At 35.8% G+C, this 72,089-nt stretch overlaps 2 protein-coding genes and 2 long non-coding RNA genes across 8 annotated transcripts; 2 read left to right on the top strand and 2 right to left on the bottom strand.

Moving 5' to 3' along the window:
* The first annotated feature begins 14,808 nt into the window (after positions 1 to 14,808).
* LOC110909119 (CLK4-associating serine/arginine rich protein) lies at positions 14,809 to 21,006 on the top strand. Its single transcript, XM_022154126.2, has 13 exons — positions 14,809 to 15,160; positions 16,237 to 16,275; positions 16,372 to 16,520; positions 16,717 to 16,792; positions 17,604 to 17,883; positions 17,970 to 18,079; positions 18,811 to 18,858; positions 18,947 to 19,141; positions 19,333 to 19,434; positions 20,044 to 20,174; positions 20,252 to 20,396; positions 20,486 to 20,626; positions 20,717 to 21,006. Exons 1-13 carry the CDS (start codon positions 14,964 to 14,966, stop codon positions 20,739 to 20,741), a joined length of 1,638 nt encoding a protein of 545 aa, XP_022009818.1. The 5' UTR covers positions 14,809 to 14,963; the 3' UTR covers positions 20,742 to 21,006.
* A 2,971-nt stretch (positions 21,007 to 23,977) lies between these two features.
* On the top strand, positions 23,978 to 27,795 carry LOC110909118. Of its 5 annotated transcripts, none has more exons than XR_002575169.2 (9): positions 23,978 to 24,288; positions 24,608 to 24,696; positions 25,239 to 25,308; positions 25,394 to 25,459; positions 25,725 to 25,924; positions 26,032 to 26,177; positions 26,313 to 26,453; positions 26,896 to 26,947; positions 27,174 to 27,795. It is a non-coding gene; the product is annotated as an uncharacterized LOC110909118 (long non-coding RNA). The 5 variants fall into 5 exon arrangements; XR_002575165.2 differs by having other exon boundaries at positions 23,978 to 24,367; positions 25,173 to 25,308; XR_002575167.2 differs by having other exon boundaries at positions 23,979 to 24,288; positions 25,173 to 25,308; positions 25,725 to 25,783.
* An 11,988-nt stretch (positions 27,796 to 39,783) lies between these two features.
* On the bottom strand, positions 39,784 to 40,263 carry LOC110907204 (leucine-rich repeat extensin-like protein 3). The gene has a single exon (XM_022152219.1). The coding sequence runs from the start codon at positions 40,261 to 40,263 to the stop codon at positions 39,784 to 39,786; it is 480 nt and encodes a 159-aa protein (XP_022007911.1).
* A 7,817-nt stretch (positions 40,264 to 48,080) lies between these two features.
* LOC110905792 lies at positions 48,081 to 49,632 on the bottom strand. The gene is made up of 3 exons (XR_002573419.2): positions 49,496 to 49,632; positions 48,916 to 48,983; positions 48,081 to 48,390 (listed from the first exon to the last, which is right to left on the bottom strand). It is a non-coding gene; the product is annotated as an uncharacterized LOC110905792 (long non-coding RNA).
* Positions 49,633 to 72,089: the final 22,457 nt, after the last annotated feature.

Raw genomic sequence — 72,089 nt, 5'->3', positions numbered from 1 at the left:
ATGAAATAAATTAAAGTCATTCCTTTTAATTAAGTCTGCCTAAATAAAGAATCTTAATGGTGACACCTAGCCTGGTGTCATTATAAGACCCGGCCAAGATGGTGAGACCCGAGTAAAAGGTTCAGATTCCTGTTAACCTCTGTAAACATGTTAACATTCTTGGCAGATGTGATTCGTTAAAATCACACGCGTCATTCTTATATAAGGATCCTTCAGAGGATTCCAAGACCTAAGTTAATGATTTATAAATCATGGGTTAAATCATCCATTAGTGATGTGGTGCCTACGGGCCATACTGTCATATAAGACAAAGGACAGTTGTAGTCTATGACTCCTTGTCAGAAAAGGTAAAAGAACTATGGTTCAAACCTTCATGCCTTGATTCTCTGAAATCCTGGCTAATAATATATAAAACGTCCTTGTGACTAGGCCTTGTGCCACTAACAATATTGTTTGTAATTAGGATAAGTTATAATCGAATCCTAAATAAAAGTGAGTAACAAATTAACCAAATATGGTCTATGTTTACCATGGTTAATGAATTGCCATAAAAGACAATTCCATAAGAAACTCCTAAATAAAATTCTGTCATATTCCTTGTAGCAGATCAAGATCTCAAATGGCTGACCCAAATGGAGCTAATAGTCATTCAAAGGAGGATGACAATGATAACGCCCAAATTCATATAACAGGCGCTGAATTGAAAGCTTTAGTAGACGACGCTGTGAAGACGGCCTTAGATCGGCAGTACGAAGAATATAGCGAGTCTCGAAGCAGGACCCGATCTGCACCACACTCTAAACCAATAACCCATTCTGAACCTCACAGCAAACCACCCTCGACCCAGCCTAAACCTAAGAAGGATGACGATCGACACTCATCAAATGAGAATAGTGTCCGTCCTAAGAAGATAGTGGTCGATGATGCACCTCGCGCGAGGGGTTGCACGTATAAGTATTTTGTTTCCTGCAAGCCCCGAGATTTTACTGGGGAAAAGGGCGCGGTAGATTGCATGACCTGGCTGGACGAAATGGACACCGTGGTGGACATTAGTGGTTGTGCTGAGAGGGATGTGGTGAAGTTTGTATCCCAGTCATTTAAGGGTGAAGCCCTAGCGTGGTGGAGATCATTGGTTCAAGCCTCAGGGAAGGCTGTTTTGTATAGCATGTCATGGGAGGAATTTATTGCTCTCATTAAGGAAAACTACTGCCCTCAGCACGAGGTTGAGAAGATAGAGTCTGATTTCCTATCACTGGTCATGAAGAACCTGGATTTCCAGGCATATCTCACGAGTTTCAACACCCTGTCAAAATTGGTTCCGTACCTTGTGACCCCGGAACCCAAACGGATCGCGCGTTTCATCGGGGGTTTGGCCCCAGAGATAAAGGCTAGCGTGAAGGCTTCCAGGCCTGCTACATTTAGATCCGTGGCAGATATATCTCTGTCTCTCACACTGGATGCAGTGAGGCAGAGATCTCTGAGAAATGCTGACGGTGAGAAGAGGAAACGTGAAGATGATGATTCACGTAGGTCAAGCAAGAAGCACCGGGGGAATCGTGACCACAAGAAGGGATCGAAGACCAAGAAGAATGACCGACAGTCGGGCAATAGGCCCAAGTGCAATGTTTGCAAGAAGCACTACTTCGGAAAGTGCAGATATGAACAGAAATCCCAGCCGAAGGCATGTGGGATTTGCAAGTCCTCTGAGCATAGGACTCTTGAGTGCAAGAAACTCAAGGATGCAACTTGTTATAGTTGCAACGAAAAAGGGCACATCAAGACTAACTGCCCGAAGATAGTGAAGGCTGAAGAAGGGAAAAAGACCAATGCGAGGGTCTTTCAGATGAATGTTCAAGAGGCTATCCAGAACGACAACGTCATAACCGGTACGTTTCTTATCAATGATGTATTCGCAAGAGTATTATTTGATTCTGGAGCAGATAAATCCTTTGTGGATGATAAGTTCTGTGAGTTATTAAAATTGCCTGTTAAAACCTTGAATGTGAAATACGAAGTAGAACTAGCTGATGGGACTATGGGAACAGTCTCAACTGTTTTAGATGGATGTGTTATATCCATTAGGAATCACTCATTTCCTTTATCCCTGTTACCCTTTAAACTAGCTGGTTTCGACGTAGTATTGGGTATGGATTGGTTATCGCATAACCAAGCCCAAATTGTGTGCAACAAGAAGCAAGTGGTAATCAAGACTCCGTCTGGAGAACCACTTACCATTCAGGGAGATACTCGACATGGATTGCCTGCACAAGTATCTATGCTAAAGGCATCCAGATGTTTGAAGAAAGGATGTGTCATTTATATGGCACAGGTGACTATCGGTGAGGAGAAACCTAAGATTGAAGACATTCCAGTCATCTCTGACTATCCTGAAGTTTTCCCGGAAGAACTGCCTGGTTTGCCACCAGATAGGCAAGTGGAATTCAGTATCGACATCATTCCAGGAGCAGCGCCTATTGCAAGAGCACCGTATAGATTGGCACCCATGGAAATGAAAGAATTGAGGACACAGCTAGATGATCTGCTAGCCAAAGGTTTTGTTAGACCAAGTTCATCTCCTTGGGGAGCACCAATCCTGTTTGTCAGGAAGAAAGATGGGTCGATGCGTCTATGCATCGATTACCGTGAGCTGAATAAGGTTACAATCAAGAGTAGGTATCCTTTGCCCAGGATCGACGATCTGTTCGATCAGTTGCAAGGAGCGAGCTACTTTTCCAAGATTGACCTAAGGTCAGGGTACCATCAATTGAAGGTCAAGGACGAAGATGTGCACAAGACTGCCTTCAGGACTCGTTATGGTCACTTCGAGTTCCTAGTGATGCCTTTTGGGGTCACTAATGCGCCTGCCGCATTCATGGATCTCATGAATCGCGTCTGCAAGCCGTATTTGGATAAATTTGTCATTGTCTTCATCGATGACATCCTCATCTACTCAAAAAAGTCAAGCTGACCACGAGAAACACCTTCGATGTATTCTTAAACTGCTTCATCAAGAAAAGCTTTATGCCAAATTCTCTAAATGTGAATTTTGGCTACGAGAAGTCCAATTCCTTGGACATATAGTCAGCGAGCGTGGTATCCAAGTGGATCCCGCCAAAGTTGAAGCCGTCATGAATTGGCAGGAGCCGAAGACGCCTACGGAGATTCGCAGTTTCCTAGGTCTAGCAGGAAACTACAGCGCTTCATCGAGAATTTCTCAAGGATTGCTGCACCCCTAACTTCTTTAACTAAAAAGAATATAAAGTTTAATTGGGGTCCTAAGCAGCAAGAAGCTTTTGATATCCTCAAACAAAAGTTGAGCAATGCTCCAGCGTTGACATTGCCGGACGGAATGGAAGAATTTGTCGTATATTGTGATGCATCGCACTCCGGTATGGGTTGTGTGCTTATGCAGAAGGGCAAGGTGATTACTTATGCTTCGTGACAATTAAAGGTGCATGAAAAGAATTACACCACCCATGACTTAGAGTTGGGTGTCGTTGTATTTGCACTAAAGCTTTGGAGGCATTACTTGTATGGTATTAAGTTTGTGATATATTCTGATCACAAAAGCCTTCAGCATCTGTTCAACCAGAAAGATTTGAATATGAGGCAGCGACGTTGGATGGAAACTCTGAACGATTATGACTGTCAAATAAGATACCATCCAGGCAAGGCCAACGTAGTCGCAGATGCCTTGAGCAGAAAAGAAAGAGTGAAACCAATAAAGATTAATGCCAAGAGTATTGAAATCAAGAACAGTCTGAATGAACGATTGTTAGCTGCACAGAAAGAAGCTGTGTCAGAAGCTAACTATCCTAACGAAAAGCTAGGAGTAACGGAAGAACAGTTATCCTATGGCAAAGACGGAATTCTGAGATTAAATGGAAGGATATGGGTTTCTGTTTATAGAGGTCTTCGTGACATTATCCTTCAGGAAGCCCACAGTTCACGATATTCCGTTCATCCTGGAGCTGATAAAATGTACCAGGACTTGAAGGCAAACTTTTGGTGGATAGGCTTGAAAAAGTCTATAGCCACCTACGTAGCAAAGTGTTTGACTTGTGCGCAAGTAAAAGCTGAACATCAAAAGCCGTCAGGCTTGCTGCAACAGCCTGAACTTCCCGAGTGGAAATGGGAAATGGTGACGATGGATTTCATCACCAAGTTGCCAAAGACAAAGAAGGGAAATGATACAATATGGGTAATAGTTGATAGACTGACCGAGTCAGCACATTTCCTACCCATAAAGGAGACTCATAGCTCCGATATACTAGCCCAGTTGTTTGTAGATAAGATTGTAGCCCTTCACGGCGTGCCTGTGTCTATCATCTCTGATAGAGATACCAGATACACGTCACACTTTTGGAAAAGTTTCCAACAATCTTTGGGCACACGTTTGAATTTCAGTACGGCTTACCACCCTCAGACAGATGGTCAGAGTGAGCGTACAATCCAAACGTTGGAAGACATGCTTCGCGCATGTACGATCGACTTAGGTGGTAGTTGGGATAACCACCTACCCTTGGTCGAGTTCTCCTATAACAACATCTACCATACGAGCATTAAGGCTGCACCTTTTGAAGCTCTATATGGTAGAAAGTGTAGAACGCCCGTTTGTTGGGCAGAAGTGGGAGATGTCCAGATGACAGGACCTGATATAATTTTTGAAACAACGGACAAGATTATCCAAATTCGCGACCGATTGAAAGCTGCCCGAGATAGGCAGAAAAGCTACGCAGATTTAAAGCGTAAACCTTTCAACTTCGAAGTAGGAGACAAAGTATTGCTTAAGGTATCGCCCTGGAAAGGGGTGATGCGATTCGGTAAGAAAGGCAAGTTAAGCCTGAGATATATTGGACCCTTCGAAGTAATCGAACGTGTCGGATCGGTTGCCTACAAATTAAACTTACCGGAGGAGCTCAGTGGTATCCCCAATGTGTTTCACATCTGTAACTTGAAGAAGTGTATCGCTGATGAATCACTGGTTATACCGCATACAGATGTACACATCGACGAAAGCTTAAAGTTCGTTGAAAAACCTGTGTCGATCGAGGATCGACAGGTTAAGAAGCTTCGCAGGAAGTATATACCGATAGTGAAGGTAAAATGGGATGTCCGTAGAGGTCCCGAATATACGTGGGAGGTAGAGTCCACGATGAAAGAAAAGTACCCTCATTTATTTCAATAAATCTCGAGGTTGAGATCTCTTTTAAGGGGGTGAGGATGTAACACCTCGGAATTTTTGCGTCCAATAATGTATTGACACGTGTCATAAGTTTACACGTGGTATTAAATATTAAATAAGGACTAATGTTGACAAACATTGAAAGTATGTGAATCCGAGGGTTCAAAATGTCAACAAGGGATAAATATACTGTATAGTATCCCTAAATGATGCTCGTACCTTCAAACGAATAAATCATGGATCGTACGGAACGAAATATGGAAGAAAGTGAGAGATTACAGACTACAGGGGTTAAATGTGTCAACATGTTTAAGTTATACCTCTGAGTGACCCTTTAACAAACCCGAGACTTTGTAACAGTAAATTACGCTCACTAGAATGTACGATATAAATTTCGCAAGGTTCCGTTTTAAAACGAGAAAGTTATGATCAAATTCGTATGTGAGGGGTTAAAAGCGTCAACTTTGAAAGTTAGGACTTTTCGGGTAACAATAAGTTAACCGAGAATTTAACGGCGAGGGTAAAAGTATTGAGGCCCTTGTGCGTAAATAAACGAGGCCCAAAGTGCAAAGTTACCCCTTCGAAACGCCAAAGGCCAGTGCAATAATTAAAAAGATTTGAAAAATCTTACTTTTAGATCTCAGGCGGGCCGCGTAAAGGTAATAAGGGATCTTACACGGGCCGCGCTGACAGTATAGATATGGGCTCTGACATTGAGATTCAGGCGATCCGCGTAAATGTTACCTGATCATTAACGCGGGCCGCGTCAGCCTCCCAGATGCAGAAAAGTCGGACAGAAGCACTGTTTGGTGTTTTAACCGACTTATTGAGCAATAATGAGAGCATGGGCGCCCCCTAAACATCCCCTAGCACTCAGGGACAGTTGTTGATCATCCAGGAACACTTGTAGGCCTTGTTGTGATGATATTATGCATCCTAAACTAGTATAAAAGGACCATAAGTAGCAACATTGTTCTTCACACCTTCAACTGCTTTCTTGATCACTTCTGGAGCTCAAGCACTCTCTCTTAGCATCCCTGGTCGTGCATAGGACTCTTGTAAGTGTGCTCCACCCTTTCTTGGTTAAGTTTTGCTTAGTTATAGCTTAAAAGTCAATCCGTCGTAATTAACGATTGACTTAAAGGTTAATCACTAATGGTCCAGTGATTAATCGAAATAAAGGTAGTTATATGTTGGTAATCATGTGGCTTTAAACCCTTAAAAGGGCACCCTCTAATTCCCACTCTAACTAGTCCAAATGTCGAGTCAAACTTGCTTAGAAAAAGTCAACAGAATGCTAACTTTCGATTTTATGCATAATCAGTAATGTAGATGGCGTGTAACCTGTTTTGACACTCATAAAACATGATAATAAGTATTATAATTGGTCTAAGCTTGTTTGATCCGACCATTTACTGTTTTGACCCGGTTCGGAACCGAAAGTCGCAAAACTTTGACTTTTGCTTCGACTTCAGTTCTGACCCGTTATGGTATGATTTAGATATGCCTTAGGACTCTCTTAGGACCAGGTTACATGATGGTATAACCCTCTGTGACCGGTTCGTTGTTTGTCCGAGTCTTTCACACATTTCCGTTAAAAGCTCAAAAGTTGACCATAACGCCCTTTTTACTTTAAAACGAGAATTTTGGATATATGAAAGGACAATAACCTTGGTTACTGATTTCTAAGCATGTCCCTAAAAATTTCACGTCAATCCGAGGTCTAGAATAGGAGTTATGCTAAATAGCGCAATTACGGAAACTTTAGTAATTAAACGGCGCAATTAGCATAAAGCCTATCTAAACCCAAATTTCGAAACCAAACCTTTTACACACTGATGTAAAATAAAATTTTGAGATTTTTAAAGATTTTTAATTATTGTTAACCTGCTCATAACCTGCGGTTATGGCATCGATTCGGTAAATACCGAATATACCCTTTTCGGACATAACTTGAGTTCTACATGGTATTTTGACCCGATTCCAGTCGCTACTGATTTTAAATAATCAATAGAGTATTTTGGACTTTATAAACTGTTCGAAAAACTCAGATTTCCTGTAGAACTCGGAAACCTCTTTTATAATCTTTAAAATGACCGAAATACCCCTACGGGGCGTATTTTGGGATTAAACTCATAATGGGCATAATGGAAGGTATCCTACTGATACCACAACCTCTTTAAAGCATATTAACTTAGGAAACTTGTGTAAGACTCTTACGGTTACCCGTTACGCCTTTTACGCGCACGGTTCGGTTTATGTAACTAGTTTACATAAACTAGCCGAAACGGGTTAAACCTTATCGTTTTTACTTCAAAATACAGAGTGTGGTTATTATACCCATATAAAACAAGTCTTCAAACGTGTTGGGTCCAAACCACATTCCATTCCCAGTTTTCGCATTTCACGCGATTAAACCGTAATTATCCTTTGAAACTGACCGGTCTAAGCTAAGGCTAAATTAAAGACCCGTTAGGATTCTAATAGGTTGTTATAAACCTTCGTTCCAGAATAGGAGACCAGTAAAAGATACTTGCATTTGTTTATTAAGGTTATTACTTGCTCAGGTAAATACTTTTAACTTATTTTCCGTTATACGGGCTTGGGTTACGGTATATAAAAATACCGCTTGGTCGGGCAATTGACCCCAACTCATTAGTAGTTGGGTATTATAAATGTGACCCGTTTAAAAATTTGTTTTGTTGGATTTACGCCTTTGGGAGCTTAATGACCATGTCCCGGGTATCCTTGGCATCATTTTACGAAATGGCCACGACCTCGACACGCGGGTGTAGGCGTACACCCGACAATGTGTCTATATTATTAAAGGTATAACCGTTGGTTTTCCCGCCACGGCTTTATGCTTAGCGTGTCTATTAACCTTAAACCCGGCACGACCCGGGCGACTGAACGCATAGTGAACATGTAATTCTTTTACAAGATTAATTGATTAATTATCCCAAGTTATAAAGAGTTTGTGCCTTGTGCATTCAAATCAATTTTATTAAACATTTTTACAAAAGTGTCGGTTGAATGTATTTACCAGTGTAAGCTGACGTATTTTCCCCAAAAAGATTAAATGCAGGTTCTGTACGAAATAGGTTGGCCACTCCTTAGCATCGTTAGAGTCTCGCAAGCTTGGGATGCCATTATCTGTTGAACATTATTCCTATTTTATTTTTGATCCCCTGTGGATTTATTTCGACTACTTGTGATACTTGGATATTACATTCGATGGTTGAAATATATCTATCTTTATGCTTCCGATGTGCATTTAAATATTGTGTGGTTTGACTATATTGTTGCCAACTACGTCACGGTAATCCCCCACCGGGCCCACCGGTGAAACGTGTGGAAATCGGGGTGTGACACGATCGGATAAGCCAGCCGATCGACCAGGCCAACCGATCGACTAGCACATGGCCCCACACTCTAACAAATTCATGAAGTCTAGTATTGAACGAAGTGCTGTTCGATCGGACTACGATCTGATTTGAATTACTCTTCGGATCATGCGATACTATGCTTCAACACTTAATCGATTTTCAACTTGTTCAACACGTGGAGTGCCACCCGATCAGTCGAACCGTCCGACCAGGTGACACCCTGATAAGAACTTGTTGTTGAAGTACCTCACCGATCGGTTAAGCCGGCCGATCGAACGGTCCGTTCGATCGATCGACCTGAAAGGTAAGGATACTTCAATGTTTTCAAATACTACAATGAAAACCTCAAAAAGTCAAACCATCATACACAAACACATCCTTCTCAAAGGAAGAAACAATCCACTCGAACAGTCCATCCGATCGGCCTACTGACCGACCGGACAGACTGTCCGAACGGACTGGTTAACCGAACGATCAAGCCGTCCGATCGGACCTACCGTCCGATCGACCAGGCTGTCCGACCCTCCAACACTTGTTTACGTTTTACGCGTTGCTTATCGTTATGCTATCGAACTATTCAGGCTAACCCTACTCTCAAGTGCTCCCTTCAATCCATCAATCACTGTGAGTATACTCGAACCCTTTTTGCTTTAGCACTTTTGGGTGTTACATACGTTCCTTATTCTAAATCACAATCAAACACACTACTCAATTATTTCAAGCGTTAACCGTTACCGCACGTATTACGTGACTAAATGAATGCTTGTTGTTATGTTTACACGTGGAATGCTGTCTACCTGCCTTAACGACGATAGTACTATAGTTTGGACTCAGCACCCATTCACACGGGGGTTGTTAAGGACAATTACTTGCATGGATTACGGTGATAATCATGTATTGCGAACTGCCTCGGGCAGTCAACCCGCAGTCATTGGTATCGATAGATCCATGTCGATAATTAACATGCTTCGTTTTCCTCTGTGTACGTGCTGGTTATGCGTAAACTATTTCGAACTCTATTATCCTATTATCAAACTTGTATGCTCACCTTTACATTTTATGTATTGACTTTATTTTAACGTATGTCACAGGCAATTAGGATGCTTATCTGCTAGGAAGGCGAGCTTAGAATAAGCGTCTAGAGCATAGCTGTCTGTAGATCTTGCAGATCGAGTCTCTAGAAGCATTTGAACAATTTTTATATTTAAATCTGAGTTGTCGGAACATAATATTTGACTTGATGTTATCTGTAATAATTTGTTTGCTATTTAAGGTACGGTATGGGACGTATTATATAAATTGAATAGTAATAATAATTGTTATGGAAACTTCTGGACAATCTGTTTCGCTCAGTGCCATGCCCCGATGATTCCGCCATCGGTTGGGGTGTGACACAAACATCTATATCTTGCTCTCTCTTCTCCACCAATTATCATAATTTGATTTCGATTGAGTTCGATTAGGTTTCGATTTCGAGTCGAGTTTCGATTGATTACCACACATAACATAAAGTAAACATGCACAAGTAACACATAAGGCACACATACGTATAATACACCAAGGTTGCACAATTCGAGTTTCGAGTTCGATGATGATTAGATTAGTTCGATTACTGGTTAATTGACTTTATCGCATTGTTACTTCCTATCATTCATAGTCGTAAAGCGGTTCGTATCGAGAAATATACTTCGATTACTTCGATTGTGCTTAATTACTCCACATAATACAACTAGCGTAAAAACATAAAATAGACTAACAACAGTCAAAGAAGTCAAACAGGGATTGAGCAAGGAGAGACAGAACGCAATTAGCGATCTTTTCTTCCTTTGACTTCAATCTTGACTTTGACTTTGACCTTCGGAAACACGGGGTGTTACATAAATTCTATCAATCCTAAATTCTAAAAATATAGAAATATGTAACTGCTACAAGAAATGTATAACACTATACATCCATCATATAATACTATACATCCATCATATAACACTATATAACATTATATAACACTATATAACAGTATATAACACCATATAACACTATGTAACACCATATAACACCATGTAACACTATATAACACTATATAACAATATATAACACTATACATCCCTCATAGACATGTTACCAGGAAAATATAACACTATATAACACTATGCATCCATCATTTAACACTATATAAACCAAAGAACACTATATAACACCATATAACATCATGTAACACTATATAAAAATATATAACACTATATAGTTCTGAATGGTGGTTGCACTACGGAATTAATAATCGATGGTGTTATATAGTGTTTTTTGGTTGTTGCACTACAGAATTATATAACACTACAGAATTATATAACACCAAAAACCATTATATAACACTATGTAACACTATATAAAAATATATAACACTATACAGTTCTGAATGTTGGTTGCACTACAAAATTATATAACACTACAGAATTAATAACCGGTGAACGAGATGACACAAATTCGTAGATTAATTCTTAAATTCGAATTCCTATAATAAAGGGTTGCGGTTATTTTGGGCAGTTCTCTTTTAATCAATTAATTGAAAGAAATAGAAAATTACTAATTCACCCATTTGAATTAATTTAGATATAGGACACTTGTCGTCACCACATTATGTCTCACACTTCTCACAATATTAGATTAATATACAAGATCCTCTACCACTATTACTATATATTACTAACAAAACTGAATGAACAGCAAAAGGTTAGTTAGGTCAATTTTTTGTATAACCAGATAAAAAGACAGATAGCAGTGAGTATTTGCGTGGCAGGTTTTCACCATTACATGTGGCCTTGGGTAATTCATATAAACACAAGAGAGAGAAGAGAAACTGAGAGAAAAAAAATAGTGACTGTAGTTGCGGTCATGGCCTCCGGCCGATTGTAGCCAGCCATGGCCTCCGGCTGACCGATCTAACAGCACCACTGAACTACGACGGCGGCTAGGGTTACCGGAATGTGAGGCAAAAGGTTTCTCAGAGTGGATCTGGTTCGACACGGAAGCGACGACGGTGGAGTTTAGGGTTCCGATGACCCTTTTGGTACTCCGACGAGAAGCTCCAGGCCTGAATGTCACAAAATAGTAACCAAGTTTCAAAAGTGTTCTAATTAGGTCACTCGTATCGTTTTTGTCCTAATCAGATAACTTAACAATCAAATCGAGCTATGTCCTTTTTTACATGTGTCAAGAGAAAAATGGGCATAAGATGTTGGGGTCGGATTATTTTATTATATAAAATTATATATATTAAAAATAAAAACACTTTAATTACATTAAAAAATAAAAAACAAGTTAAAATCCACGTCATCACTCGACGTCAGCATCAAATAAAAGGGGAAAAAGAAACAAAAATCTACATGACAATGGTTACATATAAAATGGATGAAAAACCATTTATTTTAACGAAAAATGAATGTTGAGTGACCTGATTGGAACACTTTTGAAACTTGAGTGTCCTAATTAGAGCACTTTTAAAACTTAGTTACTATTTTACAAAGTTACCCCTTAAGAAAACTGTAAAAAAACTACCTAAAAGCAGCATATTTATCCAATCAAAAGGTGTGAAGGGTGAAAATAATATCTATCATAGACAATATTCTACATCATGTCAAGACATGATCAAATATATTTTGGAAATTTCAACTATCTACTCTCAATTGACAAGGAGGGGTCGCCCAAAGAACTTACACTTGGTAAAAATATCGATTTAATCAGAAACGATGAAACTAAACTCACCAGGGTTACTTACGCTTCTACATCAGAACCATATCTGAGAATCAAAACCGAAAAAAAATCAATTCACATCAAAATCAAGCCAACCCCTAAAAACTATAGGTTATACATATTACTCAATTCCAAGTCTTCAAGACATACATGCAACTCAAGCGGTAGCAAACAAAACATTGCTACGATGTTAAACTGGATTGCAAACAAAGAAAAAAATATATAACCCAATAGACTATGAAGAAACTGTTGTGAAGATTTTTGACTAAACTTTCCAAAAAAACGACAAAAGAAACAAAATCAATATTACTAATTATTGAATTGAAGCCTGAAATTAAATCAAATCGTACCACCAACATAACAGATAGTTCGGACAAAAGGGCAACAGAAACAAAATCAATATTACTCCTTATTTAACTGAATTGAAACCTCAAATTATACCAAGCCTTATCATCAAGATAATAGAGATGAAATATTCGAAAGTAACAACAAAAACATGTCATGAAAATGGATGCAAGTCGTAAACCTCAGACGAAGTGCTTCTACTACGATCGAAGTTAAACCCCTTTCTGCTATTCGCCTTTCAAGACTGCAATCAGAGTATCAAATGTGCATATATATGATCCGAGAATTGTGCGATTCCGTTGGTGTTACCAAAAGAAAAAACTAAACCGGTTCGATCTAACCTCTTTGCCGGAGAACTGGTTGGATCTAACCTCTTCACCACCGGCTGAAGTCGTCGGCCATTATATCCCTTCTGTTGATCCAAAACACCTGGAAATCTAGGGCTTGTGAAGGCTCTGTGACCTTATTTCTTCAGCAACAGTGGTGGACTGGTGGTTTGATGATGGTGGGAAGGGATGAGGTCATACCTAATGGAACTTTTCGATCGTATATCACCACCAAAAAATGGTATTGTTCATTGTTAGGGTTTAGCTTCAGCTTCCATTTCATCACTTTGGTGAAGTCCACACCTGTCCGTCTAGGGTGCACGTGTACCACCTACAAAAATTAAAAAGAAAACGGTAAAGGGATCGACCAAAAGTAAACTTGTACGTGACAGTGGGCCTCCAGTCTGGTTCTTAGGATTCGCGTGTCGGCAGGGGCGGATTTAGGCTACTTTTGTGGGTTCCCAGGAACCCATTCGATTTAGAAAATATGAGAAAAATTGGTGAGAACCTCATATGATTTGGAAACAAATAGTGAGAATCTACCAAAAGGAACCCAGTGAAAAAAGTTCTTAGATCCTACTGCATGTCGGTGCGTAGTTCAAGGCGGTTTAACATGTGGATTTGGAAGCTTCTTAACTGATGAGTTCTAATCCTTTTTTAAATGTTTTTGGGGCTAGCATACATGCGTGATTACATGATTTTACGTATGTTTACATTAAACGATGAGTTTTACAAATATGTCGTTTATTAAATGCTTTTTAAATGGGCCAACATTAACTAAGAAGTCGTGGGAATAATAGAGGTGTGTAGACGTGTTGTGTGATTATATGAGTGTAGTCAATTACGAGGTAAATATATAGAAGTACAATATGTTAATAGTAACAAATGTATGAGGAAGTATCAACTTCCTTAGAGAGAAAAGATGCGGGTTAAATGATATTTAGAAGAGTCGCGTGGTTAACCCACGATAACGTGATGTTTATGAAATCAGTGGCGGACTCATAGTGTGAGTAGGGGTAGCACGGGCTACCCATCAACCCCATCTCCGTAGTGTAAAAATACTACTTAACTCCATTTCCGTAGTGTAAAAATACCCTTCAACTCCGTTTCCATTATATAAAGGATACCCCTGATCCTAAAAAAAAATATGATACCACTAACTTTTTGTGCTAGTTCCGCCACTGTATGAAATAACTGTTGTACAGGTAATAGTGTAATAGCCTATTCGACACACCTGGAATTAATTAGCCTATTTAAGGGTATAAGGAGTGGTTAAACACTTTAAAGTGGCAAACCAAAAAACCGACCAATGAGAGCGCGCCATGTCAATTAGGCAAAAGTGTTTAAACTTTGGTGAAAAATGTTGGCAATGGTTTAAACACTTGGTGAAGTGGTAAACTATTTTAAAAAAAAAAGGAAAAAAGATGTGATTGGTTGAGATTGGAATGGACCCCACCCCATACCCCCCCTCTCTCTCTCCTTCTTCCCTTTGCCGCATCGGTGTTGGCTCACCGATTTCTCAACATTTTCGTCAAACATGGAAGTGGCAAATGGGTTGGCATTGGTTTACCACCCATTGCCGCATCGGTGATTTCGTTTTGCCGCCCCCCACTCCTTATCCCCTAACACAACTGAAATGAGTTAGCGCATTCAACACAACTAAATCATCATATCACTCGTGAGATATGCATACAGCATATTCTCAAAGTATAGAATATGTATGGTGTTCAATGACAATGCACTTAATATTTCGTTAAAAGAAAAGAAAAAAAAAAAGTAGACAAGTAAATCCAAAATATGACAGACAATTAATTATACAGAGTCGTACATTTTACAGGGACCTATCAGCAAAAATCATATTTCTACTTTCGAGTTTCTTAACAACGTTTATTCTTCTATTCACAGCGTTTTGGGCATTAGGTTTCCATTCATACAGGGTGTTCATTTATCTGCAACCGAATCAATCAATCGACGATGTGGCACGAGGCTCGTCGGTCGGAACGGAAGGTCCATGACATGATGGACGCGGCTCGGAAGAGGGCGCAGAGGCGAGCGGTGTATCTAGCCAAGCGCCGCGGTGATCCACAACAATCCATACAGGTCACAGGCTCTCGTTGTCGTGTCTATCGTGACGATGGCCTCTATCAAGCCACCGAAGATCAGCAAGGACTGTATGTTTCTTTGTTGAATAATATGACGCCTTCAGTTAATTTGTTATTTGTTTATTTTAGGTTAGGTAGATGTTTTGATAATTGTAGCTTAAGTCAGATTATTCTGTACAGTGAAATTGTTTTGTAATTCCTGTTATAGAGCCGTAGGAAATTCAGGTTGAAAATAGAGGAACATGGAGCGATATGATGATGACCTAATTTAATTGATTAAGTTACCAGAACAAAGTCATAGTTAAGGTCCATTGTCATTATGGCATTTGGTTGGCCTACTTTGATCAACCATACTCTAAAAGATGTCAACTGAGGGTGTCTTAAGGGTTTTCGGATCGATGGGTTGAATTGTTCAATACGACCTACATTTATGCTCGTGTAAAAAACGTCAAACCTAGTCTGCACACACTTAAAACTGTGTAGCCTGAACACGACCTGTTTAACGCATTACGCATGTATCTACATGTGCTACTAATCAAGTTGTAGGCGTATTTATCGGGCTGGTCGCTGGTGGGTTGTAAAATGTGGGTTAAACATGTTATATACGGGTAGGCTGATATGTTTAATTAAATGAGTTAAGCTAGTCAACCTGAACACGACCCATTTTATTAGACAAGTCAACCCAAATACGACCCCTTTGAATAAACGGGTTAGATACGACAACCCGAGACCTGATTATTTTTGTGTAGCGTCAGAAAATGTTGCCCCAGTGCTAACTATGCTCCTAGGCATCTTAATGAGTGGAAAGCGACAATTTGTTTATTTCTCTGAATAAGTTGAATTACATGATTATTGAAATGCAACCTATGTCAATTTTTGTTTTACAAATTTTCATGTTGGTTGCTACACGAACATTACTCTCTGTTATTCTGAGCGCTTAACTGCTCATACTAGCTTTTATCGGAAAACTTCAATTCCGTCTTGGAACTGTTGACTGTTGTGGACTTTATAATTTTATATGATTGTAGAGACATATTGGCCTCTCTTCTGAGCTGATTCTACTATTTTTTAATTTCATTGCGGGAACTACTTGTTTAGTTTCTCTGTTTCATTGAAATCTTGATTTTTTGCTTTACTTGTACTAGGATCCCATGGAATGGGAAACAGGACGTTATGATAGACAGGTACTGGATTTCTAATCCTTTCTTTTTGTAATTTTTTGACAATTTGTGAAGGTTCATTGGTCGTCTCACTAATTAGTTTTAAATTTGTTTTTGTAGATTTGATGGTCGTGCTCTTCTTGATTTTATACGAGATCCTGATTCTAGACGTTTTCGTGTCACTGAGAAGACCGAAGAAGAAGAAGAATTAGAAGAGTTTGTTAGTTTTGAGCGTTACCGGGATTTAATTAAGCATCGACGTAGAGGATGTCGGTACTTCTTTCAGTTTGATGATCATGTTTTAAATTATTCACTTAAAAAATTTAACGTCATCTTAGACATCTACTGTTAGTGACAAGGCAGTCTACAACAATGACCTGGCAAACTTTAACGAGTCCTTACCATAAGGTGGTATTATTTCTTATTTCAATGCATATTTTACAAGCCGCTGTTGTCTATTAACAGTTAGCGACGAGGAAGGTCTACATCATGTTAACCAAGAAATGGAGGCTAAAACTGCTGCTTTACTTGGATTAGACAGGTTTCTCATTCTTCTTCAAACACGTTTAAATAATCTTTAACAAGGGATAGTTTCAACTTCGGACTTTTTTGTCTTCGTTTTTAAGCCTGTAAATGAACTGAACGTTCATGAACTGTTCGTGAACTTGTTCGGCGGGAAGTTCGTTTATGTTCCTTTATTTAATATACGAATGGACACGAACGCAATTTTTTGTTCATTTAATTAAATGAACGAACATGAACACATGTTTCTTCGTTCATTTATGTTTGTGAATTTCCGTTTATGTTCGTTCATGTTTGTTCATTTATGTTTGTTTATTTACGTTTGTTCGTTTCAATTTAAATACGTAAGTAGTTATTTATATTTATTTATATTAATATTGAACATAAAAGGAACTTTTTAACTACTTATACAAATATGACTAATTGGTAATTGGGCTTTTTAGTAATAAAAATGGGGTTTTCAATGGAATTAATCTTAATTAATCACTAACTTAAATAAAAAAAAATACTTTATGTTCATTTATGTTTCTTAAATTATATTCATTTGTGTTGTTTATTGTTTGTTGAATCATGTTCCTTTATGTTTGTTTGTTTATGTTCGTTTACGTTTGTGAACTGTTTGTTTAGGTTTTAAACGAATGAACATAAATGAACACGAGCATGCCCATTTTCTTAATAAACAAACATGAACAAAAAAATATGTTCGATTTTATGTTTGTGTTCGGTTAAAGTTAAATGAACGAACATGAACATGTCTTCGTTCGTGTTTGTTCGGTTCATTTACAGGCCTATTCGTTTTTACTTAGTTTGGGTTGTAATATATTTGGTAGGTCTAAATCGGCCCAAGCTCCAGCAAACAAGGGTTCGTATTCACAAGTGGGGTTTTCGTATGATGGGGATGTGAAAGACGAAGATTCTGATGATGACGACGACGACGATGATGATGTGGATGAAGAGGAATTCAACAGTGATGATAGCAATGATGAAGGAATGGATGTAATTGCGAAAGAATTTGGAGTGAAGAGGTACGGATGGCTTGTGTACATGGATAAAAAAGCCAAGGAAGAAGAAAGGAGACAAAAAGAAATTGTGAAGGGAGATCCTGCAATTGTATGTGTCAATCGATATATCTAAACCTGAATTATTTATTTAAAAAGTTATCTATTTTCGCTTAAATTTCTCATTTTGAACGATAGAGGAAACTGAGTCGTAAAGAAAGAAGAAAAGCTTCTCAAATAGAAAGGGAAAGAGAGAGAGAATCAGCACGGATGTCTGGAAGTCGAGTGCTTCATCATGATCCATACAGGTACATGCTTTACTACGGGTGAGCAGAAAACCGAAAAACCCGATTTAACCGACCCGGAAAACTGAACCGAAATTTACGATTCAGTTATGGTTTTACATTTTTTAAAATTGAAAAAAATCGAACCGAATAACCTAAAAAGTCTTTTTTTAATGTTTGTTGCATATTGATTTAGGAATTATTAGTTTTATTCTTGAATGTTAAGTATTTATAATAAAAACATTAACACGTTTGTCTATCTTTGAAATTATCCATTGCCTACAAGAAATAACAAAATTTAACATACAAATTAAATGATTCTTAAAGTATTATAAAAGAAAATGTCTTAATAAAAACTTTGGCGAAACATAAAAGTAGATTAGAAGGATAGGTTTATGTGAACAATATATATTAAAAAGGTTAAATATAATAACTCAAATTTAAGTATCTAAGAAAGATTCTTGAATCTTGGATTATGCTTTTAATTTTTGAATCTTACGTAATTTTGTTCCAAAAACTGAAAAAACCAAACCGAACCGAACTGTTACTTAAACTAGAAAAAAAACGAACAAACGGTTCTCAATAACCAAAAACCGAACATTTCGGTTACGGTTTTACCCAAAAACTGAACCAAACCGTGCACACCCCTATGCATTACCATAAAATCTGCTAGTTGAAAATTTTATTCTGTTAGTGGCTCTGATGCAATGTGATGTAGTCATATAGTCAACTATAAATCATTTAATTGTTTGCAGAGAGTCTAGAAGAAGTCCAACATACGAAGCTTATTCACGCTCTAGAAGGTGAATTTCTAGAATAATTTGTAGTATTAAAACTTGAAAGCGACTTATTATAGGAACTTTGAAATGACGCTAACATGTTGACTTTCAGATCTCGGTCTTACTCTCCATCAAGTTCAAGGCGGCACGGTCGTGGTCAGTCTGACGATAGTCACCGGAGTAATCCAAGGGCACCAAAAATAGAATACATCACAGAATTCGGGGGCTCGGCGGATGATGACGGACCGAAGCTTGCTGGATACACTCCGCCATCATCTCCTCCGTCCCAAGTTGGTGCATTGAACCGGTCGGAGCATTTTTACTAATTATTGCATAGCTACATTCGATTCGACAGTCTTTCTCTGCTGCAGCTTATCTCACCTCTTTCATAATAAGCTTATTCTTTCATCTTTTTATCGTAGTCTCTTACGTTTTTTAGGCGGTGAGAAACTGAGAATGTGAGGTGGCTTTCATTCTAACGCTTCTGCTTTTCTGCAGGCCGTCGTCTGGTCAAATTCTTGAAGCGTTGCATATCGATCCTGCGTCTGGTGTATCGGTTGACGGTGAAAGGAGTGCCAAATTGTCAAAACCGTCTCCCGGGTACGTTCTTTTTTCTGCTTTTAGCTAGGGCTGCAAACGAACTGAACGAACATGAACATGACGTTGTTCTTGTTCGCTCGTTAAGGAAATATATGTGTTCATGAACTGTTTAGGAACACTTACCGAACGAGTTTTTTTTTGTTCGGGTTCGTTTGTTAAGGAAATGAATTTGTTCAGGTTTGTTTGTTAATTGTAGGTAACGAACGTTCATAAACACAAACTAATGTTCATGAACACAAATGAAAACAAACGAACACAAATAAGCATTCATGACCAGAATACATACTACATTGATACTTATTAAAATTTTTATTTGTCAGAATTTTAAAGTATTTAAATTTAAATATAATATAAAAATAAAAAACCACTAACGAACTATTGAACACAAACGAACAAGTTACTGAACGTTCATGAACATAAATGAATGAACGCGGCCTCTCTTCATGTTTGTTCGTTTAACTAAACGAACGAAATTTGTTCGTGTTCGTTCATTTAATAAACGAACGATCACAAACGAACTTCCCGCCGGACAGTTCACTTGCAGCCTTACTTTTAGCTTCAAAATTTACAATACGGAACATACTTATATTCCTTGTTATGAATCTGCAGATCTTCCTCAGGATTAGCAAAGTTAAGCAAGCCTTCGGGTAGTGGAAGCCTCGTTAAACAACAGAAGGAGAAAAAAGAAACACCTCAAGAGCGACTTAAGCGGATTATGAGCAAACAGCTAAATAAGCAAAGTATATGTTATTCTGTTTGTTGTCAACAATGTTAATTTGTTTGAAGTTTGTCTTGATGATTTAGATGTTTTTTACAGTCAAGAAAGATACTGCTGCTGAAATGGCTAAGAAAAGAGAACAAGAGAGGCAGAGGCTTGAGAAACTTGCAGAAACTAGCAGACTAAGCAGATACAGGCACCGGAGCCGAAGCCGAAGCAGAAGTTATAGTCGCTCGCCTCCAAGGTGGTATCTAACCATTGCATTTAAGCTTTAAAGGTTGGAAATATAGTCGTTTAGCTAAAATCCAATGTATGATGTGTGTGAATTTTCAGACGATACAGGCGCAGTAGAAGTCCAAGTAGGGGCAGAAGTTCTAGAAGACGTAATTCACGGTCCAGGTCCAGGTCCAGGTCTCGATCTGTGACCCCTGTGCGGGCCCGCTCGCGTTCTATCTCCCACTCACGGTCCCCAAGGTATCAGCAATGTAGTTTCTTGTGTATAATTTTGTTCAAAAGAAGCTATTATTGAAGTAAAGGAAAATGAATTCTGGCCAAATTTTGCAGGGTGAGAAGCCGATCCAAGTATTAATAGGGTGCTTTCAAGTTGCATAATGTGATATGAGCCGTGACAGATTCTTTTATGGCTTTTGTATCAAGTGGTTATTTCACAGCAAGACTTTTGTGTTATTATCTGCTGGATGTGTTTTATAACTTAATTTCGTATGGTTGCCGCTATGTGACATTAAATTTGTAGTTATGTAGGTGTGTAAACGAGCCTAGCTTAACTCGAGCTTGAGCTCGACTCGTTTAGAGCTTTATTTTTTGAGTCTAGCTTGTTATTAATTATTTAGCTATTATATTTACTTATAATTGATATTTCGATATATAACATAATATATATAGAGTTTAATTACTTTTATCATAATTTATATATAGTAATATTGTTAATAAAGTTAATATTAGTATTATCAAATTATTATATAAATAATAATAATAATAATAGGCTTCCTTACGCTCGTCAGCCTAGTGACAACTAGTTATTCATCTTTCTATGGGGCATGGTCTTTTTGTTCTCACAGCCACACGGGTGTCACATCTCGCTTCCATCTTGCAACCCCTTTTGTCTTCTTCACTGAGGGGGGCTACAACCTCGCAACGTGGACACCGTTCCACCTCAGCCATGCTAGACCACCTCATCACCGAGAAGCGCTGCAATACAACCCCGCAGCAAGGACACTGTTCTTCCACCTCAGCCATGGCGTGGTGCTTCCTAATCGCATTATATTCTAATTTGTTTTTACTAGGGTGTACGTAACCTGTCAAAACCGATTAAACTACCCAAAACAAAGAAAGTCGACCAAATTGATATATAGGCTCTGGTTCACGATTCAGTTTTAACGGTTTGATGGCCTCCACATTCGGTTTACGGTTGGAACTTGGAACCAACTGTGTAAACTAAACCCGTAACAAGTTTTTTTTCAAGTTATTATTTTTTAGATTTAACTAAGAAAATTCTAAATCCACTTAACTACATAACGGTAACATGCCGTTGCAGCCGACCCCATCAACCCGATTGGTTCGGTTTGTTTTTTTTTCTTTTTTTCAAAATCATAGTTAGAGGTTCGGGCTAATTATTTTTGTTAACACGAGACAAATCGGATCGTAAACATCTACATTTTTTTTTACTTTGTGGGTAAATTGGTTTTCTTACGTCGGTACAATAAAGGGAAAACAAAGATACCGCCCTGCTTGTGGTATGCGCATATAATGTATATATGTGTGGGCGCTCGGAGGGCAAAAGTGAAAGTGCGCTACTTTTAACGTTATTTTACTAATTTCGTGAAAATAATGTTAAAAGAGGGGGGGTGCTTAATCATGCATCATGTGGTGGTGTTGATAGTCGGAAGACAAGGGGGTACATGCCCTAGTCGACATTTGTCTAAATTGTTGAGTGTTATGTGCCTTATGTCCAAGTTTTGATGCAAAACCACTATCGAGCCAGAGGTCTCACTAGAAGCAGCCTATCTATTCCTACGGGGTAGAGGTAAGGTTGTCTACATCTTACCCTCCTCAGACCTTATCTTAGCTTTGCTATTGGTGGGATTTAGTGAGTATGATGATTTAATATCAAAATCCATCGAATTCATAGTTTTTAGATTAAAATCAACTAATTTGATAAATTGTATCATAAAAATCATTACTATCATCAAACTTTATTAGTATTGAAACAACAAGGTTGTTAACTTTATTTGGAGGGTTTTGAATTATAGCTGTAACTTTTTTTTAACAACTTTTGCTTGGAGGGTTTCGAATTATAGCTGTAACTTTTTTTTTAACAACTTCTGTTTGGAGGGTTTTGAATTATAGCTGTAACTTTTATTTTTTTCATTATATGTAATTTTATTCCTGAGAAGCAGTTATAGATTAATAAATCTTGTGGCGTTTTTTTTTTGTTGTCTTTTTTGGGTAATAATCTTCAATTTTTGGGACATAGAATAATCATTTATTATGATATCATATTAAGAACATCTTTTTTTTTTATTTGACAACTAGATTAGTACCCCGTGTATTACTCGGGTTGAATAAATGTAATTTTATATACCAAATAATAAAAAATATATCTGTGAAAATCTCATTTATTACACGAGTTGAATAAATATAATTTATTAATTTTATATAGCAAATAATAAAACAATATATATTTAGAAATCTCGTTTATTACATGGGTTGAATAAATGTAATTTTATATATTAAATAATAAAAAATTTATATCTTTAAGAACCCCGTGTATTGTACAGGTTGAGTAAATTTAATTTTATATATTAAATAATGAAAAAAGTTACATTTTTAAGAACCTCATTTGTTATACGAGTTAAGCACATCTAATTTTATATACCAAACAATAAAAAATTATATCTTTATAAACCCTATGTATTATATCGATTGAATAAATCTAATTTTATATATTACGTAATAAAAAAAGTTATATTTTTAAAAACCACGTGTATTACACGAGTTTCATAAATGTAATTTTGTATAATAAAAAATAAAAATGTTATATCTTTAAAAAACCTTGTTTATTATACGAGTTGAATGAATCTAATAAAAATTTGTATCTTAAAAAAACTAACAGATATACCCGATATACAATGGATGGGGTGATTGCAGTGATGGTTATTATAAATGTTACGTAAACATAGTGATTACCGTATTTGAGTTGAGAGTTGAACACGGAAATAAAAGTATAAAACCAATAAATATTGAATAATATTTTTATTTAACGTACATCTTTTGTTAATTTTAGGATAAACAATTTTGAAATCTGATAAATATTTTAAAATATTATATTATCTCTTATATGAATTGTTTAAATTTATATTAATTTAATTTTATAATTATTTTTAATTGATTTGAACGTGATGCCTCATAGATATATGTGACCCTTTTGTTTCGGCTAAAAACCACTATTAAGATGGGTTCCCTAAAAGCTATATTGAGTTTATTAATCCTAAAAATAAAATATATTTTATTTAACATAAATAGTCTATATTATTTATATAAAATTATTTATAAAAAATAGATGGCTTAAATAAATGACATGTGTCCTCTTATTGGTTTCTTTTATTATATAGTAAGTATAGATGTATCATTTATTCACTCTGTATGTATTACACGGATCACTAACCTAGCGTGACATATTCTAAATTATATATATATATGGAACCCATTAAGTTTAACCAACTCTCAAATCAATATCCACCATTGGATTTGGCTGAGATTAAATCTCAACCACTTAAACTCATAAAAATAATCTCTCTAATGACAGTTCAAAGCAGTTTCCTGGCCTCCACATTTTCCTGCCCATGTTCTCCCCAATTCATGCTATGTGGCGGTTCTTAGCAGTTTTGAAGGCTAAGCGCTTAAGTTCATCCTTATAAACCCCCCTTCTACCTCATGAATCTGCGTCCTCTGGCTCCTTCTTCCCATTTAACTAATCTTTTTTCTCTCATCCAAGCATCTCAACATCATCTGGTATCCATTGCCCAAATTTGAAAAATTAGGAACTACCAGTGTTCACTGCCGCTACCATGGTTTACGATTACGAGAAGTGAGCACCGCGATACGACCACAATATGGTAATTCGTTCTCTCCGGAGTCCGGTCTTGGTTGTTCTCCTGCCATGGCTTGGAACACAGTCAATCTCTCTCACTCTTGGTAGTCCGTTATGTTTCTTAAAGCCCTAATTAAAGAGACTTTGTTAGATGTCTGTTTGTTTTGATGATGTCTTTTTATTGTCGATTACAGTTTAGGGTTACACCGCTGAATTTCTTAAGTTCCAGTTTGCTTGATCTGTTTCTATTTTGAATTTGTTGGTCATTTTGACGGGATGTGTATAGAATTTATGTCTGTTGTATAACTTACATTATACTTGTAATCATGTTTTTGTGCTTCTAGGGCTTTCTGAATCAAAACAAGTCGTCTGCGATGCTGCTAAGATCCATGGTGTTTCTGATCTTCAATTCAATTCATCCAATGAAGGAATTGTAAGTGTAAACTAACTTTCACTCCTGTTGCATTGTTTCTTGATTTACTGTATACTTCACTTCATTAATTGCTAATTTGTTTGACCTAATTTCCACTTGATGTTTCTATTATGTAAGCTAATCTATGGCTTTTCTTTACAGTAAATGTCTTTTTTCATCATTTTATTAGTTTATACGTCAACCTTAAAGATTTAGAATACTTTTGCATTTTGTTGATTTGGTTGAGAAGCATGTTGATGAAATAATTGCTCTTGAAGTTAGGTTACATATTGTTTGTTCTTTCCATTCTTTGATTATAATTTGTGAGATTTGTATGGGTTTACAATTTATGTACCGAGAAAAACTGTAAACTGGAAACATTACTACACTTTTGCTGTATTTATGGCTCATGTGAAATAATTTATGTTATAAATTAAAGAAATATCAAATTAGTGGTTAATAGTCAGGCTTCCTATGGGTTTAAAATTTGTAAACAGTGGGTTGAGAATAGGATCAGATGAATCACCGAAGATTTTTTTTGTGTGTAACCGCGGAATCTGAAGCTGGAGTGGCACATATAGTATTAACTGGTATGCATCAAATCATACTCGCCTTTTGATGGTCTTGTCTTCGGTATGCATTCTTTCTTTTTCTCTTTTTTGGTTGACAAATCTTCAAGGTGGGTTTGTTTTGGGACACTAATGATGATCAATAGCAGATTTCGATGATGCTTTGAACACTTCAAGCATTGGATTCGGTGATCCCACTGGGCGTAACATCAACGGTACGATTTCGTACTTACACATAAACCAAATCATTAGATGAAAACTAAATTTTAATCGGTTAATTTGTTTATTGTTGATACGAAATGGGTAATCTTTAGTTGGGATCTTTATAACAATATGGTAACTATCCATTTATAAGGGTCATATGTGGATTTTACATTGATCTTATTAACATGTTTATCTTCTTTCGCAACATTGTGTTCATTGATGTTTTTTGAATTTAAATTTTTAGTCCATGGTGATATGTTTTGGGTTTTATTGCAGAGACATATCAAGATAAGAGGCTAAAGCATAGTGGCTGGACTGACGGAGTATTAGTAAAAGTAAATCAGAAGATAATATCATATTGTAATTTATTTGGAAATTTATGTCTTTTTTGTGTATCAAACGAGCTACAAAGATTGCATTATCAATGTAGACACCATGTTCAATTTTCAGTTTTTGTTCTTCCAAAATAATGTTCAGTTAAGTGGATTTAAGTTTGTGTTATAGTTATTTTATCTTACATACAAGAAACTCTACTATTTTTTTTTTTAAATCTTAACAATCATTCTTTCCTTGTGGCTTTCAGGAAATCATATGTGCTGGCAATATTTTTGGTTCATAGATAAATATCTAATTTCAATATGGGGAAACATCACTGAAGATTACGAAGTTGTATGCATTAAAAATACACGTGGAAAACTTTTGACCCCCTTTGGCCCGTATCATTTGTAGGTAAAGTTCTTAGATTTTCCCCATTTGACCCGTTACCTATTTTAATACAACTCGAACTGACCTGCTCATATGTAACTGGGTGGAAATTGTGATCCATAGCTAACCGCATCTAAGTTTTTCCTTATGCATTTGTAGATTTTCTGTAGCTTAGAAAGGGATGTGCATTTGATGGGTGGAAAGAAGGTGCTTTAACTTTCCACCAACTTACAAATACGAGCCAAAATTATATAAATACTATGGCTAGGATCCTAAAGTTGGTAGGCGTACTCCCGCATGGTATGATTTATTTTAATGAATCAATATTTTGTTTAATTTGACGCTTTAACTCTGGGTGCTGAGCGTATGCTTTAATATGGGTATGGGATGTAGCAACTGAGCTACAAACGGGTTGGGATTAGACTCCCGGATCATAGGCCCGTTTTCGTATTATATACAATAGAAGTTGAAGCGTTTTCATTAAAAAGCTACAACGGGCCCTTACATTTACTAATGCAGAAATGGAAAACATGTGAGAGTTTCTTTTGTTTCAAAACGATTTAGGGTCATAACGGGTCAATTTTTTGTGTACAGCTCATGTTGGTTTGACCAATAATACTGTGTCAAACTTTTTTTATTGTTTAATAAAATTTTAATGTATTAAATAAGATGGTTTTGATTTTTAGTTAAAGAAAACAAATTATTTTATTTAAAACATTCTAATTTGGATTTGTTTGTGAAGGTTGCATTGATAGTAATAGCTGATGGGTTCACATGCTGAAATACGATATCTGGTGAGGTTATCATATGCTATTATGCTTTGTGCTCAATATTTTGGAGTCAAAGCTCTATGTTATTTATTTATGTTTCTTAAGGCATTGCATTATGCCTCATCAATTTGTTTGATAATTATATGATATTCCGTAATATTTTTCTAAAAAGGTTTTCTTAAAACTTAATTTTAAGGTTCACCTTGAAATTCCACATGTTTTAATATTTTAATTCGTTGTAAATTGATAGTGGAGCCGAAGCCAGTAAAGAAAGGCTCACAGTTTAACCTCGACAACGATCTATTTCTCCCTAAAGAAAGGAAAGACATCATCGTGTCAACTGTGTGTTGAAGTGCCATGGCTGCTTAGCAATAAAGCTAAAACAATTATGGCATCCCTTATTGGGCCAGTTAAAAAAATTATCTTCTTTAAAAAATTATGGCATCCCTTATTGTGATAAGATGATATTGCAAGTCATATGTGATGAAATAGTTAACTCGAGATAGCCACATACATAAGAAAGTGACGTGACGTATAGTTTGGATCTCTATAGCGGGATCACGGGTTGTTCATACACAACGGGATTACAAACAGTAGTTATTAAGCATTGTATATCTAGAGTTGTGACGGATTTATTTACGAGACTGACATGATATGTGGATGGAACAGATGAAGAATTTAGAAAGCACAGTTGAGAGAGTGAAGGGGTTGCTAGAAGCAAGGATAAAAAGGAAGACGGACACACGTGAGAGCAAAGGGTTTAGAGGGTTGTAAGCTATAACACTCTGCTTTATATATTTGATTAATTTAAGTGTTGACCGCAAAATTTGTAAAATAAAAAGGTTTCTTAAACATTTATATCTTTTTCTCTCTCCTTTTGTGTACACATTGCCGTTACAAGTACATTTAAAAACCAAACCCACCTTAATATCATATTTAACATGGATCTTTTCATTTAAAAAGTAAGGAAGTGTAGTTATGAGATTATGACAATGAACAACCCGTCCACCGGACGGGTATTAAACTAGTTACAACTGAATGTGGAAACACTGTTTTATGTATTTTAGCTTGTTACACGATTAACACATCAAACAAACTTGCGTGTATTATTATTTTGGTGGTCAATAACTTGCAACTAGTGTGTTATGGCTTCTTAATTAAAAAAAAATCATTATTTAAATTCGATGTAAATCATTTTTTAATTTTGCTTTATTAATAAATAGGTAAGGCATTTCGTCATTAGTTAAAATATCCGATGATGACAAAAAAAACTACCTTTAAAGATTACATAGAAAAATATTACATTTGATATGTACATGATGAAATTGCAACTAAATGATGGGTGATATTCCTTTTATATCATGTCCACATCATCAACCATTCACACTTCCCTTTCATTCCCGACACTTTTCTTTTTCATATTTATAAGATAATCATCACAATCAACTTTTTTTTTCTTTTTCTTTTTGTAAATATAACATTTTTCTTTAAAACATCTACCGTACAGTGCAAAAACAAGATTTATACCTTCATAACACACACAACGCCCTTTAACAAACAAAATGTAAGTTATATTGTAGTTGCAAATGTATACATTTAACATCAACCGTAAACGAAGCTATAACGTGCATCATCAACCATGAAACGTAACTATGCATTGTATAAATGTATCGCTAAAAGTTTATTATAGGGGTATCATGTTGCTTGACAAAATACAGAACTACATCTCGGCCGTGGCATGACCAACATTTATTTTATGTGGGACGATCATGGGCTTAAACCAAATTTTTGCATAAAAAATACACTAACTTATGTTTTTACTAAGGCAGCTGCCCCCAACCCATAGAGTAGGTCTGCCACTGCACCTCCGGGTACTTTAATTATAAGCTAATCCATCCTTCAACTAAACATTAAGGTACACCTTATAAAGGTTGGTTCATCAACTATATCGTGGCCCCAACAAATGTCTCGCAAGCATTAACACGTTTTAACAAATATATATGAACAATTTCGCATGCTATAATACTTTGATGCTGGGAAACTTTCATAGATAATTAACAATTTCGCATGCTATAATACTTATTGTCTTAAAGACATTTTCTTCAAAAACATAGTCTTTATAAAAATATACTTTACTTTATCATCAGTCGCTGAAACTTGATTAAAAGTTTCAGGGGACGGAAAATAATGGGACCAAATTTTTTTCCTATCGCTATGTTTCGGGTTGTATGTTCGGATCGGGTATTCGATTCGGGTCGGGTCAAAAAATAACAACTCCAAATAAAACTACATAATCTTCATTCATTCATTCAAATGACACGTTTTTACACATAAAACTAAAAAAACTAAATATTGTTTAACAAAAATAATGACCAAAATATTTATAATGATGCGAGATAAATGGTAAGTACCTAGACGAAGAATTAAAACTCAGCCCGACGACCTTTAAGATAAACAGGAAGTACCTTTAAGACGTTTAAGATAAAAGGAACCCTTAACTCTGATTTATATATAAACTAGTAACAAAATTTACTTAAAGTTTATAAACAATTATAAAAACTTACTAATAGCCCGTTCTTCACATTTTTTTTAACTCAATACGAAAATATTTATAAATCTTTTGGACAATAAACTTGGTTGGGACATGGGATTTGTAGGCAAAATAATTGACGAGACGAACCTATATAATTATAATTTTTTCGGACGAAAAATCGAAAATATTACGCTACTAACCGAAACATACGGGGGCGAGTGCACCTTGCGTCCCTTAAAAGCTAAGTCCCTGTTTATCATGTACCCTATATTTAAAAAAAAAACACATGAAGTCATGAACGTATAATACTTGTCACTACGTTTCTAATATATAAATGAAAACTAGTTTATATGAAGAAGAGTAATATTATATACCTACAAAATACAAACAATATGAAAGTCACCGAAATTTAAGCAATTACCCACTTTGTTCCCCCTATAGTATCCCAATGAAGTGATCGTTGGACACACGTGATCTCATTTGGCATCCTTCGATGGATGATTGGATGGTTTGCTTTGGTGCAACTTGCTAAGCCATCAAGGAATACCAAACAGGGTGGATGGATCAAACAACGATTTTGCATTTTGTTTTTTATTTTTAAATTTCTTACTTCATTATTTTTTTCATTTCTTATTTTAAAAGAATTTGTAAAATAAGTTAATTTTTTTAATAGTTGTAAAATTTATAAAAACTTTATATATTATATAATAATTTGTAACTTTATTGTTCATATTGGTTTGCACATTTAGGTGCTGTTTGTTTTTTCAGAGGTAAAATGTCTGCAGTCTGCGGATCACATCTGCAGACATCTGTAGTAGAAGAGGTGGACCAAACCTCTGCAGTCTGCAAGAAGAAGACTGTTTGTTTTTTTAACTTCTGTAGACTGCTTAAATTCGCTCTAACAGATCGAGCATAAATCTAAAACAGTTTATCACCAAGTAATCATCAATCATCAAACGATTTAAATCATCAAAAATTAGAAAATATTGTGAAAGCTGCTAAATCAACAACTCAAATCAACACAGCTGTACATATGCTAAATCAACAACTCAAAGATTTTTTGTTTGCAAGAGCAGAGAAAGATTTTTCAAATTCTAGCATCTTAAACCTAAACATACACAATTAACAAACTTAAACCCCCAAACATTTCTTACCAAACCACACACCATCGAAGTAGTGTGAGTGTGATTGCTAGGTTACTGCAAGCAATTTTGCTTCTCTGTTGGAGGCTGCAACGATAATGACTCACGCCAATTCACATCTTCATCATGGTTGTCACACCCCAACCGATGGCGGAAACATCGGGATGAGACGAAGTGTGTAGATTGCTCAAAACGTCATAACACTATGTGACAATAATTAATTTAAATTCAAATTTCATTTCAAAACTAAAAGTCATACATGATTCAAAAGGAAATAACAACATTGTTTCAACAAGTAACATAACAAACAAAAGATAGAATATTCTAGGCGTGTATCTAGTCCACCCTAAACTTGTTTCATGAATCATCCATACTTCAATAATCAACCTGCAACATGTATTAAAATAGAGTTTCAATGCAAAAGCAAAGAGCGAGTATACAAGTTTGTTTACATAGCATAATAGAATAAAACTCATATCCAACATGAACATAATAAAATAGTTTCAACGTGCTAGTTTACGTAGTCCAAGTGATAGCCCAAGTTTCCCAATGCGTTTAAGTACCTAACCCAAAGTTTCACGGGAGGTTGATATGTCTCCTCCTAACAATACCCCAAAGACTAACGGGGAGGTGCATTACTCCTATAGCGCTACTATTGTTAAGGCGGAACTACACACAGGGATTAAACGTTCACATAGCATAAAAGTCTCAAGTATCACAAGTTTCATGTTTCATGTTTAAATAGATAGAGTATGTTTCAAATAAGTTTCAAGTGTCATGTGCGTTAATATAGAATACATGTTGCACCCAAAGTGTTTAAAAGTAAAAATGGGTTCGAGTATACTCACAAAATTGCATATGCTTTTCGATTATCCAAAGTGACGAAGTTGTTGAGACTAGAAAGTTGCATGTATTCGATTTGGAGTTTAAGAGGTGTTTACATATGATTCTAGGGATTTGGAGTTTAAATAGCATGAAAATAAACATATGAAAATAATCATCAAACACCTATGACACTTGTTCTTGACACTATGAAACTCTAAAGAGTTGGTATGATTTCATGGATTCTAAGATCCATTAGAGTCGTAACAAGGGCATGGTCATTGATGATGTAACGTCCACTTAACAAATAACTATTAAGTCATCATCAAGTCTTAGTTACTTAGATGTATACATATAGAATAACTTAGATATTATATAGTTTACAAGTCTTATGATTCAAGCATGAGGTAGGAGATTAATGTCTCCATTTAGGTACCTCTTTGTGTCATAGAATACATACATGAGGTAGGAAGAACAAGCTTCCATTTAGGCACCTCTATTGCTCACCACTATACTTGTTATAAACAACAAGGAGGGTCATGAACGTACAAGTATCAAGGTATTAACAACAACTAATCTATAGCAAAACATCAAGTAATGAGTGGATTCTTATGAAGGATAGCCCAAGCTAATCCAACCATCTCACATTCAACAAGTTTCACACTTTTACACTACTTGTGGGTAAAACCCTAATTAAAAACAGAAAGTTTATGAGGTTTTAACCTCTGACTTAGATGTCTCAACCATGTTTTTAAGCCTAACCAACCATAAGAGAGGTTGTAAGCATTAGGACATTGGTTTGAGATGTGTTTCACACAAGTTGGATGAAGTTTGCACAAGTTTGTAACAAAACAGAAAGTTTTTGGTCAATTTCGGAGCAATTCCAGGTCTGATTTCTCCAAGGAGAAGTCAAGGAATCAAACTACATGATTAACCAAGCAAGTAGGAAAAAGAATCAAGTAATTTCGTTAAGAAATGAGCAAGTTATACCACTTTTAGTGTAGGTGTATCAATCTGCCCGAAAATGCAGCTTTGCAAGAGTTTTGAGAGTGATTTTGGAGAGATTAGAGAGTGTTTGTAAAGTTGCAAAAGTGGTAGGGAGGCTGAGATTAAGTTGTATTTATAGGAAGTAATTAGGGTTTAAGTTGGTCGCAATTAATATAAGTAGTTGAGGTTTAAAAAAAAAAACAATAAAAAAAATAAAGAGCTAGATGTTGTTGTTGTCTCGAGATATGGCTGAATTGGCTAATCAGCCATTAAATGTCTTAAATTTTTGTGTGTGAAAAATAGTAGGTGTATATTGGTGGATTATATAATGTATCAATGTTTTTATAAGTGATGGAGGTTGGAACAAGAGGGAAGAAAAGAAAAAAAACCAAATAAGACAGTCTTACAGGCTTGCAACCGGATGCTGTAATCAGCCATAATGTTTTTAAATTTTTTGTTGTTTTAGAACATTGTGTTAAGTTATTTGTAAAGCACAATATGTATAATATATAGTGAAAAATTAATGTAAGTTTGGTGGGTTACTAAAAAAAAATGGAATTAAAGGCAGCTGCAAGTTCCGCTCGGAACTGTTGTGCTCTATCTTCTTTTTATTTTATTTTTTGTAAAGTGATATTTGAAAGAAAGCATCAACTTTCGTTGATGTTTTAATTTATTATTATTAGATTATAGAATTATTATTATTATTATTATTATTATTATTATTATTATTATATTGGAATTTAACCATGTATTTAGTAGTCAACAAGCATGTATAAGTTATGAGTACGGGTATGTCGGGTATCGGTTAAGCTTATGCATTCGAGATTGGTAACGTTTAACCCGAGTATTGCAACACGTATAAGCATGTATAAAAACACAATTTCATTATGATCGAAGTTACGAGTTACGAATTACGAAAACGGACGCGAGATGCGAATACGATACGGATGTAAGTTTCCAAAAATAGGTACATGAATAATCTTTCCAATTAAAGTAAGTTTCAAAAAGCGAGGCGTTACAGTCTCCCCTACTTTAGGAAATTTCGTCCCGAAATTTATTTAAGAGTAAGACTTGAAAGAGTTTTGGCAAAAAGGTGAAAATTTTAAAATTGAGACTTCAAAATTTCGAAGTGTAAAAGGGTATGAAATTTTGAAGAATGACAAGATAGGTTTGCAAAAGAGTTCGTTTGTCTGAAATGATTTGAGGTACAAACATATTCGAAAACGTGCAGGTGCGTATATAGGTTAAGCGAGTTAAAAAAAAAAACATTTGGATAAATTGGATTTTTTTTTATAAAATGGTTTTGTAGGTAATGACCAACCAGTGTTGTTCACATAGGTATAAGGAGTAGAAAGATAGCTTTAAAAGTAAGGTGTTAGATTAGGATTCGAATGTTTAAACATGCTAGATTGTAGACGGGGTTTGTATAAAAAGGAAAGGAAGCTAACGGAGAATAATGGAATATGGGGTGAACAACTGACACTAAATGAATGCAAGTATATGAATGATATAAGTATTAGATAGACGAAAGTAGCGTGTTAAAGATGAAGTCTCGTCATGGATAATCGGATATAATGCGTTTGTGAGTTATTTAAAGTTTGTATTAGGTCAAAGGGTCTGCAAAACACTGAATTTCTCATGGCACGTTTTACGACGGTTTAGTAACATGGTGAAAACACTTATCTATAGGAAGTACCAGCGGCGTATCCACCATGTTTTGACCATGTTACGTCCGTTTCGTCTTCGGTGTCATGTTACGTTCCGTGTATTACCATACGCAGTAGCACACTCTATGGTTCTCATACGCCTATCACTATAATCTCGTGTGCACCCGTGATTATTTTGATCGTCGCATGATCCGCATAGCTTGTACTAGTTGTGTATAAATCAAGGTATACATAAATTCTAAAAATAAAATTGCGTGAGTATAGAAATGTAGCATATAAGCAGGTTTACGTTCCAAATAGTATAAGTCCAACGTAAGTGAAACCTTCGGGTTTCGCCCGTGTACATGTTCGAATGTATAATTTTTTTTTTTTTTTTAGTAAAAAGCATGAGTATAGTATAAGTTTAAATTTGAACACGCACGCGAGCATAAACACAAAACGCATGTCAGGAGTATGGGTAAAAGTATAAGCATAACGTGTATTAAAAATGAGCATAAATGTGAGCACAATTTGAGCATGAACGGATGAATGTGGGTATAAAAAAAAATCGTACAAATGTGAGCATACATATAAGTACAGGTATAACATAAATTGTATAAATGCGAGTATAACTATGAATATAAGTGTAAACATAATTGTATTGATATGAATATGAACTTGGACATAAGTATGGTGTAAATGCATAATTTGTGATCATGAGTATAATGTAAGTGTATGAATATGGATATGATTATGAAAATAAACGTAAATGTGTAAGTATAAATATAAGTGTAGACATAAGATGCATAAAGACGAATATGGATATGAGTGTAATAAGTAATGCTTTTGTATATGGTATTAGTCGTAATGTACGAATTTAAGCATGTAAAAGGCCAAGGAGTTTTGAGTATGAAACAAAATGAGGGGTATATGTGAAATTGTCGTGAGGTATAAACTAAAACACGTAAGATGATATGCATATATAGTTGTTTGAGCAAAACGTGAAGTCAAAATAGATTGAGTTGTCATGGAACGTAGAATCTAGTTTGTGAATGTAAAGAGAATACAAAACATCCTTGGATTATGCAAAGGGGTACTTCGTAAAAGAATGTAAATGTTACTATGGTTTTTTTTTTTTTAAAGAATTGATATAGTTGAAAATTATTGGTTTCTATGAAGTTTCCTTGCCCACGTGTCTTGAATTTAATTGACGTATCGAGTGAGGTTTTTGAAAAGTCCTAGGGATTAATAAGTTTGCACCGTTTTAGTTTTAAATGACTTTGTATAAAAATTTGAAGTTTATAGATTCTTACGAAAAGTTGATCCTTAGAAAAGGAATTTGTTATATGGACTTAGTGTTTGTCGAAAAAGGTCTTTTAATAAGATGTTTTATTGAATTTTGAAAGAAGTTTTAGTAAAAGTTTGAATACAATTTGTAATGTTTTATAGACGTGTGCAAAAAAAGTTGGTTGATTCCCAATTGAAAATAAAAATCTCTAGTTTAATGTTGTGAGGTGAGCGAGTTTTTTAATAATTACTTTGAATACGAAATTTCGTGGGCAATGGGTTTATTAGACCGACTAAGTTGATGAGTAGCATTTCATGAAATTTTGAATATTGAAGAACAAGCGTTTACGAAAAAGTTAAAATTTTGTGTATGTGAGCTATATGAAAATAGATGGTAGGGTAAGAAATTCCTTTATATAAATAATGCATTTTGAAATAATTAGAGGTTTGATTAATGATAAACGATTTAGATGTAAACATTATCGGGTTTACATAATATAGTCTATTAAAAGAAAGTATCGGTAACGATCACCAAGGTAAGGGAATCACCCCTAACCCATTGGCGAGGTCGTTGTAAGATGAGAAAAGGAAGCGAAGTTAATCGTCAAGGTAAGGAAATCACTCCTATCTTGATGATACATCTCCACTAGTTGTTACAAGGAATATGAATTTAAATTATATGAAAATCATGCATATATAAGTGTATCGAAAAGGTTCGATATGTTGTGCGTGTGAAAAGAGAAATCAAAGGTAAACTCGAGGTTGAAAGATTGCATCGTATAAAATGAACAATAGAAACACATGTTTGACCAAAGTTTGGAGTGTTCCAAACGGAACTTTGACTAACCAAAGTGGTCGAAAAGTCTTTTGAATTTGAGGAGCATGCTTTGGCCTAATAGGTAAAATACTCTCGCCGACAAGTCGGTTAACGGTATTTACCCTTCCGGTTACTACATGTCCCAAATCAATCGAAATTTCGAGACTTGGCGGGATTTAACAAAAATATCAAGGAGTGGAACTAGTCGCCAAGGTGCGGGTTTCACCCCTAACTTGACGATTTCGTATCCTAAGTGTGGTTGGTACTCGTCGGGTCAAAATTTAATTTCAACACTTTGACGAGGGTCCACTAGAATTTGAGATTTGAAATTTCCGTTAAGATGTGGATTTCACTCCTAACTTAATGGTGAATTTCGTGCGAAAAAATAGAATCAAGCGGGGTGAGAGTCGTTTACCAAATTGTGGGTTTCACGCCTATTTTGGTAAGCTCGTCTCGTTCGTATAATATGAGTGTTTTCGAGTTTAAGAAAAAAAAATCGAGTAAAATGCATGAGGGAAGTGTATGTCGAAGGAGATACACAAACAAGTGTAAACACATAGGAAAGCATATCAAGAATGGTACTTAAATAATGAAATGATAAAACAAGTATTAACACATAGAGAAATATGTCAAGAATAACACATAAAGAATCGAACAACGAAACAAGTGTTAACACATAATAAACATTAATGCGTAAGAACAACATGTCAAATATTACACACGAGTAACATACATGTTTAAATGAGCATGAATAAGTAACAAATAAAGTATCATGTAGTAGCTCAAGCAAAGCATACGAATAAGGCTCTAAAACTATAGACTAGGTGAAAGCATTCCTACTTTTCCTAATTCCCTATAGTTATGGCTCTGATACCAATCTGTCACACCCCAACCGATGGCGGAAACATCGGGATGAGACGAAGTGTGTAGATTGCTCAAAACGTCATAACACTATGTGACAATAATTAATTTAAATTCAAATTTCATTTCAAAACTAAAAGTCATACATGATTCAAAAGGAAATAACAACATTGTTTCAACAAGTAACATAACAAACAAAAGATAGAATATTCTAGGCATGTATCTAGTCCACCCTAAACTTGTTTCATGAATCATCCATACTTCAATAATCAACCTGCAACATGTATTAAAATAGAGTTTCAATGCAAAAGCAAAGAGCGAGTATACAAGTTTGTTTACATAGCATAATAGAATAAAACTCATATCCAACATGAACATAATAAAATAGTTTCAACGTGCTAGTTTACGTAGTCCAAGTGATAGCCCAAGTTTCCCAATGCGTTTAAGTACCTAACCCAAAGTTTCACGGGAGGTTGATATGTCTCCTCCTAACAATACCCCAAAGACTAACGGGGAGGTGCATTACTCCTATAGCGCTACTATTGTTAAGGCGGAACTACACACAGGGATTAAACGTTCACATAGCATAAAAGTCTCAAGTATTACAAGTTTCATGTTTCATGTTTAAATAGATAGAGTATGTTTCAAATAAGTTTCAAGTGTCATGTGCGTTAATATAGAATACATGTTGCACCCAAAGTGTTTAAAAGTAAAAATGGGTTCGAGTATACTCACAAAATTGCATATGCTTTTCGATTATCCAAAGTGACGAAGTTGTTGAGACTAGAAAGTTGCATGTATTCGATTTGGAGTTTAAGAGGTGTTTACATATGATTCTAGGGATTTGGAGTTTAAATAGCATGAAAATAAACATATGAAAATAATCATCAAACACCTATGACACTTGTTCTTGACACTATGAAACTCTAAAGAGTTGGTATGATTTCATGGATGCTAAGATCCATTAGAGTCGTAACAAGGGCATGGTCATTGATGATGTAACGTCCACTTAACAAATAACTATTAAGTCATCATCAAGTCTTAGTTACTTAGATGTATACATATAGAATAACTTAGATATTATATAGTTTACAAGTCTTATGATTCAAGCATGAGGTAGGAGATTAATGTCTCCATTTAGGTACCTCTTTGTGTCATAGAATACATACATGAGGTAGGAAGAACAAGCTTCCATTTAGGCACCTCTATTGCTCACCACTATACTTGTTATAAACAACAAGGAGGGTCATGAACGTACAAGTATCAAGGTATTAACAACAACTAATCTATAGCAAAACATCAAGTAATGAGTGGATTCTTATGAAGGATAGCCCAAGCTAATCCAACCATCTCACATTCAACAAGTTTCACACTTTTACACTACTTGTGGGTAAAACCCTAATTAAAAACAGAAAGTTTATGAGGTTTTAACCTCTGACTTAGATGTCTCAACCATGTTTTTAAGCCTAACCAACCATAAGAGAGGTTGTAAGCATTAGGACATTGGTTTGAGATGTGTTTCACACAAGTTGGATGAAGTTTGCACAAGTTTGTAACAAAACAGAAAGTTTTTGGTCAATTTCGGAGCAATTCCAGGTCTGATTTCTCCAAGGAGAAGTCAAGGAATCAAACTACATGATTAACCAAGCAAGTAGGAAAAAGAATCAAGTAATTTCGTTAAGAAATGAGCAAGTTATACCACTTTTAGTGTAGGTGTATCAATCTGCCCGAAAATGCAGCTTTGCAAGAGTTTTGAGAGTGATTTTGGAGAGATTAGAGAGTGTTTGTAAAGTTGCAAAAGTGGTAGGGAGGCTGAGATTAAGTTGTATTTATAGGAAGTAATTAGGGTTTAAGTTGGTTGCAATTAATATAAGTAGTTGAGGTTAAAAAAAAAAACAATAAAAAAAATAAAGAGCTAGATGTTGTTGTTGTCTCGAGATATGGCTGAATTGGCTAATCAGCCATTAAATGTCTTAAATTTTTGTGTGTGAAAAATAGTAGGTGTATATTGGTGGATTATATAATGTATCAATGTTTTTATAAGTGATGGAGGTTGGAACAAGAGGGAAGAAAAGAAAAAAAACCAAATAAGACAGTCTTACAGGCTTGCGACCGGATGTTGTAATCAGCCATAATGTTTTTAAATTTTTTGTTGTTTTAGAACATTGTGTTAAGTTATTTGTAAAGCACAATATGTATAATATATAGTGAAAAATTAATGTAAGTTTGGTGGGTTACTAAAAAAAATGGAATTAAAGGCAGCTGCAAGTTCCGCTCGGAACTGTTGTGCTCTATCTTCTTTTTATTTTATTTTTTGTAAAGTGATATTTGAAAGAAAGCATCAACTTTCGTTGATGTTTTAATTTATTATTATTAGATTATAGAATTATTATTATTATTATTATTATTATTATTATTATTATTATTATTATTATTATTATATTGGAATTTAACCATGTATTTAGTAGTCAACAAGCATGTATAAGTTATGAGTACGGGTATGTCGGGTATCGGTTAAGCTTATGCATTCGAGATTGGTAACGTTTAACCCGAGTATTGCAACACGTATAAGCATGTATAAAAACACAATTTCATTATGATCGAAGTTACGAGTTACGAATTACGAAAACGGACGCGAGATGCGAATACGATACGGATGTAAGTTTCCAAAAATAGGTACATGAATAATCTTTCCAATTAAAGTAAGTTTCAAAAAGCGAGGCGTTACAATGGTTTCTTCAAACTCAAAGGTAATTTCATAACCTTCAAGAAACCCTCTTTCTTGTTCCACCTGTTGTGTTTGTGATGGAGGCGGCAGCGCTGGGAGGAGCAGGGGGAGATGCGGCGGCGGTAGGAGGAGGGAGAGGGAGGAGGGAGGAGGGAGGGTGGTAGCGGCGGCTGTGGGAGGAGGGGGGTGGTAACGGCGGCTGTGGGAGGAGGGGGGTTTTGGTAACGGCGGCTGTGGGAGGAGGGAAGGTGGTAGCGGCGACGAAGGAGAAGGAGGCGGTTGTGTGAGGCAGTAGGGCCCCGGCCGGAGGTGGGGAAGTGGCGGAGATGTGGTGGTGGCAGAGGGAAGATGTGGAGGAGGAACATGCTAGGGGATGTTTTGAAAGAGCAAGGGCAGAGGATGAGAAGAGGATGAGAAGAGCATTGAAGATGTAAGTCCAGGTCTGTACCAGGAAGTGGTCTAGAAGACCTTTTTTTAATGAAAGTACTTCCAAAAAACAAACACTCTGCAGACTCATACATCTGCGCGTGGTCTGCGTGGAGCAGACATAAGAGGTCCAGAAGTACTTCTGACAAAAAACAAACACCCCCTTAGCTATGGTAGGTTTTACCCACTTTTGGGTGTTTTTCTATCTTTTCATTTTTTTTTAAATTTTAACTCTAATATTTTTACATCTTTTACAAGTTAACCCTAACACTTTTTCTCTTTCAAATTTGGTCTCCTTTACTTTTCATCTTTTGCAAAATTCATTACGTTTCGGTTTAAATTTTGTGAGTTAACACTCCGCAATGTGCGTGCGTATTCAACGTTGTTACTCTTGTTTTTTCTCGTTTAATGGCCCCGTCGCAACATGCGGTTACTGGATCGACTTAGTTATTGTTTAGATGTTCTATGTTTCGCGTGCGTAGTTCAACGATTTTATGTCTACTTTTTGTTCGATTTTTTATTTATTTTCTATATGAGATTTTCCGATGTTAATGATTACTAGGGGTGGTGTGACATTGGTGTGACTTGGCATGATATAATTACGTCCCCTTGCCGCAATGCGAGAGGGCTTAATACTAGTTTATAATAATTTGCATAGTTTTAAATATTTTTAAGGGTTTGTAAAATTTGTATAAAAAGAATTAGGGATGAGCTAGGTACGAGTACCGGTACCGAAAATCGTCAAAACTGAGTACCGGTTAGGGATGGCAGTCGAACTCGAACCCGATGGGTAAACTCGAAACCCGACATTTTGGGACAGGTTTGGGGTCGATTAATCAGGTTTGGGAATAGCTTTTATTTTTTTCGCATGTTTGTGACGGGTTTGGATTTGGTGATACAACCCTTTACCCGACCCGATTACTCGATAAAGTGTATCCGTTTACCCAATATAATTTCTTTTATATTTTCAAATACACACACACACACACACATATATATATATATATATATATATATATATATATATATATATATATATATATATATATATATATATATAGTGGAGGGTTCAAATGAGAAGAATTTTTTTGTAAGAAGAAAAAAAAAGAAGTTTCAACCAATAAGAATGCTTCATTTTACTTCATTTAATATTTGCATTTAATTTTAATATAAGGGTATATTGGTAAACTTACATAAATCATTAATTTGTATTCTTCCTCTTTAATAACTAACTAAATTAAATTTGTAACTCCTTTTCAAAATATATACTTTTTCCAAATTAAAAAAATAACTTAATTTAAAGTGTAGAATAAATTACAAGTTGTGTAGGATAAATTACGAGTTGTGTAGGATAAATTACGAGTTGTGTAGGATATATTTCGAGGCGTGTAGAATAAATTTCGACTGTGTAGGATAAAATTCTGTAATGTGTAGGGTATATGTAGGAAAACTTTGATGTGTGTAGGTTTTGTTGATTATATGTAGGATAATTAATGATTAGTTGACTAATTAATTAAAGAGAGAAAAATTAATGATATGAGTTATAAATGAAATAGTATTTTACCAATATGCTCTTTCTTCTTTTTCTTCTCACATTAAATTTTTCTCAAATGAACCTTCCCCTATATATATATGATAATGCTAGGTAGAAAACCCTCAATTTTGAGAAAACTCTAGAAAACCCAACCTCCCGACTTTTTTTTTTTTTGAAAAAAATAACACATGTAATATACATGTTTTTAAGAGTTTTGAGCCAAAAAAAATAAAAAAAAGCGCCGAGTGTTTTTTTTTTTAAAAAATAAACAATTTTCAGCAACTTTTTCACTAACATGTGTTAGACAAAAAGTTGTTGAAACTTGTTTATTTAAAAAAAAAAAAACACTCGGCACTTTTTTGATTTTTTTGGCTCAAAACTCTTAAAAACATGTATATTACATGTGTTATTTTTTTCAAAAAAAAAAGTCGGGAGGTTGGGTTTTATCAAATTTTTAGGGTTTTCTATCTAACCTTACCCTATATATATATATATATATATATATATATATATATATATATATATATATATATATATATATATATATATATATGAAGGTAAAGTGTAGGATACAAATTCCTTAATCGTACATTACATATGCGACTGTAGTGGCTGTACACGTGTCCTGATTCGTTTTTCTTTGATAAGGTTAAATCAGACAATTAATTCAATTATCTGAGGGCAAATTCGTCTCTTCATTCAATCAGCGAGAAGTTCGTTACATTAATATCAGGATAATTATCATTCGAATCAGTTTCAAATTTTTCATAATTCTAAATTGCAGTTTTCGTTCTTCTGCGTTAGGGTTTGATTCAATTGTTTTTTTTCGATGGATCCACAGAGCAGCACCGGACGAAATACAGATGTTGATTTTGAAGAAACTCGACCGATCGGTGATCATGCTCAATTATCTGCATATCAGAGAGTTTCAATTGAGGATGTTTTAAATCCGCAACCTGCAAATCCAAATCCAAACGCAAGTACAAGTGCTGTAAACGAGTGTTCTAATGGTAATTATGTTAATTCTGATCACTAAATTTTTCGTAGACTTGTTTTGTTTAATCGTAGCAATGATTTTGCATTGTTGTAGCTGTTTTTGAAGTTTGAATGTTGAGTGTATTTTTTATATGAAAGCAACATGTACAAGTTCGCATGTTATGTGTCTTTCAATTCGCAGTTGATGTTTATTCTGTTTACGGATTTTCGCATGTTATGGTATAATAAATCGCATGTGTAAAACATATTAATCAAAATCACCATTTTCGCATGTTGTTGTTCATACAATTCGCACGTGTTGTTGTTCTTACGATGAAATTATGCAGTTATTAATATATCGCATGTAATGAGTCCTATAATTCGCATGTGTTTTTTTATTTGATTTATGTAGATGAAAGGGTTTACACTCCGGAGGTGGAAGCATCAGCTACACCTGTGGTTGGAATGCAATTTACCTCTATTGAACAAGCATATGCGTTTTACAAATCATATGCTAAGTTAGGTGGTTTTTCTACTCGGAAGGGTGGTGAAGTACACAGTGGTGGTATAATCAAAACTAAGTATTTTGTTCGTTCTAAAGAGGGTCATAAGCCATTGTGTATTGAAGATCGTTATTCGAAGTCAAAAAAGCAATTCAAATCAAGGAACAGGGGGACCATTAGAACCGGATGCAAAGCTCAACTTATGATTTGCACGGTGGATGGTAGATTATATACAGTAAAGAGATTTGTTGATGGCCATAATCATAAGTTTGTATGTCCACATGATATTCATATGCTGCCAGCGTACAGACAATTGTCAGATGTCCAGGAGGAGTTGATATGGGAACTAGGCACTTTAAACCTTGGTCCTGTCAAAGCTTTCCATATATGAGGAAACGTTATGGTGGTTTCGAGAACGTGGGCGCCACGGTTGATGATTGCAAAAATTTTAGGAATCGAATTAACAGCTATATAGGAGAATATGACGCTGACATGGTGATTAATAGGATGACTGACAAAAAACAGTATTTAGTTGATTATTCGTTTGAATATTCTGTTGATGATGACAAATGGTTAACTGGTTTGTTCTGGGCTGATGGGTTATGCAAGCTTAACTTTATGGAGTTTGGGGATGTGATATCGTTCGATGCAACTTTCAAGACAAACATGTTTTTTATTTATTTTTCGCATGTTATTTGATTTTCCTAAATTGCAATATCGCATGTTATTATATATTGAACAACAGTTGTTGAATATATCTGTTAGGATCGGAGGCTCTCATGATTGTGTTTGTTTGTATAAATTGAATAGTCAGAATATATGAAATGATATAAAGTGCAGCGGAAATGGATACAAACTTTGTAAACACAATCAAAGAGGAAGATAGTTTGATAAACAAATGCTTTTCATTAAGTTGAATGATTGAAATACAAAGCAAATGATTACAAGCATGCTTACAATACTAAGCTCCCCCTCAGCCTGATACTCCAAGGTTGGTTGCACAAGATGAAAGGATTGGATTGGAGAAGAAGAATCTACTCAGTCCATCAAATGTAACAGTACAGGGTACTGCTCCATTTATAGGCAAACCAAACCACTGAAGCATCTCAGCTGACGTCACCATGATAGTGACATCTAACAAACTAACAACTTATATACACTGTTCTAAACAAACTACTGATATGCAACATCTGATTATTAGTACAATACAAATCAAGAGATAACAACTGCTTCACGTTCCACTGTTGTAGCCTGAGCACTGATGTTGAACTTCAGTTCTTTCTTCAAAGGTGATCAGTCTTTGAGTGGGCAGTGCTTGGGTCTTCAGCAGTACTTAAGAAACAACAGTAGATAGAGCAACAGTGTTTGTCTTCAGCAGTCTTTAGAATTTCATCAGTGTTTGGTTCATCAGTTGTTGTAGTGAGCAGTACTTAAGATCCATCAGCTGTTAGAATACCACTGTCAAGGGGAAAGCAAAGTGTAGACAGCTGCTTATTGTTAGTCCACTGATGTGATCCGGTTTTGGCTTTACATTATCTGTTCCTCTGGTAGGGTTCAATCCCAACAATCCCCCCTGGAACAGATAATGCCAAAACCCTTCATTATTCAGGACCTTTATTTCTCACCAAAAGTTCCTTAGCTTGTCTTTTAAATTCAGCTTCAAATTCTTTGGAACTTAGATCATCTTCATCCCTACACAGTGTAAGTTCAAGGAGATCCTGCAAATCTTCAACACTAAGGCCTAGTGCTTCTTTCCTTGATATGTACTTCACTTCACCATTGGTTCTGACCAGAGTCAATACGTGGGTCTTTTGATCAGATATCCACTTTAGTATTTTTAAACCAAATGGGTTTCTTGGGAGAGATTTATTCTTAGATGAGTTTGGAGATGATGGCCTTGTGAACACTTGCAGACTTTCAGACATTCTTTTGAAGGCTTCTTCAATGACTTTGTTTGCTGCAACTATGTCTTCTGCAGTTTCTTTCTCAATTTGCTCTTGCCTTTCAATTTCTGACATGTCTGTTGCAGTGTTTGGTGATACAGGTTTGTTTAATACCTTCTTAACAAGGTTTTGAAGCTTTGTTGAGCTGTCTTCTTTTAGACCCATTTTCATGATGGTGTCCTTGAAGTACTCTGCTTCCTTTTCTTTGACCTCTTTTTCAGTCAGCTGTTTACCTTCTTCTTGGTTTATCACAAGAGTAGGATTGTCTGCTGATTTGAACAATGTTCTGAGGTTTTCAATCTGCTGTTCAAGCTTCATCATTTGTTCATGTTTCTTTGAAGCACTTGAAACAATTATCTTTTTTTTCTTTAGCCTTTCATAGGCTTCATCAGTCTGCTGCCTGGACCATTTTGATATGGCTTCAGCAGTATCCATTTTTGCATCCACCAGCTCCTTTTTCTTTCTTTTGTACTCAGCAGTGAGGTCAGCAATGAGCTTTTTGAATTTGCTCCAGTTTGGAGCATTCTTTTTCTTTGTAGGATCGTTCTTGATTCTGTCAATCCTATCAGCCTCATGCTTTAGAGCGATTAGTGGCCATTCTTCAAACTGTTTTTCTTCAGTAGGATAGAATTTTTCTTTCATGATGTAGGCTAGGTATTGTTTTCTTAACTTTCTTCGTTGTTCAGCCTTTTCTTTGTTCAGTTCTTGTGCAAACACTTCTATCTGCTTTACTTTAGTAAGGAAGAAATCCAGTCTTTTAGCAATGCCTTCTTCGCTTAGACCTTCACTTTCACTCTCAACTTTAGCTCTTAGTTTAGCTTGCCTTGCCTTGATCTTGAGGTAATCATCCATATCCTCTGGTGGCATGTAGCCTATGAGTGAGGCGAATCTTCTTTTTGAAGGATCTTCTTCTGTATAGAACTACCTCATCTCATTTTTTATAGCTTCAAGTTCTAGTGGATTTTGTGCAGCATTAGGATCATGTATACCCTCATCGGCAGAGATTGGCTTTCTTTTTCTACTGAAGAGCTTTGGTTGTGATGTAAGAAAGGTGAGAGCAGTGGTGGATGGTTGACTAACAGCTGTTGAAACAACTGGTGTCTCAACCGCTGTTGTCATTACAACTACTGATGTATCAGCAGATGTCTTCTGCTTTTGAGCAGGGGTTATGATGGCAGTTGTTTGAGTGGTGATAAGTGGCTGACTAATAGTAGTTGAAACAACTGGTGTTTCAACCCCTGTTGCCATTACAACAGATGTTGTAACATCTGTTGTCTTCTGCTTTTTGGCAGGGGGTGATAATGGTTTGGCTGTTTGTGATGGTAATGGTGGTTTTTGTGCTGTAGACACAGATGGTGGTGGAACAGTAGTTGTGGTGGTGTGTGGTGATGTGGTGTGTGTTGATACTGCAGTTTTGGTTTGACTATTTTCTGGCTCAACATACATACCATCATCAATTCCCTTTTTCTTCCACTTGATCTTCTCCCCCTTTTTGGCATTATCTGAGAAGGGTTCGTTCATGAAGAGAACAGTGGAGGGAACCTTTCCAGAGGCACTTTGAATGTAAGCCTTTATAGCTTTTATATCCGCCTGAGTATCCTTGAATCTTGATTCCACCATATTAGTCAGCTTTTGAACATGTATGGCATGCTGCTGATCTGCCATCTGCTTTTGTCTTTCCAGCAGTGGTTGAAATAAGTTCCATAACTCATTTGCAGCAGGTGCTTGTTGAGCAGATGCTTGAGCTGGAGCAGCAGTGGATTGGGCTTTCTGAGCTTTTAACAGCTGCTGCACCATATCCTTTATTTCGGCAACTAAGGTTTCAAGGTTTTCAACCCTGCCCGTCAATTCCTGATATCTTGAATCATCACCTGAATTAACAGGATCATCTGAATCCCCACCAGCAGTGGTTTTACCAATGAATGACTTAGGAACAGAGTCCCAAAAGTCAGCCATTGATGCCCCTTGTTGTAACACTCTAGTTATTATTTTAAAGGTTTCGTATAAATTACGAAAACCGACATGTATTTAGTGTTATGAATCCTTAGACAATTCCGAGTAAATTAAAACTTTTACAATTCATAAGCTATTCTACGAACGTGATTGGGTTCGTCGTTAAAATTTACAACGAGGCAATGTGCGGAAGCATGAGTCTTTATTGTGTTCGGTTCTTCAGTTTGATCGTCTTCCGGTATCCCATAGCGTACCTACATTTCATAAACATGAAATGCTTAGTCATACAGGGTTTTAAACATGTCTAAACGGGTTCGAGAAACAATTGATAACAAAATAACAATTTCAACCTGACCTCCACCGTAAATTACGGTGGTACCGTAATTTACGGTGGCCACTGGTTTTACATGCCCCTACCGTAAACCAGTAGGGGGCTACCGTAATACTTTCATCTCCACCGTAAATTACGGTGGCACCGTAATTTACGGTGGACTCTGCATCCAGCTTTTCCAATTTGCCGCAATTTTGGCCCATTCATGTTTTTATCAAACGAAACATGTTTGTTTGATCCTTATTCTCACGGTAATCATAATTTCAATAATTCCTATCATATTAGGTTCAAGTCGCGGGTTCCTTACGTATCTTAAACCCATTTACGCTCCTATGCATATTTTGACCCGTTAAGGGTGTTTATGCATATTTTGATCATGAAACGCTCTCATTCATTTCTAGCATTATCATACAACATTTCTTATCAAGTGATCTTCCACCACAAACTTATTTGTGGTGGACTTAAGGGGGGAATCTAAATAATCCGAGTTTTTCTCGTCGGATTACTAAATTTACGACAAAGACTCGTATAGAGTCATTTGACCAAAAGTTTACATCTTTTGCGACTTAATACTTATTTCAATTACTTACTTAATCGTAAAACTTGTTTCAAAACTACCTTTAAAGGTAGCTTGTCCAATTTAGCTTATAAGGGCGTTTTAGTCCGTTTAGCCAATCATTTACGATGAAGGGCTTTTGGAAGTATATTCGACCCGAAATCCTTCTTTTAACTTATAATTTTGTTTGAAAAGTCATTAAGCTTCCCAACGCAATGTTCACTATATTAAACATTTGGTTTACTTATCAAGTAACCAAATGTTTATTTTGACTTCTATTAGCACTCGTTGAACCACATATTCTAAATGAGTGTTACCCTGTTTCACATACCTGGCGCGGGTCAATATATCAACCCGTTTTTAATACCTTGCTTTTATAACCGCTAATCCATGGCGTTGCTAATACCCATTTCACATTTACTCCTGAAATAATATAACTCGACAATAATCATTAGTCGTTATTGTCAAGAGGTGATATCTTCACCTTTTGACCCGTTTGGTCTAAGTGACCGGTTAGGTTGACGAGATGGCATTTATTACCAACTCATCTATACGACTCGCTCCGGTTTACACCGTGCGGTCATTTCACCTATTGATCGTTCCCTAACGCTTTTTAGCCTATCATAGCTTACGTCATACGGTGCCATTCAAAATCAATAGTTATGGTCAACGCGTGACCAATTTTACCATTTTACCCTTATTGTTTGTTTTGGTTTACCCTATAAGGCAACCATTCCAACGTTTCATTTTCCATTTATCATAAAATAATCGAATTACTGATTTTAAGTCTTTTCTAAACCATCAACATGGTTTCTTGTCATGCTTGTCCAACTTGTTCCGTGCGTCTACACGCCGGAACATCATACCGCAATTATGTATTTATCTTATTCGTAACTAATACGATAAGAGGATATTCTAAAATACAAGACTAGTGTAAGCCATACTTACCTCGCACCCGAATACGCTTTTTCTTCTCGTGCTTGATTCGTTTGACCGCTTCTTTCCCAAGCCTCCACCTAGCTTGTAGAGTGTCAAACTATTATTATAATCCGTTTTAGCCCATATTTCACGTAATTAGTCAAATTAGCCAATTACGCATTTTCTTTCATAAGATCCTCTTTTCAACATTCATTCAGGCATTTTAACAAACACCTTGTAGGCGAGATTTACAAGCATATTTTCTCTAATCATGTTCATCATTTTAATCAAGTTTTAGTATCAAAATCATGCCTCTATGTCTAGTGTACATGAACTACACCTAGAACTAGCATCACAACATCAAGGTTCATCCATTTAGCACCCTAATTCGAGTGTTCACCATATTTCTACAAAACCCATTTAACACATGATAGGGTAATTATCAAATCCCTAGTTTGGGCCTCAATTCGTCAAGTTTTCAACTAGGGTTTGTTTCTAACGAAGATTTCATCATAATAACACTTATATACATCAATATTCATTCCAGATTTTCGATTTTGATTGTTCATCAAAATCTCAAGGTATCACCAAATTACAAAATTTGACATACCTTTCGATCCTCTTGACTCGGTGATCGTTTATACGCGTTCATGCATTGATTTGGTCTTGAATTGATCCTCCAATTTGAAGGTATTGATCAAGCTAGGGTTTGGCTCCTTGGAGCCCCTCCTGGTCGTACGCACACACACACACACACTCTTAGTGTGTGTTGTGTTTTATTTTCTTGATTTAATTAAAACAAGTTTCTTCACTAGGCAACCCTAGTCCCCCATGTTTTATTTTGATCATTTGAAGCTACAACTCACTATTTATCACTTAGCCTCATACTAATAACTAGGTTAATTATCCCTAGTTAACTTAATAGGTTCGGGAAGTTATAACCCGTTATATTTCAAGTCCCGTTAACTCGGGCCTTTCATAACTTTATTGTCTCAAGCATTTATTCACTTCTTATCTAATATTAGGATTAATTATTTAAAATCCTAATATTTACCGGATAAGTTTTACCGCTAACGGTATTTTACCCGTCTTTTAGTGCTAACGGGGTTTGATTACCAAACCCGTTTTCGGGGTGTTACACTTGTTCTTGGTACTGAGGACTTCTTTCTTCAGCACTTGATAACCTTTTGATGTTGCCAGTGGTTAAAACAATTTCACTGGTGGTTCTCAGTGGTGCTATTGAAGAAATTGCCTTCAAGGGAGTCTTACTAATGAAACCACTGTCCAAGTGTAAACTTGTAGATTCAACACTTGTAGTGGCTGCTCCACTTGAACTACTGACAGGAATTACTTGTAATTCCTGCAGTGTAACCTCCTCAATTGTTGCTGGGATAACAGAGATATCAACATCAGACCCAGTCACTTGTGGGAGTATACTCTCAGTGATAGGTGATTGAGAGGAACTGGTTTGTGTCTGAGTAATAGAATCTGTATGCAACAAAGGTTTTATTGATTGTGGGAATGTGATGGGTGAGGGTAAAGGGGTTGAAAGAGACATGTCCCTGGGATTAGGACTGTGGAAGATGGATCCGAGTGGGTCTAGAGCTTCATATTGTGGGGTCCCTGTGCTTACAACCTGATCCTTTTGTGAGGATGCAGGAGGAGTTTGAGGCTGGGGTTGAGATCTTTCTTCCATCTGCTGTGAGGAAGTAGCAGCAGTGGTTATTGGTGACTTTTGTGCTGTCACTGGCATTGACTCTGGGATCTCATCTTCCAGAGATGCCTTTATTTTGGGTTTGGTGGGCTTTCTGGATATTTTTCTTTTTGTCCTTTTAGTGGTGGCAGGTGTGGGTTTCAAAACAGTGGGTGTGCTACGAACTTACTTTTTAACGAAAACCTTTTTCCTACACCAATTTACAAAACACGCGGGCAAGAAGTCTTCATGGGAACCGACAATCTTTGACTTACATAATTTTTTTTTTAACAAAAGTAGCATTTCAATCATTACAAAAATACATTATGCTTAACCAATTAGTACTTTATATCCTCTTACATACACAACTATATTCTACCCTTTCAACCAAGGTCAACCTAATTTTGATTCGATAAACTCAATGTTTCATTTAAACAACTATACATGCATATCATCGTACACATTTTGGTCGATACCTCGCGATAACATCATTTATATCATTCGTATTTACATACTCGACCTTTTGAATGTTTTATACACTTAGATCCGTGGTGTTCCAACAAACACTATTTACGCAATATTTATTTTTCATACATACACCTATGTTCATACGTCTTATGCTTGTACTTATACGCATACTACTTATACGTTTTACGCTTCTACTTGTACACATACTACTTACATGTTTTATGTTTATGCTCATACATACATGCGTATTCATACTTAAACTTATGCTCATACTTTCATACTTACTCATGATTCATACATTCGTACCTATACGCGAGCGCAACCCGAGGGATTCGCTTGCGTGGGTCCCACACATACTTAAACATGGACTTGCTTATATACTACATTCTTGTACGTACACATTCTAAATTTTTTTTATGTATACCCCGATTCATACACAACTAGTACAAGCTATGCGGATCATGCGACGATCAAAATAATCACGGGTGCACACGGGATTATAGTGATAGGCGTATGAGAACCATAGAGTGTGCTACTGCGTATGGTAATACACGGAACGTAACATGACACCGAAGACGAAACGGACGTAACATGGTCAAAACATGGTGGATACGCCGCTGGTACTTCCTATATATAAGTGTTTTCACCATGTTACCAAACTTTCGTAAAACGTGCCATGAGAAATTCAGTGTTTTACAGACCTTTTGGACCTAATACAAGCTTTAAACAACTCACAAACGCATCATATCCGATTATCCATGCCGAGACTTCATCTTTAACACGCTACTTTCGTCTATCTAATACTTATATCATTCATATACTTGCATTCATTTAGTGTCAATTGTTCACCCCATACTCCTATTATTCTCCATTATCCTTTCTTTCATATGAACCCCGTTCACATTCAAACTTATTTAAACTCCTTTGCCTATGCGCACGCATACCCGTTTTACCTATGCATAAACGCCTCAACCCATTTTAGTCAAACAAATTCCTATCCTATCGTTCTTCAAAATTTCGTACTTTTCTAAACGTTTCAAAACTCCCAAGTCTCGATTCTTTTAGCCAAAATGCTTTTTCTCCAAGGTCTTCCTCTTGAATAAATTTCGGGACGAAATTTCCTAAAGGAGGGGAGACTGTAACGCCCTGCGTTTTCATACTTTCCATAATTAGAAAGCTCGCCTTGTAATGCTATTTTTGGAAATCTTGTATTATTGTAGTCGTCTTTTCGTTGTAAAATCCGAGATTTGGATCATAAATAAAATTCGTATTTCTTTAAATTCATCATCTACATATTCATACATGTTCATACGTTCGAATTCATTGTACATCGAATCCTTATTTGTAATTCATACTTATACTTATTCACGATGCATGTCCATGCTTGTCCTTATATTGTTGATACCTAAAAACCCCTAATAATATGCTTATTTATACAACGGTTAATCATCTAATATGTGACATATACTTGTCACTTACAAACATGTTACATACTTGTACATTACACTTTTTACCTAGTTAAATCATGTTTTATTTCATATTTCACCTTGTTACAAGTTAGGGGAAACATTGTTGCATATTATTACACAACTTAATTAACAAAATTACTCATTATAATGTTTTAAAAAAATAAAAAATAAAGAAATATGGCAGCCCCAATTCAGCAAAATTCAGCCCCATATAGTTGGGTTTTGTGGGCTAGTTTCAAGGTGTAACCCCTTCTAAACACTTCCAAAGCCCAACCCATTGAAACCCTAAACCTCCCCCCTATAAATACCACTTATAACCAGCCTCCCTACCACTTTTGCAACACTAAAAACTCTCAAAACATCCTCCAAACCGTAGCTGAAAGCAAAGGTTCGAGCAGATTGACACCCCTTCACGAAAATGAGCATAACTCACTCAATTCTTATCCGATTCACTTGATTCTTTTTCCTACTTGCTTGGATAATCATGGGGTTCGATTCCTAGACTTCTCCTTGGAGAAATCAGACCTGGAAATGCCCCGAAATAGTCCATAAACTTTCTGTTTGTTTTTATGTTCATCAAAAACTTGTTTAAGCCTATGCAACTTGTGTCAAACACAACTCAAGCCAATGTCCTAATGCTTACAACCCCTCTTATGGTTGGTTAAGCTTAAAAACATGGTTGAGACATCCAAATCAGGGGTTAAAACCTCATAAACTTTTTGTTTTAATTAGGGTTTTACCCACAAGTAGTGTTCGAGTATGAAGCTTGATGAATGTGTGATGGTTGGACTAGCTTGGGCTATCCTTCATAAGAATCCACTCATTACTTGATGTTTTCTATAGATTAGTTGTTGTAATTACCTTAATACTTGTATGTTCATGACCCTCCTTGTTGTTTATAACAACAAGTGTAGTGGTGAACAATAGAGGTGCCTAAATGGAAGCTTGTTCTTCCTACCTCATGTATGTACTCTATGACACAAAGAGGTGCCTAAATGGAGACATTAATCTCCTACCTCATGCTTGAATCATAAGACTTGTAATCTATATAATATCTAAGCTATTCTATATACATATATACCTAAGTAACTAAACTTGATGATAACTTAATAGTTACTTGTCAAGAATATGTTACATCATCTATGACCATGCTCTTGTTACGACTCTAATGGACCTTTGAATCCATGAAATCATACCAACTCTTTTGAGTTATAATAGTGTCAAGAACAAGGGTTATGTGTACAAGATGATTATTTTTACTTATGTTATTTTCTATACAACTTAAACTCCGAATCTATAATCTTCCGTAAACGCCAAACTCACACACCTTGTTTGCCTCGTGTAGAAGGACAAGGTGCTCCGAATTAATCCATCCACCAACTCACTCGCGGGATTTCAAATAGGAAAGCTTGCAACCACCGTGAGTATACTCGTAACCCCCCTTTTTATGTTTACCACTTTTTGGGGTGTGACATGTTTTACTATTAAACTACACTTAAACTTATTCTTTATGCAATGCACAAAACAATCCTTATACATGAATACTATGCTATGATACTTGATGCTTACGTGGACCATACTTATGTGATATGTTTTAGTCGTTAGCTCTCACGAGCCTCCCTTCGACATATATAGCGCTATAGGAGTAACGCACCGCCCCCTTAAACTTGGGTCATGTTGAATTAATTAAACTTTCTTGCGTAAACAGAGGTTGGCTAGAAATATTGCATGCCACGCTAGGTTGATCTCGTATAGACTAAGTTGCCATGTGGATTCGTTTTAAACTTTTAAACTTATACTTGTACTTATGCTTAAACTTGTATACTCGCCTTTGCTTTTGCATTGAATTGTATTTTAAACATGTTACAGGTTGATGATGATGATGCTATGAAAAGAAGTAGCGTTGATGCCTAGATACACATTTAGACGTTTAGGTTTAATATGTTGTATCAATTTTGCTTGTGTTGTCATGTACTTCTTTTGAGCTTGTTGTATTTGAATTTCTTGTAATGTTGACAATTTACTTTATGAAATGAAATCAGATTATTAAAATATTGTCACAAATAGCGTTATGATGTCTCTAGCAATCTTCACACTTCGTCTCATCCCGATGTTTCCGCCATTGGTTGGGGTGTGACAGATTGGTATCAGAGCCATAACTATAGGGAATTAGGAAAAGTAGGAATGCTTTAACCTAGTCTATAGTTCTAGAGCTTTATTCGTATGTTTTACTTGAAATTACTAGCATGCTATCTTATTTGCTTTTATTTATTCTCTTTTGATCTTGTAAGCATATGTGTCACTTGTGGGTTAACACTTAACATGCTATACTTGATTTAATTATGTGTTAATACTTGTTTCTTCATTTTATCCTTTATGTGTGTTCTTGACATACTTTTTATGCGTTAATATTCGTTTCATCATTTCACTTTTATTGTGATGTTCTTGACATGTTATACTTGTTTATTTAATCTTTAATATACACTTTTCCTCACGCGTTTTACTCGATTATTCTAAATCCGACAACACACATATTACACAAACGAGACGAGTTCACCAAAATAGGCGTGAAACCCATAATTTGGTGAACAACTCTCAATCCATCCACTTTCCTTTTCTTTTTACACGAAATTCACCATCAAGTTAGGAGTGAAATCCTCACCTTGATGGAGAAGTTCAAATTTCAAATTCTAGTGGACCCTCGTCAAAGTGTTGAAATTAAATTTTGACCCGACGAGTACCAACCACACTTAGGATACGAAACCGTCAAGTGAGGGGTGAAACCCGCACCTTGGCGACTAGTTCCACTCCTTGATTTTTTTCATAAATCCCGCCAAGTCTCGAAATTTCGATTGATTTGGGACATGTAGTAACCGGAAGGGTAAATACCGTTAACCGACTTGTCGGCGAGAGTATTTTACCTATTAGGCCAAAGCATGCTCCTCAAATTCAAAAGACTTTTCGACCACTTTGGTTAGTCAAAGTTCCGTTTGGAACACTCCAAACTTTGGTCAAACATGTGTTTCTATTATTTATTTATACGATGCAATCTTTCAAACTCGAGTTTACTTTGAATTTCTCTTTTCACACACACAACATATTGAACCTTTTCCATACATTTATACATATGCATGATTTCATATAATTTAAATTCGTTTTCCTTGTAACAACAAGTGGAGAAATATCATCGAGATGGGAGTGACTTCCTTACCTTGACGATTAGCTCCACTCCCTTTTCCTTAAAACGACCTCACCAACGAGTTAGGGGTGATTCCCTAACTTAGGTGACCGTTACCAAAACTTCTCTTTCGAAACATCTTATTATGCAAACTCGATCATACTTTATACCCAAATTGTTTAATGTTATTTAAAAATACCCACTCATACAGATTTCGAAATACATTGTTTTATCAAACGTACTTTTTATTCTACAATCTATTTTCACTCAACTCATATACGCGAAATTCATAATCATGTCTTAAAACGTTTTATTGCTCGAACTTCAAAACCTTACGAAATGCTACCTATCAATTTAATCGGTTCAATGAAACTCTTGCCCATGAACTTCATATTCGACTTAATCACTAAAACACGCCCACCTTCTACTTTTAATCAAAATCCAACCAACCTTTCCCGAATACTTATAAGATCTTATAGAAGTTATATGATTGTTTTACCAAATACCCTTTCCAACACCAACAAATCAATTGTTATTTTATTTTTATTTCTAAGTCCTTTTGCTAAATTTCCCTTCTAAAGATCCTAGTTTTCACAAGGACCTCCTAAATTCATAATTTCTTATTTGATGAAACGAACTTACTTTTTAACGAAAACCTTTTTCCTACACCAATTTACAAAACACGCGGGCAAGAAGTCTTCATGGGAACCGACAATCTTTGACTTACATAATTTTTTTTTTAACAAAAGTAGCATTTCAATCATTACAAAAATACATTATGCTTAACCAATTAGTACTTTATATCCTCTTACATACACAACTATATTCTACCCTTTCAACCAAGGTCAACCTAATTTTGATTCGATAAACTCAATGTTTCATTTAAACAACTATACATGCATATCATCGTACACATTTTGGTCGATACCTCGCGATAACATCATTTATATCATTCGTATTTACATACTCGACCTTTTGAATGTTTTATACACTTAGATCCGTGGTGTTCCAACAAACACTATTTACGCAATATTTATTTTTCATACATACACCTATGTTCATACGTCTTATGCTTGTACTTATACGCATACTACTTATACGTTTTACGCTTCTACTTGTACACATACTACTTACATGTTTTATGTTTATGCTCATACATACATGCGTATTCATACTTAAACTTATGCTCATACTTTCATACTTACTCATGATTCATACATTCGTACCTATACGCGAGCGCAACCCGAGGGATTCGCTTGCGTGGGTCCCACACATACTTAAACATGGACTTGCTTATATACTACATTCTTGTACGTACACATTCTAAATTTTTTTTATGTATACCCCGATTCATACACAACTAGTACAAGCTATGCGGATCATGCGACGATCAAAATAATCACGGGTGCACACGGGATTATAGTGATAGGCGTATGAGAACCATAGAGTGTGCTACTGCGTATGGTAATACACGGAACGTAACATGACACCGAAGACGAAACGGACGTAACATGGTCAAAACATGGTGGATACGCCGCTGGTACTTCCTATATATAAGTGTTTTCACCATGTTACCAAACTTTCGTAAAACGTGCCATGAGAAATTCAGTGTTTTACAGACCTTTTGGACCTAATACAAGCTTTAAACAACTCACAAACGCATCATATCCGATTATCCATGCCGAGACTTCATCTTTAACACGCTACTTTCGTCTATCTAATACTTATATCATTCATATACTTGCATTCATTTAGTGTCAATTGTTCACCCCATACTCCTATTATTCTCCATTATCCTTTCTTTCATATGAACCCCGTTCACATTCAAACTTATTTAAACTCCTTTGCCTATGCGCACGCATACCCGTTTTACCTATGCATAAACGCCTCAACCCATTTTAGTCAAACAAATTCCTATCCTATCGTTCTTCAAAATTTCGTACTTTTCTAAACGTTTCAAAACTCCCAAGTCTCGATTCTTTTAGCCAAAATGCTTTTTCTCCAAGGTCTTCCTCTTGAATAAATTTCGGGACGAAATTTCCTAAAGGAGGGGAGACTGTAACGCCCTGCGTTTTCATACTTTCCATAATTAGAAAGCTCGCCTTGTAATGCTATTTTTGGAAATCTTGTATTATTGTAGTCGTCTTTTCGTTGTAAAATCCGAGATTTGGATCATAAATAAAATTCGTATTTCTTTAAATTCATCATCTACATATTCATACATGTTCATACGTTCGAATTCATTGTACATCGAATCCTTATTTGTAATTCATACTTATACTTATTCACGATGCATGTCCATGCTTGTCCTTATATTGTTGATACCTAAAAACCCCTAATAATATGCTTATTTATACAACGGTTAATCATCTAATATGTGACATATACTTGTCACTTACAAACATGTTACATACTTGTACATTACACTTTTTACCTAGTTAAATCATGTTTTATTTCATATTTCACCTTGTTACAAGTTAGGGGAAACATTGTTGCATATTATTACACAACTTAATTAACAAAATTACTCATTATAATGTTTTAAAAAAATAAAAAATAAAGAAATATGGCAGCCCCAATTCAGCAAAATTCAGCCCCATATAGTTGGGTTTTGTGGGCTAGTTTCAAGGTGTAACCCCTTCTAAACACTTCCAAAGCCCAACCCATTGAAACCCTAAACCTCCCCCCTATAAATACCACTTATAACCAGCCTCCCTACCACTTTTGCAACACTAAAAACTCTCAAAACATCCTCCAAACCGTAGCTGAAAGCAAAGGTTCGAGCAGATTGACACCCCTTCACGAAAATGAGCATAACTCACTCAATTCTTATCCGATTCACTTGATTCTTTTTCCTACTTGCTTGGATAATCATGGGGTTCGATTCCTAGACTTCTCCTTGGAGAAATCAGACCTGGAAATGCCCCGAAATAGTCCATAAACTTTCTGTTTGTTTTTATGTTCATCAAAAACTTGTTTAAGCCTATGCAACTTGTGTCAAACACAACTCAAGCCAATGTCCTAATGCTTACAACCCCTCTTATGGTTGGTTAAGCTTAAAAACATGGTTGAGACATCCAAATCAGGGGTTAAAACCTCATAAACTTTTTGTTTTAATTAGGGTTTTACCCACAAGTAGTGTTCGAGTATGAAGCTTGATGAATGTGTGATGGTTGGACTAGCTTGGGCTATCCTTCATAAGAATCCACTCATTACTTGATGTTTTCTATAGATTAGTTGTTGTAATTACCTTAATACTTGTATGTTCATGACCCTCCTTGTTGTTTATAACAACAAGTGTAGTGGTGAACAATAGAGGTGCCTAAATGGAAGCTTGTTCTTCCTACCTCATGTATGTACTCTATGACACAAAGAGGTGCCTAAATGGAGACATTAATCTCCTACCTCATGCTTGAATCATAAGACTTGTAATCTATATAATATCTAAGCTATTCTATATACATATATACCTAAGTAACTAAACTTGATGATAACTTAATAGTTACTTGTCAAGAATATGTTACATCATCTATGACCATGCTCTTGTTACGACTCTAATGGACCTTTGAATCCATGAAATCATACCAACTCTTTTGAGTTATAATAGTGTCAAGAACAAGGGTTATGTGTACAAGATGATTATTTTTACTTATGTTATTTTCTATACAACTTAAACTCCGAATCTATAATCTTCCGTAAACGCCAAACTCACACACCTTGTTTGCCTCGTGTAGAAGGACAAGGTGCTCCGAATTAATCCATCCACCAACTCACTCGCGGGATTTCAAATAGGAAAGCTTGCAACCACCGTGAGTATACTCGTAACCCCCCTTTTTATGTTTACCACTTTTTGGGGTGTGACATGTTTTACTATTAAACTACACTTAAACTTATTCTTTATGCAATGCACAAAACAATCCTTATACATGAATACTATGCTATGATACTTGATGCTTACGTGGACCATACTTATGTGATATGTTTTAGTCGTTAGCTCTCACGAGCCTCCCTTCGACATATATAGCGCTATAGGAGTAACGCACCGCCCCCTTAAACTTGGGTCATGTTGAATTAATTAAACTTTCTTGCGTAAACAGAGGTTGGCTAGAAATATTGCATGCCACGCTAGGTTGATCTCGTATAGACTAAGTTGCCATGTGGATTCGTTTTAAACTTTTAAACTTATACTTGTACTTATGCTTAAACTTGTATACTCGCCTTTGCTTTTGCATTGAATTGTATTTTAAACATGTTACAGGTTGATGATGATGATGCTATGAAAAGAAGTAGCGTTGATGCCTAGATACACATTTAGACGTTTAGGTTTAATATGTTGTATCAATTTTGCTTGTGTTGTCATGTACTTCTTTTGAGCTTGTTGTATTTGAATTTCTTGTAATGTTGACAATTTACTTTATGAAATGAAATCAGATTATTAAAATATTGTCACAAATAGCGTTATGATGTCTCTAGCAATCTTCACACTTCGTCTCATCCCGATGTTTCCGCCATTGGTTGGGGTGTGACAGATTGGTATCAGAGCCATAACTATAGGGAATTAGGAAAAGTAGGAATGCTTTAACCTAGTCTATAGTTCTAGAGCTTTATTCGTATGTTTTACTTGAAATTACTAGCATGCTATCTTATTTGCTTTTATTTATTCTCTTTTGATCTTGTAAGCATATGTGTCACTTGTGGGTTAACACTTAACATGCTATACTTGATTTAATTATGTGTTAATACTTGTTTCTTCATTTTATCCTTTATGTGTGTTCTTGACATACTTTTTATGCGTTAATATTCGTTTCATCATTTCACTTTTATTGTGATGTTCTTGACATGTTATACTTGTTTGTTTAATCTTTAATATACACTTTTCCTCACGCGTTTTACTCGATTATTCTAAATCCGACAACACACATATTACACAAACGAGACGAGTTCACCAAAATAGGCGTGAAACCCATAATTTGGTGAACAACTCTCAATCCATCCACTTTCCTTTTCTTTTTACACGAAATTCACCATCAAGTTAGGAGTGAAATCCTCACCTTGATGGAGAAGTTCAAATTTCAAATTCTAGTGGACCCTCGTCAAAGTGTTGAAATTAAATTTTGACCCGACGAGTACCAACCACACTTAGGATACGAAACCGTCAAGTTAGGGGTGAAACCCGCACCTTGGCGACTAGTTCCACTCCTTGATTTTTTTCATAAATCCCGCCAAGTCTCGAAATTTCGATTGATTTGGGACATGTAGTAACCGGAAGGGTAAATACCGTTAACCGACTTGTCGGCGAGAGTATTTTACCTATTAGGCCAAAGCATGCTCCTCAAATTCAAAAGACTTTTCGACCACTTTGGTTAGTCAAAGTTCCGTTTGGAACACTCCAAACTTTGGTCAAACATGTGTTTCTATTATTTATTTATACGATGCAATCTTTCAAACTCGAGTTTACTTTGAATTTCTCTTTTCACACACACAACATATTGAACCTTTTCCATACATTTATACATATGCATGATTTCATATAATTTAAATTCGTTTTCCTTGTAACAACAAGTGGAGAAATATCATCGAGATGGGAGTGACTTCCTTACCTTGACGATTAGCTCCACTCCCTTTTCCTTAAAACGACCTCACCAACGAGTTAGGGGTGATTCCCTAACTTAGGTGACCGTTACCAAAACTTCTCTTTCGAAACATCTTATTATGCAAACTCGATCATACTTTATACCCAAATTGTTTAATGTTATTTAAAAATACCCACTCATACAGATTTCGAAATACATTGTTTTATCAAACGTACTTTTTATTCTACAATCTATTTTCACTCAACTCATATACGCGAAATTCATAATCATGTCTTAAAACGTTTTATTGCTCGAACTTCAAAACCTTACGAAATGCTACCTATCAATTTAATCGGTTCAATGAAACTCTTGCCCATGAACTACACTTAAACTTATTCTTTATGCAATGCACAAAACAATCCTTATACATGAATACTATGCTATGATACTTGATGCTTACGTGGACCATACTTATGTGATATGTTTTAGTCGTTAGCTCTCACGAGCCTCCCTTCGACATATATAGCGCTATAGGAGTAACGCACCGCCCCCTTAAACTTGGGTCATGTTGAATTAATTAAACTTTCTTGCGTAAACAGAGGTTGGCTAGAAATATTGCATGCCACGCTAGGTTGATCTCGTATAGACTAAGTTGCCATGTGGATTCGTTTTAAACTTTTAAACTTATACTTGTACTTATGCTTAAACTTGTATACTCGCCTTTGCTTTTGCATTGAATTGTATTTTAAACATGTTACAGGTTGATGATGATGATGCTATGAAAAGAAGTAGCGTTGATGCCTAGATACACATTTAGACGTTTAGGTTTAATATGTTGTATCAATTTTGCTTGTGTTGTCATGTACTTCTTTTGAGCTTGTTGTATTTGAATTTCTTGTAATGTTGACAATTTACTTTATGAAATGAAATCAGATTATTAAAATATTGTCACAAATAGCGTTATGATGTCTCTAGCAATCTTCACACTTCGTCTCATCCCGATGTTTCCGCCATTGGTTGGGGTGTGACACCCTGTTTATGAAATCCTTTTTCAACTTGTCTTTAGAAAATGAGGTTTTTCCTTTCAAATCATCGAGTTTAAAGATTTCAGAAATGGATTTTGGAGAGATTTGAACCTTCTTACCCTGTATCGAGGAGTTGATGGCTGTGATGATGTCTCTTTGTTTTTCAAGGGTGGCATTTTTCCAGAACTCTCTCTGGGTTTGAAGATAAATGAGAGCGTGTGCTGTTATCAAAGTTTTGTACTTTGATGCAGATAAGATGTCAATGATGGAGTCGAAGGTGTTATCAGTTGTGGGTTTTGTGAGTATACCCACATAGTTGTGTGGAGATTTGTAGCGAATCTCTGTGGTTTCAGCGGCCATTTGAGTGGCGTCTGTTGTGGTGGAGGAAGAAGATGGTTTTGATTTTGACTTCGATTTTGGTTTCGTCATTTTTGATGAAGAAGATCGAAGAAAGTTTTTGGAGTTATGAGAGGGAAACTGCTTTGTGAAGAGAATGTTTGGAATTCAATTCGACAGTGAAACCCTTTTTGGATTTAATCAGGGTTTTATTCAGGGAAAAGGTGAATGCTGATGTGGCAGCGGTTATATTGATCTGACGGCTAAAAACTGACCACGTGCCAACCCCTGATGAAATGGTAAATAATGGAGGACAGTTGTTTTGACAACCACTGATGGATCAATCATCAGTAGTTACAACGGTAATGAAATGAAGCAGTGGGTGTATCAGTGGATAGAACAATGATTTTAAACATTAGTGTTTTTGAAAGAGCAGAGGTTGACTATCAGCAGTGGACAGACTTTAGAGAACAGATGTTGAAGCACAACAGCATTTAAGGAACAACAGTGGTTGAAAACAATAATGAGGATCATTTGTGTAACAACTGTTTGTGCAGCAGTGTTTTGACTTTTGACAAATAATTTTAGCATCTGCTTGTCCAGATGTAGGAATTGATTTTGACTTGTGAAAGCACAATATCTTATCTAACATCTGTTGAGCACCAGAATTGCTATTCTTAACAAAATACATTTTAGATGTATATTATCAAGATTAAATTGCCAGCAGTCATCTACATAAATTTTTGTTCAAGGTTTTGCCAAAAGTCCATTATTCCAGACAGTGGTTTAGCATCCCAGATGATGAAGACATTTCTACTAAAGCTACTCATTTTGTGTCTAATTACTTGAACTAGAACATGAGTATCTCAGTAGTTCAAAATCAATTTGCAATCAATTTTTGATCTGTGACAACCAAACTTGAGCTTAACATGACCTTGATATGTATGCCATTTCCTTTTGATCAGATTTAAGGATAGTAATTTCACACAAAAATAAGGAAATTGCATCCTGACCAGAGATGAACTTTTACTATAAAAAATGAGTAAAAGTACAAAATATATTTTATAAAAAGTGATATATATATCTGGTTTTATTTAGAGAAAAACACCTTTTCTTAAAAAAAAATTAAAGGAAGTTTTGAAAATCATCAAAAGGATTTAACAGCTTTTCAAAATAAGTTCATGATCATATCATTCTCAAGTTATTTTGACCATTGTTTGGGGTCATTTTCTTGACAATTGATTGTAAATCCTTCTTTTAAGGACAATCACTGGAGATGCCATAGTTACCTGAACGATTCCTGTATCTGATGAAAGCACTCAGTTGCATGATGACCACTGTTTTACCCAAACTTTGACCTCATAAGTGTTTTATGCTTATACTCTTTTCTTTTGATTTCAAAAGTTTTGAGATAGCCACACTTTGAGATTTATTCATTTCCCTTTTTTCCCTTTTTACCCTTTCCATTCACATGTTCAGAAATACTCACTGGGAGATTTTATTTTGACCAAGCTTAGTCCAGAATCATTTTGAAGTAATGTTTTGAGAAATCTGGCCACATTTGTACATGTTTTATTACCAGATCTCACATTACGTATGATTAGGACTGTTTTGACACCTTATTTTCTTAATGTGTTTTGACAAAGTTGATTTGGTCCTTTTGAGGATTCTCAACCTGCCTTTGAGCACATAAGAAATTTTGACTAAAGCTTTATTTCCCTCTTTCTAAGTCAGCAGAACACTAGTGTTTAGATGAACATAGGTTTTGCTGATCTGAGGTGCATACTTTAGTGTAAAATATGAAAACATCACAAATTTCATAACAACAGTTGAAATCAATTTTGAATGAAGATGAGCACATCATAGTTACCAGATAAGTTTTCAGATCTGGAAACTATGAGTGATTTGTGCATGATATCATCAGTTGTATGAGATTTGTGAATCTTATGACATCTTGGTTGTTTTACAGAGCTTTTGAGTCATCATTTTGAACATGATTTCACGTTACTCTGTTTTTCAACTGAAATACGACCAACCTTAGTATCAATGAATTGTGAGCTGAACTGTTATGTCAAATTGATTGTTAGATCGAATTTGACTGTCCAAGCTCTGATACCAATTGTTAGGATCGGAGGCTCTCATGATTGTGTTTGTTTGTATAAATTGAACAGTCAGAATATATGAAATGATATAAAGTGCAGCGGAAATGGATACAAACTTTGTAAACACAATCAAAGAGGAAGATAGTTTGATAAACAAATGCTTTTCATTAAGTTGAATGATTGAAATACAAAGCAAATGATTACAAGCATGCTTACAATACTAAGCTCCCCCTCAGCCTGATACTCCAAGGTTGGTTGCACAAGATGAAAGGATTGGATTGGAGAAGAAGAATCTACTCAGTCCATCAAATGTAACAGTACAGGGTACTGCTCCATTTATAGGCAAACCAAACCACTGAAGCATCTCAGCTGACGTCACCATGATAGTGACATCTAACAAACTAACAACCTATATACACTGTTCTAAACAAACTACTGATATGCAACATCTGATTATTAGTACAATACAAATCAAGAGATAACAACTGCTTCACGTTCCACTGTTGTAGCCTGAGCACTGATGTTGAACTTCAGTGCTTTCTTCAAAGGTGATCAGTCTTTGAGTGGGCAGTGCTTGGGTCTTCAGCAGTACTTAAGAAACAGCAGTAGATAGAGCAATAGTGTTTGTCTTCAGCAGTCTTTAGAATTTCATCAGTGTTTGGTTCATCAGTTGTTGTAGTGAGCAGTACTTAAGATCCATCAGCTGTTAGAATACCACTGTCAAGGGGAAAGCAAAGTGTAGACAGCTGCTTATTGTTAATCCACTGATGTGATCCGGTTTTGGCTTTACATTATCTGTTCCTCTGGTAGGGTTCAATCCCAACAATATCACATGTTATACTTTATATTTTCGCATGTGATATCTGTCTATTTCCCATGTTTTAAATGTGTACTTCGCATGTGTTTGTTCAGGTACAAGATGGTGTTTGTTCCGTTCACTGGGATTGACAATCACTGTCGAACTGTAACTTTTGGAGCTGGGTTGTTGGCATCGGAGAGCATTGAATCCTATAAATGGCTTCTGAATTCATTCGTAAAGTCATTTGGTCGGCAGCCAAAGGTTTTAGTGACGGACCAAGACCCTGCTATAAAACAGGCTATTGAGGAGGTTTTTTCTACCAGCAGACACCGATTGTGCATGTGGCACATAATGAAAAAAGTGGCAGATAAGGTATAGCATTGTGACAACCCTCAAAATTTCGTGTATCCGTACGATTTATTTATGTTAATTAAAGTGCTTGATGACTGTGCTGAATTACTTAACTGCTTTCTGATTTCTGTGTCATACTTACATGTGCTTGTTAACATACTAGTCTTGTGCAGAAAAGTTACTAAATAGTTCTATATAATTTCCTAAATGTTGGGAATTAAAAATGTTACAAAAAGATATATATAGGACACTATATGGAATAACTTGACACCTTAACGAACCGGTATCTAACTGAACAACCGGACATTACCCGGAACACTAAATTATTATTAAAAACATTGTTTTATTATTACCAAGCTAGTTATGATCCCCGAGCACCCTAACACCCACTAAATTATCTAGTAACTAACCAACATAACCATATACTTGGTTATGGATTACAAGGTAACCAACTAGTTCAAATTTACAAGTAGGCCCCCTCCCCAAGCTAGTAAAAATCGGCCTCATGGCCTATTTAGGGGATTTTGTGAATAAATTAATGGATATTGTCTTGTACTAAAGGGGACATTAAATCCATGGGTTAAAGACATGTTGGATGGAAGTTTATATTAACCTTAAGATCATAGCACAACTTCATTTCACAAACTCAAACCCACTCAATCTCTTCTCTTCTCCCTTGGCTTCGGCCGAACTCACCACCACCATCATCACCTTCATTCAAGCTTGTTTCATCCATTCCATTCATATACAAAGGTGTATCAAGGTGAATCACGGGGTGTGGAACTCACGGATCATCAAGGACCTTCTTCACGAGCTTTTATCCACTCATTTTCTCTAGTGTTTCTTCCCTAGCATAAAAGCTAGTAGTAAGCTTCTTTGATCCTCATTTACTTCATGTTTATGGTGGTTAATAGTTATTTTATGATGAAATCTCTAGAACACTAAAAGATCATAAACAAAGTCTTGAACATAAGCTTTACATGAGATGAAATAATGCTAGAATGATGTTATTTTGAGTGTGTATGATGTTACTTGGTGATTACTAGTAATATGATGATTGATCATCATATGGAACATGTTAAAGAATGATTAAAAACATGGTTTAACAAGTTAGAGGTGATTATGTGCTTGTATGAAATAATCATCTTCTAGGCTACACATGAACTTGAAAGAAAAATGATTTTTCTTGAAAAATAATAGACCAAGTGAACTAGTGATCTTGTAGATCTAAAACTTGTGAATGATTTTCCTAAATAAACCAAGTCTAAAAGACGGGTGTTGAAGAATCATAACTTTTCTTGCATATACATTATTTTTGGAAATTAAAAGGAGTATAAGGATGCAAGTGAAACATGAAAATGTGGTAAATAAATATTTTTGTAAAATATGTTCACAAGTTGTGAACATCTAAAAATCACGAGAATGAGATTTTAAATAAAGTAAACACACTTTGGAGGGTAACTAAGACCAGTAAATACCTTACCAAGTTACTACGCGTTTTTACGAAAACTCTAGTTCATGTTACTACGTAGAGTGCATTGTTTTTGCACTTGGTGAATGTAATATTGTTTAGTGAATGATTGTTGATTGTTGAATAATGTTTGGAAAAGAAAATGATATGCTTATTAGCATGGACACCTCCATTTACAAAGGAAACTCTCGCGAAATTTTCTAAAAATTCCAACACTTAGAAAATATTTTTCTAAACAAGCGTTACAAGTATATTCTATAACTTGTGTTTCAAATATAAACTTCGCCATAATTTTTGTAACAAAATACATAGTGTCGGAGGTTGGTTTTTGTAAATAAAAATGGGTAAATATATATTTAGAATATATATCTTATACTAGAACACTTGTGTGGATACTTGTTTATTTTGTGAGATAGTTATATTATTTTAGGGAAAAATAATATAACTTAATAAAGTACATTGACATTAGAATTGTGTGGTACGTGGTAGAAGTAATGAGTAGATAAACCGTACGTAGGATACGTGTTATGCATGAGAAAACTGATTGTTATCTGTACCTTATTAGGACGTGCTTGACTTCCTGATTATTTGAGTAATTAATCTAACCGAGCAAACCAAGGTAAGTTCACACACTTTCTAAGGCATGGGATTCCCGGTGGTTGGGAATGGGTTAAAGAATTAAAACGGAACCTACATATCCTCCTTGGGTAGGATATGTACCGCCATCCTCCATGGGTAGGATGCCAATATTAATCCTGCGTATTCTCCTTGGGTAGAATACGTACGTTCGTCCTCCTTGGGTAGGACAACAACCTTAAAACTTACTAGACAAAACTCTATCATTAAGTACCTCATTTTATATCGACTTAATCGCCGAGTCCAATGGTGAGCGGGTCATTAGTTAATAGCGCTATTAGGTTTAACAAACCTCACACCGTGCCAGTCGGACGGCCGTGTACTAATGGACTATGACAAACTGTCAATGATGATAGACATTGACGTAGGGCACAACTTATTTTTGTTAGTAGTCGACATGGTAACGGTCTAGTGGTTCACATGGGGAAGCCCCCACTGATTATGGATTTGGTTTGGGTAATAAAGAAGGAACTGGTTAATCATATTTTCAACTATGGGGTAACCCCCACGGCAAGTAAGCCAGCAAAAGACAAACCATGTTTTTGGAAACAACTTAAAACTAAACAACCAACCGTGAACTCACTCAACTTTGTTGTTGACTCGTTGTTACATGCCTTACAGGTCATTAGATGCTTATGGAGCTTGCACAAGGAGGAGGTCGCTGTGGGATTCAGACTGTTATGTTCCGTGCTTAACATTTACTCCTTATGAACTTATTAAACTTACGTTTTGGACTTTAAACTTATGAACTATGGAACTTATGTTTTGGACTTACGTTTTATGCTTCCGCTGTTAACTTAGAGTTGGTTACTTCCTTTCGGTCACCAATTGTATTGTGGTTGGTCTTATTTACTTAATTACGTTGTTCAATATGATTGGTGGCTCGATCCTGGTCATGTCACGCCTCCAAGCGGTCATACTCCGCATGGTGGATTTTGGGGGTGTGACAAGCATGCTATATTGTCTTTCGTTAGCGTTTTTTTTTTATAATATAGATTTTGTTATAGGCTGATATAAAAAGTATTTATCGGTATAGGTTGGACACGAGTTGTGCAATAATGATGAGTTTAAAAGGAGGATGTGCGATATTGTATGGACTGATTCCATTGAGCCTGAAAAATTCGAGAGACAGTGAAAGTTGGTGATGATTGAGTTCGGTCTCACCGAAAACAAATGGATTGATGATATGTTTTCGATGAGATACATGTGGATTCCGGCTTTTTACCGGCATGAGCCCATGTCTGGTCTCATGCGAACAACTTCGAGATCAGAGAGCGAGAATCATTTTTTTTTTGCCAGGTGTCAAATTCACAACTCACTCTTATAGAGTTTATGAATCACTTTGATGGTGAAATGGATGTCCAAAGGTTCAATCACAGAAAAAATGATCATATTTCAAGATATACTGAGCCTGCTGATTGGAGCGAAACTACTTTGGAAAAAGATGCTGCTAAGATATACACCAGGTCTATATTCTTTGATCAACAAATTGAGATATATGGAACAATTACCGAATGTCTGCCGATGGACACCAAAGTTGAGGGTCCGCAGATCAGGATAATGTTGAAAGACTTTAAAGCTCATGGAGATGGTTTATTAGAGGTATTATAGCATATATATTTAAAACATGCGATTTTGAAAACTTACATGCGAATTTCATTTCAGAACATGATTTTGCAATATGCGATTTTGATGTATGCATGCGATTTTATATTAATACAATTAAATGATTTTTTAGACATGCGAAATTGTTATTTTACACATGCGATTTTAATCTTTAATATATATTTTTTCTTTTGTTTTTCTTAGGTGTGGTTCAAGAATCTTGAAAATGATGTAACTGCACAGTGTAGTTGTTTGCGTTTTGAGCAGTATGGGCTGCTATGTAAACACATCTATTTTCTTTTCAAGATGTTTGGTGTTAAAGAAATACCAAACAAATATGTTATGAAGAGATGGACAAAGGATGTGGTGCCGAATGAATTAAACGTGAAGTTCGATATAAAGGTGGGTGACAAGGATGTGCCACACAAGGCTAAACGGATTGCTCGTGAAATCATCCACACAGGGGAGTATTTGGTTAACAATTTGATTTCTGACCTTGATCAACTTGTTTTAGTGAGGGATCAAATGAGGCAGCTTAAAGAGAGAGTTGATCAGAGTCGTATAACCAAGCAACTTGATCCAAAATTTGACCGATTTTCAAAGTTGATTGGTTACCAACAACCAGTAACTAATGCACCTCCTACTGTTCGTGTGCCGGATGGTATAAGAAACAAAGGTCGTGGCTCGCATAAAAGGATTAAATCCAAGATGGAACAAATGATCAGCCGCAAAGGAAAAAGGTCAAGGACATGTAGTGTATGCAATGAAAAAGGTCATGATATTCGGACTTGCGAGATACTGAAATGCAAACAATAAAAGAAGATGAAGGGCGTCCAGATTGAAAAAGACCACAAAGACAACAAGGTCGAAGAAGATGAAGAGGAAGATGAGTTTGAAGATTAAAGTGGTAGTAGTGATGATGGCTCTAAAGAAGAAGATCAGTGGGAGGAGGTTTCAGATGAGGAAGATTAATTTTTTTAATGTAAATGCGATTTTATACGAAACACATGCGATTTTATATTCATCTGTTTATATCATTCATTCATGCGATTTAGTATAGAAACATGCGATTTTATATGCATCAGTTTATAATTAGTCTTACATGCGATTTCACTTTTAATACATGCGATTTTGAGTTATCTTATTTTTTTGTGACAAAGATGTTTAAATCATTCATGCGATTTTATATTATAATGAAGCATAAGAAGTATTCAAAACATGTACCCAAAATATAAAGTAGTTGTTATTGTCTAACACAACTAAAACCATAAAACGATTAAACAGAAATTTAGTTACTTGAAGCAAAGATTTTGTCACGTTCAGCCGAGCTGAACTCCATCTTCTCCTTCACAGTGTTTAGAGCATCTTTCAGGAAGTAGAAGGCTAAGTCATCAACTCGAGACTGTTCCTTTATGTGATACAAAGCTGCGTCTCTGAAGCTTGATTGTGGTTCTTCAAGTAGTCTCTCCCACATCTCTTGATTTTTCTTGATTTCTTCAAGAATCTTCCCCTGCACATCAAGAATCAAATGAGAAGAGGTGACATCGGTGCTTATTTCTGTCAATGTGCGAGTTGACAATAGCTCCTTTATTGCAATGTTTTTTTATTTTTTCTGAATCTTCAAATGCCATTTTTTGTGGGTGTGTTGTGTGTGTGTTTGTGTTCTATGTCTTAATATGGAAGGTAGTTACTTGGGTATTTTATATTAAAATAGTAAATTTATTATGTAGGTAGGGTGGTAAGTTCAATAGTATTTATGGTAAAATTGATCATTACATGTCAAATTACAGTCACATCGGTAATAAATTAATTTTTTTATATAAAATAGTTAATTTTTTTGTTTATTTTAGTTAATAATTCGTAATTTTTTTTTGCATTTTTTAGGACAGAGTTATTTGAAAGTATTAGCAGCATTTTATTCAAAATCGCATATGATTCGAAAACGAATTCGCAAACTATAAGAAATCTCAAAGATAATTAATTTTTTTTTGAAATCGCATGTGTAAATCATGAATTTGTAAACTATAAGAAATTTCAAAGATTATTAATTTTTTTTTGAAATTGCATGTGTCTAAATCATGAATTCGCACATCATAAGACATGTTAAACATTGTTACCTTTTTTTATAATCGCATGTTATGTTTTATGATTTCGCAAACTTTACAAAAAACACAACCTTTCTTTTTGTCTGCAATGTTTTACGCACGTTTGATATGTATTTCGTATATTTTATTTGATTTTCATCCTGCATCATATTCTTTGATAAACAGTCTATCGATTTGTTTCAGTTCTGAACTTCCAAATTCAGCAGAAATTCAATTCACAGAAGGAGTTGGTGAATAAGAATCGATAGATTTTTGATTACTTGTTGGATTTTCGAATACGATTTTGAATAAGAATCTTTCGGTATGATTTTGAGTTTTTGTTGCTGATTATCAGGGGTTTTTGATTTCGTAATGGACGATTTTAACCTTAACGGTTTCATATATATATTTTAA

This window comes from Helianthus annuus, chromosome 14, assembly GCF_002127325.2.
Source record: "Helianthus annuus cultivar XRQ/B chromosome 14, HanXRQr2.0-SUNRISE, whole genome shotgun sequence".
Classification (NCBI taxonomy): Eukaryota; Viridiplantae; Streptophyta; class Magnoliopsida; order Asterales; family Asteraceae; genus Helianthus; species Helianthus annuus.
The sequence above is the reverse complement of the archived record's forward strand: the minus strand, read 5'-3'. Positions and strand labels throughout refer to the sequence as shown.

Bases quoted from the DNA above. Each gene is read 5' to 3' on its own strand.
- LOC110909119 (XM_022154126.2), top strand. From the start codon at position 14,964: ATGTGGCACGAGGCTCGTCGGTCGGAACGGAAGGTCCATGACATGATG. The intron at 15,161-16,236 runs GTATGTTTCTTT...TACTTGTACTAG, and splicing joins ACCGAAGATCAGCAAGGACT to GATCCCATGGAATGGGAAAC. The intron at 18,080-18,810 runs GTACATGCTTTA...AATTGTTTGCAG, and splicing joins CTTCATCATGATCCATACAG to AGAGTCTAGAAGAAGTCCAA.
- LOC110907204 (XM_022152219.1), bottom strand. From the start codon at position 40,263: ATGAGTCTGCAGAGTGTTTGTTTTTTGGAAGTACTTTCATTAAAAAAA.